This window comes from Coregonus clupeaformis, unplaced genomic scaffold (genome assembly GCF_020615455.1).
Source record: "Coregonus clupeaformis isolate EN_2021a unplaced genomic scaffold, ASM2061545v1 scaf2910, whole genome shotgun sequence".
NCBI lineage: Eukaryota > Metazoa > Chordata > Actinopteri > Salmoniformes > Salmonidae > Coregonus > Coregonus clupeaformis.
The window spans coordinates 1-60,877 of NW_025536364.1; the positions used below are offsets into that span (position 1 = coordinate 1).

General features: G+C 43.0%; 3 protein-coding genes and 1 long non-coding RNA gene across 8 annotated transcripts; 3 read left to right on the forward strand and 1 right to left on the reverse strand.

Moving 5' to 3' along the window:
- Nucleotides 1-11,338: 11,338 nt before the first annotated feature.
- Nucleotides 11,339-17,229, forward strand: LOC121562716 (NACHT, LRR and PYD domains-containing protein 1 homolog). Its single transcript, XM_045219934.1, has 10 exons — nt 11,339-11,371; nt 11,977-12,014; nt 12,741-12,805; nt 12,938-13,152; nt 13,340-13,599; nt 13,759-13,884; nt 14,050-14,182; nt 14,268-14,297; nt 16,319-16,592; nt 17,190-17,229. Exons 3-10 carry the CDS (start codon nt 12,798-12,800, stop codon nt 17,194-17,196), a joined length of 1,053 nt encoding a protein of 350 aa, XP_045075869.1. The 5' UTR covers nt 11,339-11,371; nt 11,977-12,014; nt 12,741-12,797; the 3' UTR covers nt 17,197-17,229.
- A 10,358-nt stretch (nt 17,230-27,587) lies between these two features.
- On the reverse strand, nt 27,588-31,583 carry LOC121562714 (E3 SUMO-protein ligase KIAA1586-like). Of its 4 annotated transcripts, none has more exons than XM_045219935.1 (3): nt 31,112-31,583; nt 29,888-29,983; nt 27,588-29,727 (listed from the first exon to the last, which is right to left on the reverse strand). In XM_045219935.1, exon 3 carries the CDS (start codon nt 29,645-29,647, stop codon nt 27,827-27,829), a length of 1,821 nt encoding a protein of 606 aa, XP_045075870.1. In that variant the 5' UTR covers nt 29,648-29,727; nt 29,888-29,983; nt 31,112-31,583; the 3' UTR covers nt 27,588-27,826. The 4 variants fall into 4 exon arrangements, with proteins under 4 accessions (XP_045075870.1, XP_045075872.1, XP_045075871.1 ...); XM_045219937.1 differs by having other exon boundaries at nt 30,434-31,583; XM_045219936.1 differs by having other exon boundaries at nt 30,364-31,583.
- An 18,734-nt stretch (nt 31,584-50,317) lies between these two features.
- LOC123489261 lies at nt 50,318-52,612 on the forward strand. The gene is made up of 3 exons (XR_006660517.1): nt 50,318-50,352; nt 52,149-52,322; nt 52,575-52,612. It is a non-coding gene; the product is annotated as an uncharacterized LOC123489261 (long non-coding RNA).
- Nucleotides 52,613-60,364, forward strand: LOC121562715 (NACHT, LRR and PYD domains-containing protein 1 homolog). Of its 2 annotated transcripts, XM_045219933.1 has the most exons (11): nt 52,613-52,748; nt 53,148-53,194; nt 53,331-53,895; nt 54,644-54,705; nt 55,058-55,122; nt 55,255-55,469; nt 55,657-55,916; nt 56,526-56,660; nt 56,792-56,924; nt 57,027-57,056; nt 59,847-60,364. In XM_045219933.1, the coding sequence occupies exons 3-11, from the start codon at nt 53,877-53,879 to the stop codon at nt 60,131-60,133; spliced, it is 1,206 nt and encodes a 401-aa protein (XP_045075868.1). In that variant the 5' UTR covers nt 52,613-52,748; nt 53,148-53,194; nt 53,331-53,876; the 3' UTR covers nt 60,134-60,364. The 2 variants fall into 2 exon arrangements, with proteins under 2 accessions (XP_045075868.1, XP_045075867.1); XM_045219932.1 differs by lacking the exons at nt 52,613-52,748; nt 53,148-53,194; nt 53,331-53,895; nt 54,644-54,705 and having other exon boundaries at nt 54,860-55,122; nt 59,847-60,167.
- The last annotated feature ends 513 nt before the right edge of the window (nt 60,365-60,877 follow it).

Genomic DNA, 60,877 nt, shown 5'->3' on the forward strand with positions numbered 1-60,877 from the left:
TGTGGATCTTCTAGGAGGAGGATCAGTTATTCCTCCACTAGGTACCTAGCTGGACCCCCATCTAGCAGGAGGGTCAGTTAGTCCTCCACTAGGTACCTAGGTATGGACCCCCTATCTAGCAGGGAGGGTCAGTTAGTCCTCCACTAGGTACCTAGCTGGACCCCTATCTAGCAGGAGGGTCAGTTAGTCCTCCACTAGGTACCTAGCTGGACCCCTATCTAGCAGGAGGGTCAGTTAGTCCTCCACTAGGTACCTAGCTGGACCCCCTATCTAGCAGGAGGGTCAGTTAGTCCTCCACTAGGTACCTAGGTATGGACCCCTATCTCGCAGGAGGATCAGTTAGTCCTCCACTAGGTACCTAGCTGGACCCCTATCTAGCAGGAGGGTCAGTTAGTCCTCCACTAGGTACCTAGCTGGACCCCTATCTAGCAGAACATGTTGATACAACTCTGTCTCTCTCTCACACCAACACACCTACCTACCTGATGTCTGTGTATTTTAAACTTTAGATTTTTAAATTTCATTGTATACGCATTGTAAACATGTATTGTATACGCATTGTAAACATGTATTGTATACGCATTGTAAACATGTATTGTATACGCATTGTAAACATGTATTGTATACGCATTGTAAACATGTATTGTATACGCATTGTAAACATGTATTGTATACGCATTGTAAGCATGTATTGTATACGCATTGTAAACATGTATTGTATACGCATTGTAAACATGTATTGTATACGCATTGTAAACATGTATTGTATACGCATTGTAAACATGTATTGTATACGCATTGTAAACATGTATTGTATACGCATTGTAAGCATGTATTGTATACGCATTGTAAACATGTATTGTATACGCATTGTAAACATGTATTGTGATGTTATTGGAATTTACTTACTGTATTTGCATACTCACTGTGAATGTGTCCGGGAAAATGGCTCTGAGAATTTGGCATTCAACTTAAAACCACAGAAATGTATTTTATGAATATATTGTACAGTGTTGGCCTGATAGAGGTTAATGAGAGGGGCTGGATATCAACACAACCACCTCAGTCTATCAGCAGTTTTCTCAGTGAGAGCACATTGACCATTGACAGACATAAGGAGCTGCTCAACCTCTCACACCTTTACCAATGACTTGAGAGTGGCTAAAGGACATATAAGGAGCTGTTCAACCTCTCTCCCCTTTACCAATGACTGGAGAGTGGCTGAAGGACATATAAGGAGCTGTTCAACCTCTCACCCCTTTACCAATGACTTGAGAGTGGCTGAAGGACATATAAGGAGCTGTGCAACCTCTCACCCCTTTACCAATGACTTGAGAGTGGCTGAAGGACATATAAGGAGCTGTGCAACCTCTCACCCCTTTACCAATGACTTGAGAGTGGCTGAAGGACATATAAGGAGCGTTGCAACCTCTCACCCCTTTACCAATGACTTGAGAGTGGCTGAAGGACATATAAGGAGCTGTTCAACCTCTCACCCCTTTACCAATGACTTGAGAGTGGCTGAAGGACATATAAGGAGCTGTTCAACCTCTCACCCCTTTACCAATGACTTGAGAGTGGCTGAAGGACATATAAGGAGCTGTTCAACCTCTCTCCCCTTTACCAATGACTTGAGAGTGGCTGAAGGACCAATCAGCCCCCATCTATACACAATGTTTTACTAAATGTTTTATAACGTTGTATTTTTCTATGTGTATCTACCTGCCCAGGGACTACAGCTAAATCTGGCACATTTACAGAAATGTTGATTGATGTGCAGTATCCCTGTCAAATACATGTTGTACATGTCAATTAAAAGGAATGTATTGTGACTTAGAATGTTGTTTAACAATATGAAAAAAGCAATAAAGTCAACCGCCTTTATAGCACAAATAATATTATAGCACTGACATTTGTTAACAGCATTGGAAGTAATGATTACTAGACAGTTGTCATGGTAACAGCAGTAATACAAATAACATTATTTATGATGCTACTATTAATAATAATAATAATATTATTATAATAATCAATTTTAGAAAACACTCTAAAATCCCATCGTTAATTAGATTAGATGAGTTTATTAGTCACATGGAGAGGGAAGCAAAATCTTATGCTCCAACAGCGCAGGTCAAAATAATAAGAGTCTGTTGGGTGGTGGGGGCAGGGTAAGAGTCTGTTGGGTGGTGGTGGGGGGCAGGGTAAGAGTCTGTTGGGTGGTGGGGGGCAGGGTAAGAGTCTGTTGGGTGGTGGTGGGGGCAGGGTAAGAGTCTGTTGGGTGGTGGGGGCAGGGTAAGAGTCTGTTGGGTGGTGGTGGGGGCAGGGTAAGAGTCTGTTGGGTGGTGGGGGGGGCAGGGTAAGAGTCTGTTGGGTGGTGGTGGGGGCAGGGTAAGAGTCTGTTGGATGGTGGGGGCAGGGTAAGAGTCTGTTGGGTGGTGGGGGCAGGGTAAGAGTCTGTTGGGTGGTGGGGGGGGCAGGGTAAGAGTCTGTTGGGTGGTGGGGGCAGGGTAAGAGTCTGTTGGGTGGTGGGGGGCAGGGTAAGAGTCTGTTGGGTGGTGGGGGGCAGGGTAAGAGTATGTTGGGTGGTGGGGGGGGCAGGGTAAGAGTCTGTTGGGTGGTGGGGCAGGGTAAGAGTCTGTTGGGTGGTGGGGGCAGGGTAAGAGTCTGTTGGGTGGTGGGAAAAGGGTAAGAGTCTGTTGGGTGGTGGGGGCAGGTTAAGAGTCTGTTGGGGGGTGGTGGGGGCAGGGTAAGAGTCTGTTGGGTGGTGGTGGGGGCAGGGTAAGAGTCCGTTGGGTGGTGGTGGTGGGGGGCAGGGTAAGAGTCTGTTGGGTGGTGGTGGGGGGCAGGGTAAGAGTCTGTTGGGTGGTGGTGGGGGGCAGGGTAAGAGTCTGTTGGGTGGTGGGGGGCAGGGTAAGAGTCTGTTGGGTGGTGGTGGGGGCAGGGTAAGAGTCTGTTGGGTGGTGGTGGGGCAGGGTAAGAGTCTGTTGGGTGGTGGTGGTGGCAGGGTAAGAGTCTGTTGGGTGGTGGTGGGGCAGGGTAAGAGTCTGTTGGGTGGTGATGGGGGCAGGGTAAGAGTCTGTTGGGTGGTGGTGGGGGCAGGGTAAGAGTCTGTTGGGTGGTGGTGGGGGCAGGGTAAGAGTCCGTTGGGTGGTGGGGGCAGGGTAAGAGTCCGTTGGGTGGTGGGGTCAGGGTAAGATTCTGTTGGGTGGTGGGGGCAGGGTAAGAGTCTGTTGGGTGGTGGGGGCAGGGTAAGAGTCCGTTGGGTGGTGGGGGCAGGGTAAGAGTCTGTTGGGTGGTGGGGGCAGGGTAAGAGTCCGTTGGGTGGTGGGGTCAGGGTAAGATTCTGTTGGGTGGTGGGGGCAGGGTAAGAGTCTGTTGGGTGGTGGGGGCAGGGTAAGAGTCCGTTGGGTGGTGGGGGCAGGGTAAGAGTCTGTTGGGTGGTGGGGGGCAGGGTAAGAGTCCGTTGGGTGGTGGGGGCAGGGTAAGAGTCTGTTGGGTGGTGGGGGCAGGGTAAGAGTCTGTTGGGTGGTGGGGGTCAGGGTAAGAGTCTGTTGGGTGGTGGGGGCAGGGTAAGAGTCTGTTGGGTGGTGGGGGCAGGGTAAGAGTCTGTTGGGTGGTGGGGGCAGGGTAAGAGTCTGTTGGGTGGTGGGGGCAGGGTAAGAGTCCGTTGGGTGGTGGGGTCAGGGTAAGAGTCTGTTGGGTGGTGGGGTCAGGGTAAGAGTCTGTTGGGTGGTGGGGTCAGGGTAAGAGTCTGTTGGGTGGTGGGGGCAGGGTAAGAGTCTGTTGGGTGGTGGGGGGGCAGGGTAAGAGTCCGTTGGGTGGTGGGGTCAGGGTAAGAGTCTGTTGGGTGGTGGGGTCAGGGTAAGAGTCTGTTGGGTGGTGCGGTCAGGGTAAGAGTCTGTTGGGTGGTGCGGTCAGGGTAAGAGTCTGTTGGGTGGTGGGGGCAGGGTAAGAGTCTGTTGGGTGGTGGGGGCAGGGTAAGAGTCTGTTGGGTGGTGGGGTCAGGGTAAGAGTCTGTTGGGTGGTGGGGGCAGGGTAAGAGTCTGTTGGGTGGTGGGGGCAGGGTAAGAGTCTGTTGGGTGGTGCGGTCAGGGTAAGAGTCTGTTGGGTGGTGGGGGCAGGGTAAGAGTCTGTTGGGTGGTGGGGGCAGGGTAAGAGTCTGTTGGGTGGTGGGGTCAGGGTAAGAGTCTGTTGGGTGGTGGTGGGGGCAGGGTAAGAGTCTGTTGGGTGGTGGGGGGCAGGGTAAGAGTCTGTTGGGTGGTGGGGGCAGGGTAAGAGTCTGTTGGGTGGTGGGGGGCAGGATAAGAGTCTGTTGGGTGGTGGGGGGGGCAGGGTAAGAGTCTGTTGGGTGGTGGGGGGGCAGGGTAAGAGTCTGTTGAGTGGTGGGGGCAGGGTAAGAGTCTGTTGGGTGGTGGGGGGCAGGGTAAGAGTCTGTTGGGTGGTGGGGGCAGGGTAAGAGTCTGTTGGGTGGTGGGGGTCAGGGTAAGAGTCTGTTGGGTGGTGGGGGGCAGGGTAAGATTCCGTTGGGTGGTGGGGGGCAGGGTAAGAGTCTGTTGGGTGGTGGGGGGGGCAGGGTAAGAGTCTGTTGGGTGGTGGGGGCAGGGTAAGAGTCTGTTGGGTGGTGGGGTCAGGGTAAGAGTCTGTTGGGTGGTGGGGGCAGGGTAAGAATCTGTTGGGTGGTGGGGGCAGGGTAAGAGTCTGTTGGGTGGTGGGGGCAGGGTAAGAGTCTGTTGGGTGGTGGGGGCAGGGTAAGAGTATGTTGGGTGGGGGGTCAGGGTAAGAGTATGTTGGGTGGTGGGGGGCAGGGTAAGAGTATGTTGGGTGGTGGGGGGGGCAGGGTAAGAGTCTGTTGGGTGGTGGGGGGCAGGGTAAGAGTCTGTTGGGTGGTGGGGGCAGGGTAAGAGTCTGTTGGGTGGTGGGGGCAGGGTAAGAGTCTGTTGGGTGGTGGGGGTCAGGGTAAGAGTCTGTTGGGTGGTGGGGGGCAGGGTAAGAATCTGTTGGGTGGTGGGGGGGCAGGGTAAGAGTCTGTTGGGTGGTGGGGGGCAGGGTAAGAGTCTGTTGGGTGGTGGGGGGCAGGGTAAGAGTATGTTGGGTGGGGGGTCAGGGTAAGAGTATGTTGGGTGGTGGGGGGGCAGGGTAAGAGTATGTTGGGTGGTGGGGGGGCAGGGTAAGAGTCTGTTGGGTGGTGGGGGGCAGGGTAAGAATATGTTGGGTGGTGGGGGCAGGGTAAGAGTCTGTTGGGTGGTGGTGGGGGCAGGGTAAGAGTCTGTTGGGTGGTGGGGGCAGGGTAAGAGTATGTTGGGTGGTGGGGTCAGGGTAAGAGTATGTTGGGTGGTGGGGGGGGCAGGGTAAGAGTATGTTGGGTGGTGGGGGGGGCAGGGTAAGAGTCTGTTGGGTGGTGGGGGGGGCAGGGTAAGAGTATGTTGGGTGGTGGGGGCAGGGTAAGAGTATGTTGGGTGGTGGGGGGGGCAGGGTAAGAGTCTGTTGGGTGGTGGGGGGGCAGGGTAAGAGTCTGTTGGGTGGTGGGGGGGGCAGGGTAAGAGTCTGTTGGGTGGTGGGGGGGGCAGGGTAAGAGTATGTTGGGTGGTGGGGGCAGGGTAAGAGTCTGTTGGGTGGTGGTGGGGGGCAGGGTAAGAGTCTGTTGGGTGGTGGGGGGGGTCAGGGTAAGAGTCTGTTGGGTGGTGGGGGGGCAGGGTAAGAGTCTGTTGGGTGGTGGGGCAGGGTAAGAGTCTGTTGGGTGGTGGGGGGCAGGGTAAGAGTCTGTTGGGTGGTGGGGGCAGGGTAAGAGTCTGTTGGGTGGTGGGGGCAGGGTAAGAGTCTGTTGGGTGGTGGGTTTCCTGAGTGGCGCAGTGGTCTAAGGCGCTGCATCACAGTGCTGTGCCATTAGAGATCCTGGTTCGAATCCAGGCTCTGTCGTAGCCGGCCGTGACCGGGAGACCCATAGGGCAGCGCACAATTGGTCCAGGGTAGGGAAGGGAATGGCCGGCAGTGATGTAGCTCAGTTGGTAGAGCGTGGCGCCCCGTTCGATTCCCACGGGGGGCCAGTATGAAAAATAAAAAAATTATGTATGCACTCACTAACTGTAAGTCGCTCTGGATAAGAGCATCTGCTAAATGACTAAAATGATAATGTATCAATATAAATGTTAGCTTGAGAGTGTTCAGCCCCATGACCATGAGTAAGATCAGTGCCAAGTGGTGGAATAAGGGAACCACTTGTCAAGCGTAGAATGGGGAAAGGGAGATGCATAGTAGGTTGTACAACTGAATGAATGAATTCAAATGAAATGTCTTCCATATTTAACCCCTCTGAATCAGAGAGTTGCGTCGACCGGGGAACAGTGGGTTTACTGTTCAGGGGCAGAACGACAGATTTTTACCTGGTCAGTTTGGGGATTTGATCCAACAACCTTTCGGTTACGCTCCTACCCGCCAGGCTACCTGCCGCCCCAAAATATACTGTATGTTGAAAATGTGTGAAATCATGAGAGTAATAATGACATTTTTTTATGTAATTATATTGACATTGTGAATTCATGCAACATGTCTTGACAGGCTATATATTTTGACCACATCAGTGCATTTGTAACGATAATAATCCATATAAAGTACAGTAATTTGTTAAATTAGAGGTACGTGTGAAAGTGAAAATATTGTGTACATACTACAAAAGACTGAGATAATGGAAATCCAATGAGAGATGGCTGATCTGCTCTGTTGGAAGATCTGGCACCGCTGCATTTCACAGAGAGCACGTTTTTAGAGACGTGGCAATTTTTAGCAGAAAGTACAGATTGGCTCATCAGATATCGTTTCCCAAAACCAATCTTATAGGATCTTTGAGAGGATTTAAGACCTACTTTAGAAAGGCAAACCCATGCCATTCGGGTGCGCGTCAAAGTGTTATCCCTCCTCGGGTTTTTGGCAACAGGGCACTTTTCAGCCGGAGCTTTCCGATCGGCCAGCGACATCTCACATCCCTCGATGAGCCAATGTTTTGGATGCAATCATCAGCAAAACGTACTGTAACATACAATTCCTACCATCGCGCAACAGGTTAAGAGGGGTTTCTTTGCCATCAATGGGTTCCCAAATACGAACGGAGAAATAGACGGCCCCCACATCGCCATAAAATAACCATCCCAAAACGAGTTCAACTAGAAAAGGCTTCTACTCTTAATGAGCAGGTGATAGGTGATGTTATGTGCAAAACACGCTACTGATTTAGTGCTCAGGTGGAAAGCACGACTTGTTCATTCTGCAGAACAGCAATGTTGCTGATCCGCCTACAGGGGGAGCTGTTGAGGATGGATGGCGTATTGGTGAGTATTGCCTACTGCTAGTGTCAGATATTGAATTCAACCAAAAGGTTTTATTTGTCTCACTCAGTTGTGGTTTGATGAGTAACAATGAGCGTTATAACTCCACGTGAAATACGCCCATCATTCACCCTTCATGGTGACAATAACGCCCTTATTTGCTGTATAGTTGGGAAGTATTGGAATTAGGCCAAGACAGTATATCTAAAGAACATATCCATGGCGAACTTCAAATGTCTTTGGAGGTGTTGGCAGAATGTTTTATTTTACAGTGACATTTGCTGTAGTTTTATCTGACTGTTTCTGAAAGACAAAAACAATTGCAAATTGTTGTGGACCTGTAAACAGATCGTTGGAATGCAGTAATGTTTCGCATTCACTTTTTCCCGAAACTAAATATGCTGCCCTGCCCACAAATTCTGAAACATTGTCTACTCGAAAAAATAAAAATAAACTAGAGTTTATTGGTAGCCTACACACTTCAATACAAAAGATCAGCTGTCTGTTCACCTGTTCCATTCTGCTGTATGTTATAAACCGCGCCGCGCACCCTGTCATCTGCATAGAGCAAACACTTTAAATAATAGCCTCTCTAATAGGCCCAATTAAATGAGAAATGCGCATGGTAATTTGTTGTATGGCTACATCGGGAATATGAACTCATCATGGCCAGAAAAGGTGAGGAATATACAGTGGGGAAAAAAAGTATTTAGTCAGCCACCAATTGTGCAAGTTCTCCCACTTAAAAAGATGAGAGAGGCCTGTAATTTTCATCATAGGTACACGTCAACTATGACAGACAAAATGAGGAAAAAAAATCCAGAAAATCACATTGTAGGATTTTTAATGAATTTATTTGCAAATTATGGTGGAAAATAAGTATTTGGTCACCTACAAACAAGCAAGATTTCTGGCTCTCACAGACCTGTAACAACTTCTTTAAGAGGCTCCTCTGTCCTCCACTCGTTACCTGTATTAATGGCACCTGTTTGAACTTGTTATCAGTATAAAAGACACCTGTCCACAACCTCAAACAGTCACACTCCAAACTCCACTATGGCCAAGACCAAAGAGCTGTCAAAGGACACCAGAAACAAAATTGTAGACCTGCACCAGGCTGGGAAGACTGAATCTGCAATAGGTAAGCAGCTTGGTTTGAAGAAATCAACTGTGGGAGCAATTATTAGGAAATGAAAGACATACAAGACCACTGATAATCTCCCTCGATCTGGGGCTCCACGCAAGATCTCACCCTGTGGGGTCAAAATGATCACAAGAACGGTGAGCAAAAATCCCAGAACCACACGGGGGGACCTAGTGAATGACCTGCAGAGAGCTGGGACCAAAGTAACAAAGCCTACCATCAGTAACACACTACGCTGCCAGGGACTCAAATCCTGCAGCACAGACGTTTCCCCCTGCTTAAGCCAGTACATGTCCAGGCCCGTCTGAAGTTTGCTAGAGTGCATTTGGATGATCCAGAAGAGGATTGGGAGAATGTCAGATGAAACCAAAATATGACTTTTTTGGTAAAAACTCAACTCGTCGTGTTTGGAGGACAAAGAATGCTGAGTTGCATCCAAAGAACACCATACCTACTGTGAAGCATGGGGGTGGAAACATCATGCTTTGGGGCTGTTTTTCTGCAAAGGGACCAGGACGACTGATCCGTGTAAAGGAAAGAATGAATGGGGCCATGTATCATGAGATTTTGAGTGAAAACCTCCTTCCATCAGCAAGGGCATTGAAGATGAAACGTGGCTGGGTCTTTCAGCATGACAATGATCCCAAACACACCGCCCGGGCAACGAAGGAGTGGCTTCGTAAGAAGCATTTCAAGGTCCTGGAGTGGCCTAGCCAGTCTCCAGATCTCAACCCCATAGAAAATCTTTGGCGGGAGTTGAAAGTCCGTATTGCCCAGCGACAGCCCCAAAACATCACTGCTCTAGAGGAGATCTGCATGGAGGAATGGGCCAAAATACCAGCAACAGTGTGTGAAAACCTTGTGAAGACTTACAGAAAACGTTTGACCTGTGTCATTGCCAACAAAGGGTATATAACAAAGTATTAAGAAACTTTTGTTATTGACCAAATACTTATTTTCCACCATAATTTGCAAATAAATTCATTAAAAATCCTACAATGTGAATTTCTGGATTTTTTTCCCTCATTTTCTCTGTCATAGTTGACGTGTACCTATGATGAAAATTACAGGCCTCTCTCATATTTTTAAGTGGGAGAACGTGCACAATTGGTGGCTGACTAAATACTTTTTTTCCCCACTGTATTATGCAAAAAAGGTGAGGAAGGGGGGTGGGGTGTAGAAGGATTACTGTTATACTACAGGTATTCCTTAAAGAGGTAGGGTTTCAAGTGTCTCCGGAAGGTGGTGAGTGACTCCACTGTCCTGGCGTCGTGGGGGAGCTTGTTCCACCATTGGGGTGCCAGAGCAGCAAATAGCTTTGACTTGGCTGAGCGGGAACTGTGCTTCCGCAGGGGTAGGGGGGCCAGCAGGCCAGAGGTGGATGAACGCAGTGCCCTCGTTTGGGTGTAGGGACTGATCAGAGCCTGAAGGTAAGGAGGTGCCGTTCCCCTCACAGCTCCGTAGGCAAGCACCTTGGTTTTGTAGTAGATGCGAGCTTCAACTGGAAGCCAGTGGAGTGTGCGGAGGAGCGGGGTGACGTGAGAGAACTTGGGAAGGTTGAACACCAGACGGGCTGCAGGGTTCTGGATAAATTGTAGGGGTTTAATTGCACAGGCAGGGAGCCCAGCCAACAGCGAGTTGCAGTAATCCAGACGGGAGATGACAAGTGCCTGGATTAGGACATGTGCCGCTTCCTGTGTAAGGATGCGGCACATGTATTATGTTTATAAATGAAATATTGTCTATGCAAGAAATGTCACATTACATCATTCAGACGTCGCCTACAAATGTCAACGGAAAAGGTGAAATGTCTGTTCTAACGTTAAACTGCGCTTCGGATCGGATCGCATAGAGCAAAATAGGCTGCTGGAAATACTGTAGCTGATCTATTTACTACTGTGAAGTGGGTCCTATTAAATGAGAGATGGGACGAATGATAGCCAATCCTAACTTGTTGTTGGCCTATAGGCTATTTTGCGAGTATATGCTTTGTTCTGCAATATTATATGCCTATTTCTAATTATTTTAGAATGTAAAGATGAATTGATTTTCACTAACGGCAAATGATTGTGTAGTGTATTAAGATTATGACTTTGTTAATGGTTTAAGTGGAACCTGAGAGGATGTTTATTTTAGTGTCAGAGGGAATTGTGTTAGGGTGACGCCACATACAACAGACAGGAAGTGTGTGTTGTAGACAGGGGATTGGACAGTAGAGGGAGCCACCAATATCTTGGGAAGATTATATATACTGGGTTAAAACGAAGAAGAGGTTAGAGCGGCCATTGCAAACTGGGACGTCGCTCTCCGGGTGGTCATGACATCCGTAAACTTATGCTGGAATCTTGTTGTAACTGCCTCTGTCGCCAGTTTATTTCATGTATTAGCACTTTAGTTTATTTCATGTATTTGCACTTTTTATTATTTAATTTCTTCTGAATTGTACGTTTACAGCAAGACGGAACTAATTATTGGTTCCGCCCGAGGGTTGTCACCCGAGCGCCTTTTAGCGACGCACTGAGGAGACTTCACTGCAAAAAGCGAATTATTTTTCCACTGTTATCGTGTTTAAGTGCATACTTACAAAGAAAGTATACAGAAGAAGATAAAGGACATTTAAAAGGATGTTTAGCACCTCTGTGTGATAAGCAGCAATGAGGTTTGTTGACTATTTATTTTGCTAGGAGGGTGTTTGTGTTTACGTGCGTCATTTTTTGGTGTAAAATATACATAAAGTGTCTAGCTGTATGTGCTTGATTATAACGCCAGATGTGTGAGACATGCATATGGCATTATTTTGTTAATGTATTTTTCTTTCTTTAAACCAGTTCTCACGGGTTGACCAGCATTAAAGCCCTGTATTCAAATCAAGACCTCTTGCCTCATGCCTGTCACTGGAGGAGCTACAGTGAGTGTTAACTGATAGTTTTAAAATCAAAATACGATTAAAGCGTTCTTGAGTCCCAGGCAAGGAACACAATCATGATCTATTTGGTCAAAACAAACTTAAAGGTAGAGTCAGCAATATGATGTAGATGCACAAAGTAAACATCATAGTGGGTCAATTTCTACAACAACTAAGAGTGTTGGAGCGCGATGCTAAACTCCTCTGTTTTGGTCCCGTGGCTACCACGCTGTAAGAGAGTGAAGAGAACCCGTGCACATGGGCAAATACTGTGTGAGAGAGAAGTCAGGCATCTTGCTCATCACAATATCTGCGGTGCTGCTCGTACAACATCATTTAGCTGACTCTACCTTTAAGCTCTCATCCGGGGATCTACCAGAAATCAGGCCCCCAACATCTCCAATACATGGACCAGAACAATGTTGTTTCCTGCTTCCACAAACATTCATTAATATAACACTAATGTCAGATTATGGTATGATAATGAGTGTACATTCTGAGACTGTTGCTCACTTACATTCATTTTTATTACAAGTCTGTTTTAATATTTATTAATTCATTATTACATGAGATTATCCGTTTTAAATAACAACTACTTTTGACTTCAGGGATTCCTCAGAGCTGTAAGACTTGTGAACATGTTGAGGTAAGTCATAATGTCAATTCTCACTTTTACATAACTTCAGGAGTCAGGGACAGTCTGAAAGCCAGGTGTGTACTGACCAACCATTCATACTGGGATATAGACAGTCCTGTGTTCTGCTTTAGTAATATAAACACAGTCTGAAAGCCAGGTGTGTACTGACCAACCATTCATACTGGGATATAGACAGTCCTGTGTTCTGCTTTAGTAATATAAACACAGTCTGAAAGCCAGGTGTGTACTGACCAACCATTCATACTGGGATATAGACAGTCCTGTGTTCTGCTTTAGTAATATAAACACAGTCTGAAAGCCAGGTGTGTACTGACCAACCATTCATACTGGGATATAGACAGTCCTGTGTTCTGCTTTAGTAATATAAACACAGTCTGAAAGCCAGGTGTGTACTGACCAACCATTCATACTGGGATATAGACTGTCTTGTGTTCTGCTTGTAGGAATGCAGGATTTTAACTTCTGTCATATTTTGTCATTAGACAGTTGAATTGGATCAATCACCAGCATTCCATGTAACATTGAATAAATACATTAGATTAGTTACTTTGCTTAATGGGCCAGTTTCCCGGACAAATATTAAGCCTAGTCCTGGACCTTAAAGAACTTTCTATTGAAACTTCCATTGATCATGCTTTAAGTCCAGCACTAGACTCAATCTGTGTCCAGGAAACAGGCCCCATATGTATAACTGGCATGCTTGTCCTTGTTCAGGACTCCACACACTGGCTTCAGATTGAACCCTTGACTTCCACTGTCCAGGGAGTGACAATGTTCAGGTAAAATAACTACTTTTAACATTTCATTCCGCTTGCTAGTGTATTTCCCCATTACCTTTGGGAATAGGCTTCTAATCCAACCTCTCCATTTGACGATTGACCCTCTCTACCATATCTTGTTGTTGCCCTCAGGCACAGGACACCCAAAGGGCGTTATGAGTGCACAGTGTCTGGGATCCGCTGGGTGTGTGACAGAGATGTCATTCTGAAGTATCACTTCAGGAACTGGTATCCCTACAGTCACCTTCTGAAAGACATGCAGTACGGACAAGGTGGTCCATTGCTGGACATCACTATGGAGTTAGGTGAACTGGAGGAAGTTCATCTGCCACACTTTGTCTGTTTAGGTAAAACCATATAGACATAGTATTCATAAAGACATTTCCATGTAACTGAGTTTCACTTCCTGAATGAATGAATGAATATTCTGGGAGTTTGAGTTTACTGTGATATGATACTGCATATTCTTTGTGTTTTAGTTGGATGAATAATACAATATTTGTCTTTCTGTCTCCTTTTTATTGTGTTGTTCAGGGACCAACCCTTCCCTGAGGAATGAGATGAAGATTCTTCATGTAGAGGAACATGGAGTGTCTGTTGAGGAAGTGCATGAGGTCACCAGATTCCATGCTAAGATTCTCCATCCCAAGTTCTCAGTTATCTCTGTTATACTGAGCTATATCTTTTCGCGGAACATAGATGTCCACTGTGAGCTGATGCTCTATCTGACAGTGAAAAAGCAAACACTAATTCCACGCCTATACCTGTTCCCCAGTAACCCCAGCCAAATACAGGTGAGGTACCATTATTTTATAGGCGACCTTAACTAAGCAGTGGTACGGTTTATGTTGACACTCATAACATGAAGATAATAGTGTGTTGCTAGTTTTCTGAATAATGTTTGAATAAGACTATACATTGACTGGCTGTGTATTCCATGCCTCGTTTCGCAGGCTGTGGAACAACAGGAAAAGTCTCAAGGGTCTTCAAGGGTTCTCATCTCAAGACCAGAGCAGGCCTTCAAACTGAATAGTTACTTCAGACTGAACATTCCCTGTTCTACCTACATCAATCCACAGGTACAGTTTTAGTAGACTAAGAACATGAATCTGACATCTAAGTCACATTTCTATCCATTGCTCTCTGTTGCTTGATGGCTCTCAATTCAAATTGCTTTATTGGCATGGGAAACATATGTTTACATTGCAAGCAATCTCTCTCTCGCTCTCTCCATCTCTCTCCAGAAGATTCATCTCATACATAGAGACTCCACACCAAGCTTTTTCAAGGCGGTTTTGAAAATGACAGGGGTTGACATTGAGATGGAGTTATTCGGTGATGATGAGAGGATTGCATGGAAAGAAGTGGTATCACAAGGTAGGAGCATATGTCAATCATAACTTTGTACTTTTGTAACAGATGCTATTTAGAGTGATATAACCTCATTTTGTTTATCTTTCAGATGAATACATCACTGCCACCCATTCAACAAGTAAGTAAACATGAGTTACAGTGCATTCGGAAAGTATTCAGACCCCTTGAATTGTTCCACATTTTGTTACGTTACAGCCTTATTATAAAATTGATTAAATCGTTTTTTCCCCCTCATCAATCTGCACACAACACCCCATAATGACAAAGCAAAAACAGGTTTTAGAATTTTTGCAAATGTGTATATATAAAATAAAATCACATTTACATAAGTATTTAGACCCTTTACTCAGTACTTTGTTGAAGCACCTTTGGCAGCGATAACAGCCTCGATTCTTCTTGGGTATGATGCTAGAAGCTTGGCACACCTGTATTTGGGGAGTTTCTCCCATTCTTCTCTGCAGATCCTCTCAAGCTCTGTCAGGTTGGATGGGGAGCGTCGCTGCACAGCTATTTACAGGTCTCTCTAGAGATATTAGATCGGGTTCAAGTCCGGGCTCTGGCTGGGCCACTCAAGGACATTCAGAGACTTGTCCCGGAGCCACTCCTGCGTTGTCTTGTCTGTGTGCTTAGGGTCGTTGTCCTGTTGGAAGGTGAACCTTCGCCCCAGTCTGAGGTCCTGAGCGCTCTGGAGCAGGTTTTCATTAAGGATCTCTCTGTACTTTGCTGAGTTCATCTTTCCCTCGATCCTGACTAGTCTCCCAGTCCCTGCCACTGAAAAACATCCCCACAGCATGATGCTGCCACCACCATGCTTCACCGTAGGGATGGTGCCAGGGTTCTTCCAGATGTGACGCTTGGCATTCAGGCCAAAGAGTTCAATCTTGGTTTCATCAGACCAGATAATCTTGTTTCTCATGGTCTGAGAGTCCTTTAGGTGCCTTTTGGCAAACTCCAAGCGGGCTGTCATGTGTCTTTTACTGAGGAGTAGCTTCCGTCTGGCCACTCTACCATAAAGGCCTGATTGGTGGAGTTCTGCAGAGATGGTTGTCCTTCTGGAAGGTTCTCCCATCTCCACAGAGGAGCTCTGGAGCTCTTTCAGAGTGACCATCAGGTTCTTGGTCACCTCCCTGACCAAGGCCCTTCTCCCCCGATTGCTCAGTTTAGCCGGGCGGCCAGCTCTAGGAAGAGTTTTGGTGGTTCCAAACTTCTTCCATTTAAGAATGATGGAGGCCACTGTGTTCTTGGAGACCTTCAATGCTGCAGAACTGTTTCGGTACCCTTCCCCAGATCTGGGCCTCGACACAATCCTGTCTCGGAGCTCTACGGACAATTCCTTCGACCTCATGGCTTGGTTTTTGCTCCGACATGCACTGTCAACTGTGGGACGTTATATAGACAGGTGTGTTCCTTCCCAAACATGTCCAATCAATTAAATTTACCACAGGTGGACTCCAATCAAGTTGTTCAAACATCTCAAGGATGATCAATGGAAACAGGATGTACCTGAGCTCAATTTCAAGTCTCATAGCAAAGGGTCTGAATACTTATGTAAATAAGGTATTTCTGTTTTGGAATATTTTTTTATTCTGTATATTTGTATTCTTCTGTTCACTCTGTCATTTAAGTCATTATTGTGGAGTCACTACAATGTTGTTGATCCATCCTCAGTTTTCTCCCATCACAGCCATTGAACTCTGTAGCTGTTTTAAAATCACCAATGGCCTCATGGTGACATCACTAACAGTTTCCTTCCTGTCCTGCAGCTCAGTTCAGAAGGACGACTGCATCTTTGATGTGTCTGGGTGGTTTAATACATCACCCACAGGATAACTATTAACTTGACCCTGCTTAAAGAGATATTCAATGTCTGATGTGTTATTGTTACCCATCTACCAATCACTGCCCTTCTTTATGAGGCTTTCTAAAAGATCCCTGGTCTTTGTAGTTGAATTATTTATTTGTATTATTTCAATTTTCTATTTTAAATTGACTGACTTTAATTGGAATTGACCACAACCCTGGAGTCGGCTCTATACAATAAATGACTATCAGAGGAATGATAACTGGAGAGACTGGAAGATGTAGAAACAGCTGCTGTTAACCCTAAAGCCATATTAATTTAATTGATCCCCCCTTCAGCATTAACAGTCCCTGACATTCCTGCTGAGGAGTTTCTGAAGAAACACTGGGCTAAACTAATTCAGCGAACCAAAAACTCAATGCCAATAGCAGATGATCTGTGGTCAAAGAACATGATTGGTGAAGAAGAGCACTCCAGAATAACAGCTGAAACAACTGAACAGGACCGAATGAGAAAACTACTGAAAGCAGTCATCCCCAAAGGACCAGAAGTGACGGGAGCTTGTCTCATGGAACATGAAAACCATCTTGTTAAGGACTTGAGTGAATCTAGGTAAGACAGTTTTCATTGCTCCCTCCCTTGAATATGTGTAATGATTAAATATAGGTCAAATAAAAACACAGCTACCCAGATCAAAGAGGAACTGTTTTTCCAGAATGGAAGCATGTTTTTGTGTTTCTGTCTGTAATAAATGACTGTTATCTTATTGTAGTTACATCATAGGACCATCATCACATCATTATCTCAGATGGAACTCCTCCTTCTCCTCCATACTTTCTGATCTCTCTCTTCCCTTCTCCTCCATACTTTCTGATCTCTCTCTTCCCTTCTCCTCCATACTTTCTGATCTCTCTCTTCCCTTCTCTTCCATACTTTCTGATCTCTCTCTTCCCTTCTCCTCCATACTTTCTGATCTCTCTCTTCCCTTCTCCTCCATACTTTCTGATCTCTCTCTTCCCTTCTCCTCCATACTTTCTGATCTCTCTCTTCCCTTCTCCTCCATACTTTCTGATCTCTCTCTTCCCTTCTCCTCCATACTTTCTGATCTCTCTCTTCCCTTCTCCTCCATACTTTCTGATCTCTCTCTCCCCTTCTCCTCCATACTTTCTGATCTCTCTCTTCCCTTCTCCTCCATCCTCTTTCTTGTAGAACCTAATCTGAAGACGCTGAGGCCTGTCTCCTAGTCTGTGGACTAAAACACTTCTTCACCTAATCTGAAGACGCTGAGGCCTGTCTCCTAGTCTGTGGACTAAGACACTTCTTCACCTAATCTGAAGACGCTGAGGCCTGTCTCCTAGTCTGTGGACTAAGACACTTCTTCACCTAATCTGAAGACGCTGAGGCCTGTCTCCTAGTCTGTGGACTAAGACACTTCTTCACCTAGGAATGTATTTTGTTTGTGTGTGTCTTTGTATATACTGTGTGTGAGTTGGCCTCTGATTACTGTGATTAGTTCAATGTAACGTCATATACTATACATTATAATCAGTCTGTTTTGGGTTTGCAGAATCATTGTATATCATTGGTTTTCCATCCTATCATGTTACCACACAGATGTGACTGTCTAGCTCAGCGGTTTCCAAACTTTCCCATTCTGGAGACCATCAAATCACCGTCCAAAGCTCTTGAGGACCACCATTCACGGAGTCGCTGTTCTTTTTTCACATCAAATATATTGCCGGTCAAATTCTATCAATAGATGTGAATGTAACAAAGCCTGTAAAGGTCTATTATTATAAACTAGTTGCATTGTGAAAAGGAATGTAAAATTGATTATAATACCATTAATACTCCCAACTGTTATTATTTTTGAATAATGTAATTGCAGTTTTACTAGATAGAATCTTAACTTATAGGCAGAATACTTGTATTAAGTGGATGAAGACTTTACATGAACCTATGGGTGTTGAATCCTCCCACTGTGTTGAAACAGGAAGTCCATTTATAATGAAGTAGAGGAACGGGTCTACCTCTTATTATAGACCAATGATGCCGCTACTTCGCTTCATCTCCGTTCCGCCGGTATGAATAACCAAGACCTAGAAAGAATAAGGTCGTGACCTCGGCGATTTTCCTTCAAAATAAAATTCCCGCAATGATGATAGTGATTTTTTTTTTTTTTTTACTGAAATTCGTAATATTTATTGTATTAAATATCTGACACTAACACCTCTATTTCAGTCTTGGAAAAAAAAAATCTTAGCTTTTGTTGTTTCATTTCATTGTAAGGCTTTGTACATTCCCCACGGGCTTTAAAGGGATGATTTTGACCATATCTGGTTAATTAGGGGCGTTTCTAAATGCTAAATAGCCAAAGTAATACACAAGAACTGAGGCTGAGAACAACTGGTATTTATCAATGGCGACCTCCTACGTTTGCGTCATAGGATTGGTTGATACATCATACTTTTTCTATGCATACCAACAAAATTGCGTTTATATGTTGTATTTTAAGATAGATTCTACACAATATTTATAAATTGATAAATGTGCACAAAAGCATTGAGATGTATAAACTTGGCGCATTCATGTTTGCAGTTATAAATCAGACCTGTTGTAAAACGGTGCCTGTATGAACTAGCGTTATGAAATACACCCATCATTCATCTTTTATGGTGACAATAACGCCCTTATTTGCTGTATACCTTGGAAGGATTGGAATTAGGCCAAGACAGTATATCTAAAGGAAATATCCATGGCGAACTTGATCAAATGTCTTTGGAGGTGTTGGCAGAATGTTTTATTTTACAGTGACATTTGCTGTCGGTCTATCTGACCGTTTCTGAAAGACAAAAACACTTGCAAATTGTTGTGGACCTGTAAACAGATCGTTGGAATGCAGTAATGTTTTGCATTCACTTTTCCTGAAACTAAATATACTTCACTGCCCACAAATTCGGAAACATTGTCTACTCGAAAAAAATAAAAATAAACTAGAGTTTATTGGTAGCCTACACACTTCAATCCAAAAGATAATCTGTCTGTTCACCTGTTCCATTCTGCTGTATGTTATAAACCGCGCCGCGCACCCTGTCATCTGCATAGAGCAAACACTTTAAATAATAGCCTCTCTGATAGGCCCAATTAAATGAGAAATGCGCATGGTAATTTGTTGTATGGCTACATCGGGAATATGAACTCATCATGGCCAGAAAAGGTGAGGAATTTATTATGCAATGATTATGATAATGTATTATGTTTATAAATGAAATATTGTCTACGCAAGAAATGTCACATTACATCATTCAGACGTAGCCTACAAACGTCAATGGAAAAGGTGAATCGTCTGTTCTAACGTTAAACTGCGCTTCGGATCGGATCGCATAGAGCAAAATAGGCTGCTGGAAATACTGTAGCTGATCTATTTACTACTGTGAAGTGGGTCCTATTAAATGAGAGATGGGACGAATGGTAGCCAATCCGAACTTGATGTAGGCCTATAGGCTATTTGGCGAGTATAGGCTTTATTCTGCAATAACAGGAAATATATGCCTATTTCTAATTATTTTAGAATGTAAAGATAAATGGATTTTCACTAGCAGCAAATGATTGCATCTTGTTATTGTATTTAGCTAGGCCTACCGGTTGTTTTGTTATGAATAAGAGTCTCGTCATATATTCCCTATTTGCACAAAAATGTACTAGGCTACTTTTGCCTTATTGATATGCAAGACTTCAACCACTAGAAACTGTGCGCACGCATGGTCTAAAGTTTGCAGCAAATTCTCAGGTCAAGTTCAGTTTTTATAAATGACAACATTTGCGTGAAAAGTGCCACATGCATGTTTTGTGGCATATTTTGTGTGTAGGCAACGTTTATAAATGAGACCCCTGGTATTATAGAGCAAAATACTTGAAATAGCTGATCTATTTACTGCTGTGAAGTGGGTCAAATTAAACGAGAGATGGTTGGAACGGTAACCTTGTTGTAGGCCTATATGCTACCACGTGAGTATGAAACCATCACAGAAAAGGTGAGGAATTTATTATGCAATGATCATGGAAACGAAATAAATAATAGCCTAGGAAATAGATGTCTATTTGTAATTATTTTAAAATGCAAAGAAACGAAATATATTTTATATCTCTAACGGCAAATGATTACATCTTGTTATCAACCTTTTTATTGTTATGAATAAGCTTGTCCATCATATTCTCCATTTACACAAAATACTAATCGACTTGCCTGTGTGTGATGATTTTGCGGATACACGCTGTGTTGGTATTTACATACGTGTGTGTTTTGTTTGGCCAGACCTTACCGAAATAGTATTTGTTTTCTTTCTGGACGCCAGCAGGTATTGAACTAACCTCTTTTCGTTCTCCTCCTCCTCCTGCTCAGACTCCTCCTCCTGCTCAGACTCATCGTCAGACTACTCCTCCTCCTCCTCCTCCTCCTCAGACTCCTCCTCCCCCTCCTCCTCCTCTACCTCCTCCTCCTCCTCTCTTTAGACAGGGCTCCAGATGTTGTAGTAACAACCTCCCCCTGACTCTGGAAGACCACATGCTGAGCTGGAGTTAGTAGAACATGTTGTCCCAAATGGAACCCTATTCCCTTTATAGTGCATTACTTTAGACCTGGAACCCTATTCCCTATATAGTGCACTACTTTAGACCTGGAACCCTATTCCCTATATAGTGCACTACTTTAGACCTGGAACCCTATTCCCTATATAGTGCACTACTTTAGACCTGGAACCCTATTCCCTATATAGTGCACTACTTTAGACCTGGAACCCTATTCCCTATATAGTGCACTACTTTAGACCTGGAACCCTATTCCCTATATAGTGCACTACTTTAGACCTGGAACCCTATTCCCTATATAGTGCACTACTTTAGACCTGGAACCCTATTCCCTATATAGTGCACTACTTTAGACCTGGAACCCTATTCCCTTTATAGTGCACTACTTTAGGCCTGCCTGCCTGCCTGCCTGCCTGCCTGCCTGCCTGCCTGCCTGCCTGCCTGCTGTTCGTTGTCTCTTCCACCACCATCTTCCTGTCCAGACTGTTATCTGACCCAGGCTACAACCACCATCCATGGACACACCTACACCTCTCTGGAAATCTCCAGTAAGAACCGAATTGAATGGATTGGAATTGAATTGATTGGACTCTGTTGAATTGAATTGAATGGATTGGATTCAGTTTAATTGAATTGGATTGAACTGAATAAAATAAAGAAATGAGTCATGTAATTCACTAAATGAAGTCATGTGTATTCACTATATTGACTTAATGTTCCAGGTAAGTGAAGGGAGCTCACCACTGCTGAACTGGATGACTTTAAGAGACAGGTTGACTGTCTCAACATGCCACCTGCCATGTTCATCAACCCCAAGACAGGTTGGTTGACATCTTGACCCAGTCTCTGCAGTGCAACTGACAAGTGCTGTGGCTCAAAACTGACACAGAATGGTTCTGCCTCAGAATGGCCCCTGTGTGTGAGAATTCATCATTGAAAAATATATTGAGAAAGGTTGGTAAACCAATACATAGTCAGGGTTGGGGTCAATTCCATTAAAATGTCAGTCAATTCAGGAAGCAGACAAATTCTAATTCCAATTCTCCTCAATGCTTTTCAATTAAGACAATTTGGATTTGGAATTTGGTTAACTTTCTGACTGGACTGGAATTCAAATGGAAGTGACTCCAACCATGTACATAGTCACTATGAAAATATATTTTTTGTAAAAGTTAAATATTGTGTTTATTATCCTGTAGTGTTTTAATCTATGTGTGTGTGTGTGTGTGTGTGTGTGTGTGTGTGTGTCCTGTTGGCCTTCATGGAGATAGATTCAGTCCAAATGATGATGAGAATCCCAGATTATCTCATTGAGAAGTCAATCTACCTGGGTGTCTTGGATGTTGGAAATGTTAAAAGGTTCAGTGGGGAAACTAGTAGACTGGATTACTGGAAAGTTTTATGAGACATTTGCCTGGTTGCAAAAATGCTGATAGTTTGTCTAATTTCAGTTTGTGTGACAAAACATGGTACCATCTTAACCGCTGAGAAATAACCGTTTGAAGCTGGTGTACAAAACAGAAAGTCAAAAGATGCCAAAACGAAACTTAATGAGGTAATCGGCAGTTGCTAAATCCATTTTTTGACTTATAAACTAATGATACAGTATGTACCCATTGATTCTTGAAGAATCTAACTTATAAATGCCTCATGAGCTCAGTTCAACTGTCATACCCCATTAGAACCCAGAATCTAACGTATAAATGCCTCATGAGCTCAGTTCAACTGTCATACCCCATCAGAACCCAGAATCTAACTTATAAATGCCTCATGAGCTCAGTTCAACTGTCATACCCCATCAGAATCCAGAATCTAACTTATAAATGCCTCATGAGCTCAGTTCAACTGTCATACCCCATCAGAACCCAGAATCGAACTTATAAATGCATCATGAGCTCAGTTCAACTGTCATACCCCATCAGAACCCAGAATCGAACTTATAAATGCCTCATGAGCTCAGTTCAACTGTCATACCCCATCAGAACCCAGAATCTAACTTATAAATGCCTCATGAGCTCAGTTCAACTGTCATACCCCATCAGAACCCAGAATCTAACTTATAAATGCCTCATGAGCTCAGTTCAACTGTCGTACACCATCAGAACCCAGAATCTAACTTATAAATGCCTCATGAGCTCAGTTCAACTGTCATACCCCATCAGAACCCAGAATCTAACTTATAAATGCCTCATGAGCTCAGTTCAACTGTCATACCCCATCAGAACCCAGAATTGAACTTATAAATGCCTCATGAGCTCAGTTCAACTGTCATACCCCATCAGAACCCATAATCTAACTTATAAATGCCTCATGAGCTCAGTTCAACTGTCGTACCCCATCAGAACCCAGAATCTAACTTATAAATGCCTCATGAGCTCAGTTCAACTGTCATACCCCATCAGAACCCAGAATCTAACTTATAAATGCCTCATGAGCTCAGTTCAACTGTCATACCCCATCAGAACCCAGAATCTAACTTATAAATGCCTCATGAGCATGGTCATGTGATGAGGATAACAGACTGTCTCATTGAGAAGGCGGATCACCTGCGTTTTTACACAGGCAGCCCAATTCTGATATCTTTCCTGTTAATTGGCAAAATAAGCTGATCTGATTGGTCAAAAGCCAATGAGTGAAAGAAAAGAACCCAGAATTGGTCAGCCTGTGTAAACACAGCCATAGGGACCTGTAAAGTCCACACTGAAGTTGTACAACTGATGTAGGACTACAACGTGTCAGTTAGTTCATTAACAAATAATGACTTCATTTGAATGACGTTATTCTGGCTCAGCCTTTTTCAAAGCTCTCCTCCAGGGCCCCTAGGAGGTGCATGTTTTAGTTTTTGGTCCTAGAACTAACACCTTAGATTCAACTAATTAACTTTATCATCAAGCCCTTGATTGTTTTTGTATCAGGTGTGTTAGTGCTAGGGCCATTTTATTTTGTATCTACCTGCCCAGGGACTACAGTTGGAAACTAGCTAGCTGGCTAAATCTGACACCTTTACTGAAATGTTGATTGATGTGCAGTATCCCTGTCAAATACATTTCATAGATTAAATTAAAAGGAATGGAATGTTTCTATGTGTCTGTCTATCTGTGTATGTGAATTTGTAAAACATGAGGAAAAGAAAAAAAAAGTGACCCTCCCCTATACCCCAAATTACCCTCACTCCTAGGACAGACCACAGCCTTTAGATATGGAGTTTTAGAAACTGTTCTTTGTTTTGTAACCATTACATGGCAAAGTAGCCAGAAGGTTGTGGATTCGCAGACCACCACGGACAATGGTAGGGGTGAAGAAAAGATAGCTTTTATAAAAGGCATTTCATGCAATTCTTTGTCATTTTACATGACTGGAGACAAGCAGAATCTATTTTAATACCACAACAGAGCATGACAACGAATGAGCGCACGCTGCAGCACCGGAGACGTTTTGATTTCTATACAGGCTGTTCACCGGAGACGTTTTGATTTCTATACAGGCTGTTCACCGGAGACGTTTTGATTTCTATACAGGCTGTTCACCGGAGACGTTTTGATTTCTATACAGGCTGTTCACCGGAGGCGTTTTGATTTCTATTCAGGCTGTTGTTAAGAAAGAGGACAGTCTAAGTTTTGGAACAGTGCTAAAGTTGTATTCCAACTGTAAAAAATTAAGTGCAACAGAACCAGTTACAACTGAACTATTTGATCATCAATGAATTTGCAAAGTCAATGTTTTGTTTCCTTTGTCACACCGGCTAGGGGCGGCAGGTGGCTTAGTGGTTAAGAGCGTTGTGCCAGTAACCGAGAGGTTGCTGGTTGTAATCCCGAGCCGACTAGGTGAAAAATCTGTCGCTGTGCCCTTGAGCAAGGCACTTAACCATAATTGCTCCTGTAAGTCGCTCTGAATAAGAGCGTCTGCTAAATGACTAAAAATGTAAAAACATAGAAAGTTGTAGCACAGCCTCTGAATGTCATAGAGACAAACCAATGATATTCTATATGCAACACAAATCCCTCGTTGTTAGTAGCCTAAAGCGACATTAAAATGAAGGTTGTTTAAGTGAATGAAGCCTTCTTGAATTAGCCTCCTGTCAGCACCCATGCACTGTCCATCTCCGCGGCTGCCGCTTCATGGGTAAGTTATGGAAATTACTGGTTTATGGTTTATTTCTTTATTTAACTGAATTTAAAATCAGGGGAGCCCAACTGAAACCAGTGTCTCATTTGTAATGGTGTCTTGAGGATAAAAATTCCATCAACACAACAACAAAAGACAAAGAGAAACTACCAGACAGCTATAAATACATGACATCAGGTGATTGCACACTTCAGTGGGACTCATTTAACAACAGAGTTCTAAACTGCCCTATCAGCACCTGGGAATCCAGATGGATTCGAATCATCGAATTGGTGATTCGTTTTGTATTCCATAACTGTGGTGCGTTAAAACTAAAGGCAGATTTACCCAAAAAATGTGTAGAGACAAGCGGGACCCCCAAGAGTTAACCAACCTTGCGAACGGGTTTGGTATCTCATGTTGTTATATTTCAACAGGGAAGTGAGGTATGTTGGAAGCTTGTGGACAAGAGCTCTGTAAACAAGAAGGGAGTAATGAAGTGATCTATGGGATTTTAGTGAGGACCAGCCAAGCTTTTAATACAGGATGCAGCGATGTGTATTAAAACTATCACCTGTGATAAAGTGAAAGGCGCTATGGTAGACGGCATCCAAATGTTTAAGAGTAGTGGCTGCTGCATTCTGGTAAATGGAGTCACCGCGGTCAAGAACTGGAAGGAAAATTGACAGCACAATCTGCTTCCTGCTGTTAATAAAAAAGAAGCCCACTTTAAAATCTTAGCTTTTTAACTAGCTCATCAGTATGTTTTTTAAACGTTAGATCATTATCAACCCAAATGCCCAGATATTTATAAGCGGGAACGCGCTCCATAACAGAGCCACCCAATGAGTGAATATGTAGCCCATCTGAGACAGTTTATTCAGTGAATAAGAGAACAACATATTTAGTTTTGCCCGCAATAAGTACGGGTTTTAAATCAACAAGGGCTTCCTGTAATGTAACTAAATCAGATTGCAGCTCTAACATAGCTTTGTCAACAGTCGGCGCATAACCGTATAGTCTGCATATAGAAGAATATTACAGGATTTTAATACATAGACCAGTAGTATTTATATAAATTGTAAAGAGAGGTCAATAACTCTGATAAATAGCTTCATTATGGGGCAACAAAACATATTGTTTTTATTCATATAAATTACATCAGTAGCAAGTTTACCTCCTGTCTTCCTTCTCATGTTCACGTACTCCCTCTCAAACTGAACAGGAAGTACCAATTTTTAAGTCGCTCTGGATAAGAGCGTCTGCTAAATTACGTAAATGTAAAATGTAAATGTAAGTAAGACTAGTCCGCGCACACAGATATTGCATTTTTTTAAACCTTTTTTAAATTTATTTTTTCGTTAGAAGCCTTTGACTCGCCTCCTGAAGTCCCACGGTACACAGCACATCCATTGATTAGGAAGCACACCAGGGTTTACATCAGCAAGAGCAGGGTAGGACAGGGCTCATGATTGGGATAACCTATCCATTGCACTGTGTAACACTGTATACACCATCCCAGCAGTGCAAAAACTCGGAAAAGGAAGTACATTTTCTTAGAAATGGAAATTGGCGCTGTTCTTCTCCGAGCATTCTCTTCCTATAGCCTTAGGCCTACAGTAGAGGCCATGGATCATGTGATTGAGACCAAGCGAAAGATCATGACCCTCCCCCATTGTGAACAATTGCGTGCATTTCGACCACTCCCTAATTTCATTAAATCAAGAAATACAAAATATAAATCGACTTTTACTAGATAGAATATGAACATATCGGCTGGATACTTGCCTTAAGTGTATGGAGACTTTACATGACCTAAATATCAATATATAATAGGCTATAAACCTATGAGTATTTTTGGTGAGCCGGTTCATTTGACTCCGTTCACATAAGAGAGCCATCATTTGGCTCCCAAATGGCTCTTCATTTAAAATGCTTAATTGCAAATCTACAATATAAAGGTCAAACGGTAGACTACCTTTACGTCAGATAGTGAAATGCACGTTCAAATACATTTTTACCTGGATAAATTATTAGATCACCTGCTTAAAAAATAAGTTTATTTTTAACGCACTACAAACATAAGCCTGGACCAGAATGACGCGCTCTCCCCACTATTTACTGTTTCTGCAGTAAGGATTCACCCTCTTTAGATAATTATTGTGTAACTTATCTGCGGGTGATCGGTGTTTTGAGCTCAAAAAGCACCTCCTCGCTGCATGTAAATCAGGGAGAACAAATTAACGGCTCTTTCACCGATGCAATTCGATTCCCGACGTTCGCCAAAAAAGATCCGTTCACAAAGAGCCGTTCTTTCGCGAACGACCCCATCACGAGTTGAAATAGGAAATACATGTATAAGGAAGTAAAGGACGTTGTCGTCGAAGAAACATGTTTAAGAGGTTTGTAGCGTTCTTGTACAATTTAATGTAGACTATTATTTATTGAGAAGTTATGCTATCATAAAGAGAGAGATGATTTAGGGGGGTAAGACATCCGCCAAGTTATTACAATATTGATTTCAGCTTCCGTGAATGATAATTTTGGCTGATTAACATTGGAGTTAGTGATCAGCCTAATCAATAAGATCGAATGTGATGTGATAGGCTACAGGGCTATGATTATGGGTATTATTGTTATAGGCGATTGACCAGTGGTGTAGTGGTCCCTGGAGAAGTGGGTATACTCTCAGTATTCACCTTTTTTTTTTTTAAGTAGTCCAGAAAAAAGCCCTGTTTTAGAAACAGTGACATGTAAGACTATGATTTAGTTTACCCAAAAATATGTAATTTCTACTTGCACACTATTATAAAATGATCATGACTTGATTAGGAGCAGTTTGTAGTTACTACTGGTCACAAGAGCAGCCTGGATGAATGTAAAATGTATTTATCATGAGGCAAACAGGAAATGGTGTTTCGATTATTTTTTGCACATTTATTTAAATAAAATACTTCAAATCTGAAGGTGACAATGCATCCTTGTTCATATTGCTATATGCTTTGTTTTGAACATGTTCATTTACCGGTAAATCATTCAACAAAATATGTTACAACAATATTTAGTTAACAATTAACAAAAATATATGCATTAACAACACATCAACAGTGATATACTCTCTCAACCCAGCACTGGGTTTCTGACCTTTGCTCATACTACAGTATATTCCAGACAAATTTGCTTTCTGCAGGAGCTTTCACACTGCACTGTCTAGAACGCACCGAAGAGGCAGCACGATGGCTCTTCAACCAGGTCCTTGTATATTTTCTAGGATCAAACTTGGAAGTTGGTGGGCCGTTGATATTAATCATCATCAAGTTTGATATGTTTGAGATCAGAAGGACAGCCCTCTTGTCTGAGCTTATATTGTTCATAAGGCTAAAATTCCTCTCACACTCTGCTGTACCGACAGGGAATGTTTTCATACAGTTCATAAGTGGTTTTAGGTCCTTGGGCTCACTACTGGGCTCTTCCAGTAGGTCCCGCATCCCATTCAGTGCTTGGTCTGTGCACAAGTTAAATCGCTTGCACAGTCGCTTAACTTGTTCTTCACCATGGCGGATGCTGGGCTTTGATGGCCACTTACTCTGATCAAGGATGCTGAGGTCCATGATGGTCTCATCTTCAAAAGACAAGCGTTTCTCCAGATTGTTCACAAGGCTTTGTAAGAACTGGCCTGGATTGATAGACTTCAGCTTTGCATTTGTTTTCAGGGCTATAGACCGATACTCCCCAGTCTGTTTTGCTTCTAAAGCCTCACTATATTTCTCACCTGGACTCTCTTTGAATGACTGGATCACTCTGATTGAGCGTTTCAGCAGATGCTCTGCTCTGAGGAGCGTTATAGAACGAGACTGAAGCTCCTGTGACAGGAGACTTAGTTCATGGAGAGTGTCGTACATGAGGCCAAGGTCACAAATGAATTCTGGACTTTGAACACGGTCTAACAAACCTCTGTACATCTGCCTCTCTTTGGTGGACCTCATCTCATCACTGCAAGCATTTTTAAAGTGCTGCACAAGAGCTCCCAGGGATGTCCAAACAGCACGAACAGTCCGAAAGCTACTGGCCACCCAGCGTACATCCAAGATTCTGCCAATGCGAAGAAGTTGTGAGCCTACTTCAGCTGCTGCATTAACAAGTTCACGTTCATTTTTGTTTGACACACTATACAGAGAGTATAGCTTCTGGATAAAAGTTTTAAAGTGATTGACAGAGTTTACCTCATCAACTGCATCTGACACAGCAAGTTCAAGTCTATGGTTCATGCAGTGCCATACAAAAAGCTTTGGGAATCTCAAAGTCAGTCTGGTTGCTACTCCTGACTTCTTTCCTAGCATGACACTGGCTCCATCAGATACAAATGTTACCCAGTTTTCATGAAGCCACTCTTCTGTAAAGCCAGCATTAGTTAAACAGGTGAGTAACGCCTGTAATATGCCATCTGCTCTCTGATTTTCCAGTTCAACAAGTTCCAGGAATATGAACTCAGGGCTTTCTTCTTGAATTGATGCTTTAATAGAAACTGTCATGACAGCTTTGTGACTTAAAGAAGATGCCTCGTCAATTAGGACAGCTAACTTACTGGATGATGCTATAATGCTACTGATGATTTTGCTCTGCATCTCACTAGCAACATGTTGTATTATTTGTGTTGCACTGTAACGTGAATGAAGTATTGAGCCCATTTTTACACCATTCAGTTCCTGCAGCTCAATGAGGCTCTCATGGTCAGAAAAGGGTCGGTTCTTTTTGGCCAGATGGTAGGCTGTTCGAAACACAGCTTCAGTTTCCTTCATGTAGGACTCAGTCATAGTCTCCACTGCATTCTCAATGGCAGCTTCTTTCTGTTGCTCTGCCACCTTCACAGCCTGAGTGTGGGCCTTGGACAACGCATGTTTCCTCACCTTATTTCTCAAGATTGACAAACTTGTTGTTCTACTTCCCTGGCCAGACACTTGAATTTCAAAGTTCATCCATTCTCTTGAGAGCGATACACCTTGTCCTTGCTCCTTGTCGATCCCAATGGAGTTCACACTGCTACAGACCAGACATCCTGCGAAGCATAAACAAACAATGTAACTACTCCTGTATCCACAGCTGTACGTGTGCATGGTCCTTTACACACACACACACACACACACACACACACACACAAAGTTATCTGTGCCCACTGTTTCAGAAGTTACCCAAACTAGCAATCTACCTAAACTTACCCAATTTTTTGTTTTTGGATCCCAACCAGGGGTTCTTGGATTTGAAGTCTTCTGTTTGTTTAGCACTCCACAGGTCTGGCCAGTCATTATTGATGTCTACAGACAACAACAAAACTAATTATGCATCTCCCTGTCTCTCTCTCTCTCACACACTTACACACACACACACACACACACACACACACTACTGTGATCACAATAGTCATCAGCAAGACATGGGTCCCCCTCTTTACATTAACAATCTGCATAACCAAGTGGAAATATTTTCAGCAAGTGAAGCTGAAGCATACAGGAGATTAGTGAGTGAAATACTTGGGAGAGTTTATTTAACAAAAAAACAACAAATTTAACACAAAATGTTATATAACAGTAGCATTGTAAAAACAAACATGGATACAGACAAAATAAATAGAAGGGCAATAAAATAAATAACATCACACAGAAATTCAAAATGAGGCTTAATCTGTCAAAATCACCTTTTGTTACAGTGTGAGGCTTCACTTTTCAATAAACTGGAGATGCAATTTACTGCCTGTGTGTTCTGACCTGGTGGTGGTAGACTGGATCCTTCTCTATGCTCACACTGACTTGCCTGGCTAGCTCCCGGTTGAGAGCTGCCAGGGCTGCTGGTTTTAGGGGTGGGGTCTGCCTGGGCCTGATCTGGGCCTGATTTGTGCCTCTTTACAAAAAAAGTCTGCAATATCTCCCTTCCTTTTCATGGTTACCTGTCCCTATACAAAATAAGACAGCCTGATTAGACCTCAATATTGTTTTAGGCTGAATCTTAAACTATTTGTCCCCATTCTTGTGTTTTAACTTACTTAAAAATCAACTACCAGCTTAGCTACTATGCAATTAAACTAGATCATATAGGTTAGTTAGGGCTAAGTAACTTGGCTAATGTTATAATTTAGGGCTTAGTAACTTGGCTAACGTTATAATTTAGACCTTTACAATAATAAACAAGCTTCATAAACATTGAGATAATCAGTTTCATCAGTCTGGTATGAAATTCTTATGAACTGGGTTGATTAAACACTTACTGAAAACCAACAATGCCCCGGTTTCCCCACATTATCCCAATCTACGTAGCTAGCTTCATAACGTTAGCCGACTCGCACTAACTATTGGCGGCAACATCTCTTCTCCTCTAAATGTGCAGTCACTGGCAATTTGCCAGTAGTTTAAAATAATGATTCATTTGGAAACCACCTTAAAACTTACCTCAGAATGATGTCTTCCATCAACTGGGGTGGCACACCGCCGCTTGTGTCCTTTCTTCATCCGTTGTTTGGTCTGCTGCCGTTATCGTAGTCAAGTGGCACCGGCACCTGAGTTTTTTTTTTTTTTTTCACTGGCACCTGAGGTATTAGCGATATTTTCCTCGGCATGACCCGCCCTACTCTGCCTCTGATTGGCTCATCAGTCCTCATGCCTAAAGTTAACCAATCTAATCAGTGAAAGCAGCGAGTACCAGCCAATTAGAGGCAGAGGAGGGTGGGTCATGGCTTCACTATCCCCGAGGAAGAAAATAGGCAATCTGACTCACAGATATTACTGAATGATGCGCATCAGGGGGGATTTAGAAGTGGGTATACGCAATGCTGACTGAAAAATAAGTAGGTATACGCCGTATACCAGCGTATACCCTGGACTACACCTCTGCGATTGACAGCACATTATGGTGATAATTATCCGCGTGAAAGACTGTGGAAACTGCGCACTTTCACTTCCTGAAAGAAGACGTGCATCGGAATTATGTAAAGCTGTCCACTAAATAAAATAGTATGTCTCGTCAAGTAAAAGTGACGTGCAACAATGTGCATAGAAACTATTTAAATGTAGGGCTAAATCAAATTTTAAGTTTAAAGCTTTCTGGTGACGGATCAGAAAGGCGGTGGTCCGTTTGGCGCAGGTGCGCTCGATATAATTTACCGGCTCACGTACGCGCATTGTTAACCACAGGTTGAATCGGCAGCACACCTTTTCTCCGAATGCAAAACCCCGGTGCCCCGGGCGAGATAAACTGATCGCACCTCAAGGGAACTCAAGCGCTGCATGGGTGTATTCACTAAACCAGGGATGGGCAACTGGCGGCCCGCGACCCACCTTTTGTAGTCCCGCGGACCAATAATAAAATACGTTTTTTTGGAACTCAGTCTGGGTCTCAACTTGCTGTTGACCGTTAGAATAATAGAACACACGAGGTGCAATTTCGAAATGTGGTTGTGCCTCAGCAGTCACTCAATTAGCCCATGTCAGCTACATTTGTTTTTAGATTGGTAGGTTACTGAATTACAGACCGCGGGTGGGGACCATTGATCGTCAGTTATCATATTAAAAACGGCAAACATTTGCCTCCACCCTTTGGCAAAATGTGTAGAATTGCATGAAATGAGTTAGAAAATTGCGAAATATTCTCTCCGCCCTCATGGCGAAATGTGTAGAATTGCGAAATATTCTCTCCGCCCTCATGGCGAAATGTGTAGAATTGCAGGAAATGAACATGAAAACTATTATGGATGTGGGTACGCAGAGACACTGCGGCACCCCATGATGAGTTCTGTTTTTTTTGTGGCACCCACCCACATCAAAGTTGCCCATCCCACCACTAGTGACCTACCAGAATTTGTCCAATAGAAAGTCTAGTTGTTGAAACATTTTGCTACGGTTTGGTACGGTGTTCACTAACGAGTACACCCAAGCTCAGGCACTATCAAATGCACTTGCCAGACAAACAAACTTTTCCATCATTGGACATTTTTCTGCATGAGGTAATTTCCATGTAAAAGGACCCATGAGCACCATGTGTTCATAGGAGAATATCAAATTGGGTATCAAATGAAAGCTAAGAGTCTGTGTTTTAGGGAAATGAGAAGGCATAGATACATTTTTCAACCATTTTCCATCTTAAAGATTATGCATACATTTTCGATGGGACCATCTAGCCAATGAGAGGGCAGATATGTGTGTGAACAACAGGCCATAGAGATAAAGGGACTCATCTTTGTATCTGTGCCATTATAGCATCTGGGACAGCATGGGCAGAGCCATTCAGGCTATCTCCATTTTAAAGTAGTACATTTTCTTCTTCTTCATTGGCTGATCGCTCCCAATTCACAGGAATCCCCATCCAGTTGACTACTTTAAAATGGTGGAAGGCCTCAAGCGCAATGTCCATGCTAAAACTGGTTATATCCCTGATGAGTCCTCTATTTCTATGGCAACAGGCACAACTCCGATGGTTTGTTTACATTTCTACCGTTGTGGCTAGATGGAGTAGGCCTACAGCTCTGTCTAGTGGTTGCGTTGGGGACAACAGTTGTTGACAAATGTAGCATTTTAGCTATGCCTAACCCTTTTCCTAACCTTAACCTCAGTCTCCTAACCTGCTGTGTTACTTCTCCTAACCTGCTGTGTTAGTTCTCCTAACCTGCTGTGTTAGTTCTCCTAAACTGCTGTGTTAGTTCTCCTAACTTGCTGTGTTAGTTCTCCTAACTTGCTGTGTTAGTTCTCCTAACCTGCTGTGATAGTTCTCCTAACCTGCTGTGATAGTTCTCCTAACCTGCTGTGTTAGTTATCCTCCTAACCTGCTGTGTTAGTTATCCTCCTAACCTGCTGTGTTAGTTCTCCTCCTAACCTGCTGTGTTAGTTCTCCTCCTAACCTGCTGTGTTAGTTCTCCTCCTAACCAGCTGTGTTAGTTCTCCTCCTAACCTGCTGTGTTAGTTCTCCTCCTAACCTGCTGTGTTAGTTCTCCTCCTAACCTGCTGTGTTAGTTCTCCTCCTAACCTGCTGTGTTATTTCTCCTCCTAACCTGCTGTGTTATTTCTCCTCCTAACCTGCTGTGTTATTTCTCCTCCTAACCTGCTGTGTTATTTCTCCTCCTAACCTGCTGTGTTAGTTCTCCTCCTAACCTGCTGTGTTATTTCTCCTCCTAACCTGCTGTGTTTGTTCTCCTCCTAACCTGCTGTGTTAGTTCTCCTAACTTGCTGTGTTAGTTCTCCTAACTTGCTGTGTTAGTTCTCCTAACTTGCTGTGTTAGTTCTCCTAACCTGCTGTGATAGTTCTCCTAACCTGCTGTGTTAGTTCTCCTCCTAACCTGCTGTGTTAGTTATCCTCCTAACCTGCTGTGTTAGTTCTCCTAACCTGCTGTGTTAGTTCTCCTAACCTGCTGTGTTAGTTCTCCTAACCTGCTGTGTTAGTTATCCTCCTAACCTGCTGTGTTAGTTATCCTCCTAACCTGCTGTGTTAGTTCTCCTCCTAACCTGCTGTGTTAGTTCTCCTCCTAACCTGCTGTGTTAGTTCTCCTCCTAACCAGCTGTGTTAGTTCTCCTCCTAACCTGCTGTGTTAGTTCTCCTCCTAACCTGCTGTGTTAGTTCTCCTCCTAACCTGCTGTGTTAGTTCTCCTCCTAACCTGCTGTGTTATTTCTCCTCCTAACCTGCTGTGTTATTTCTCCTCCTAACCTGCTGTGTTATTTCTCCTCCTAACCTGCTGTGTTATTTCTCCTCCTAACCTGCTGTGTTAGTTCTCCTCCTAACCTGCTGTGTTATTTCTCCTCCTAACCTGCTGTGTTTGTTCTCCTCCTAACCTGCTGTGTTAGTTCTCCTAACTTGCTGTGTTAGTTCTCCTAACTTGCTGTGTTAGTTCTCCTAACTTGCTGTGTTAGTTCTCCTAACCTGCTGTGATAGTTCTCCTAACCTGCTGTGTTAGTTCTCCTCCTAACCTGCTGTGTTAGTTATCCTCCTAACCTGCTGTGTTAGTTCTCCTAACCTGCTGTGTTAGTTCTCCTAACCTGCTGTGTTAGTTCTCCTAACCTGCTGTGTTAGTTATCCTCCTAACCTGCTGTGTTCATTCTCCTAACCTGCTGTGTTAGTTCTCCTCCTAACCTGCTGTGTTAGTTCTCCTCCTAACCTGCTGTGTTAGTTATCCTCCTAACCTGTTGTGTTAGTTCTCCTAACCTGCTGTGTTAGTCTCCTAACCTGCTGTGTTAGTTCTCCTAACCTGCTGTGTTAGTTCTCCTCCTAACCTGCTGTGTTAGTTCTCCTCCTAACCTGCTGTGTTAGTTCTCATCCTAACCTGCTGTGTTAGTTCTCCTCCTAACCTGCTGTGTTAGTTATCCTCCTAACCTGCTGTGTTAGTTATCCTCCTAACCTGCTGTGTTAGTTCTCCTAACCTGCTGTGTTCATTCTCCTAACCTGCTGTGTTAGTTCTCCTAACCTGCTGTGTTAGTTCTTCTCCTGCTGTGTTAGTTATCCTCCTAACCTGCTGTGTTAGTTATCCTCCTAACCTGCTGTGTTAGTTATCCTCCTAACCTGCTGTGTTAGTTATCCTCCTAACCTGCTGTGTTAGTTCTCCTAACCTGTTGTGTTAGTTCTCCTAACCTGTTGTGTTAGTTCTCCTAACCTGCTGTGTTATCCTCCTAACCTGCTGTGTTCATTCTCCTAACCTGCTGTGTTAGTTCTCCTCCTAACCTGCTGTGTTAGTTCTCCTCCTAACCTGCTGTGTTAGTTATCCTCCTAACCTGCTGTGTTAGTTCTCCTAACCTGCTGTGTTCATTCTCCTAACCTGCTGTGTTCATTCTCCTAACCTGCTGTGTTAGTTCTCCTAACCTGCTGTGTTAGTTCTCCTAACCTGCTGTGTTAGTTATCCTCCTAACCTGCTGTGTTAGTTATCCTCCTAACCTGCTGTGTTCATTCTCCTAACCTGCTGTGTTAGTTCTCCTAACCTGCTGTGATAGTTCTCCTAACCAGCTGTGTTAGTTCTCCTCCTAACCTGCTGGGTTAGTTCTCCTCCTAACCTGCTGTGCTAGTTATCCTCCTAACCTGCTGTGTTAGTTCTCTTCCTAACCTGCTGTGTTAGTTCTCTTCCTAACCTGCTGTGTTAGTTCTCCTAACCTGCTGTGTTAGTTCTCCTAACCTGCTGTGTTCATTCTCCTAACCTGCTGTGTTCATTCTCCTCCTAACCTGCTGTGTTAGTTCTCCTCCTAACCTGCTGTGTTCATTCTCCTCCTAACCTGCTGTGTTAGTTCTCCTCCTAACCTGCTGTGTTAGTTATCCTCCTAAACTGCTGTGTTAGTTCTCCAAACCTGCTGTGTTAGTTCTCCTCCTAACCTGCTGTGTTAGTTCTCCAAACCTGCTATGTTAGTTCTCCTAACCTGCTGTGTTCATTCTCCTAACCTGCTGTGTTAGTTCTCCTCCTAACCTGCTGTGTTAGTTCTCCAAACCTGCTGTGTTAGTTCTCCTCCAAACCTGCTGTGTTAGTTCTCTTCCTAACCTGCTGTGTTAGTTCTCTTCCTAACCTGCTGTGTTAGTTCTCCTCCTAACCTGCTGTGTTAGTTCTCTTCCTAACCTGCTGTGTTAGTTCTCTTCCTAACCTGCTGTGTTAGTTCTCCTCCTAACCTGCTGTGTTAGTTCTCTTCCTAACCTGCTGTGTTAGTTCTCTTCCTAACCTGCTGTGTTAGTTCTCTTCCTAACCTGCTGTGTTAGTTCTCCTCCTAACCTGCTGTGTTAGTTCTCTTCCTAACCTGCTGTGTTAGTTCTCTTCCTAACCTGCTGTGTTAGTTCTCTTCCTAACCTGATGTTACTTCTCCTAACCTGCTGTGTTCATTCTCCTAACCTGCTGTGTTCATTCTCCTAACCTGCTGTGTTAGTTCTCCTCCTAACCTGCTGTGTTAGTTCTCCTCCTAACCTGCTGTGTTAGTTCTCCTCCTAACCTGCTGTGTTAGTTCTCCTCCTAACCTGCTGTGTTAGTTATCCTCCTAACCTGCTGTGTTAGTTCTCTTCCTAACCTGCTGTGTTAGTTCTCCTCCTAACCTGCTGTGTTAGTTCTCCTCCTAACCTGCTGTGTTAGTTCTCTTCCTAACCTGCTGTGTTAGTTCTCTTCCTAACCTGCTGTGTTAGTTCTCCTAACCTGCTGTGTTAGTTCTCCTAACCTGCTGTGTTAGTTCTCCTAACCAGCTGTGTTAGTTCTCCTCCTAACCTGCTGTGTTAGTTCTCCTCCTAACCTGCTGTGTTAGTTCTCCTAACCAGCTGTGTTAGTTCTCCTAACCTGCTGTGTTAGTTCTCCTAACCTGCTGTGTTAGTTCTCCTAACCAGCTGTGTTAGTTCTCCTAACCTGCTGTGTTAGTTATCCTCCTAACCTGCTGTGATAGTTCTCCTAACCTGCTGTGATAGTTCTCCTAACCTGCTGTGTTAGTTCTCCTAACCTGCTGTGTTAGTTCTCCTAACCTGCTGTGTTAGTTCTCCTAACCAGCTGTGTTATTTCTCCTCCTAACCTGCTGTGTTAGTTCTCCTCCTAACCTGCTGTGTTAGTTCTCTTCCTAACCTGCTGTGTTAGTTCTCCTAACCTGCTGTGTTAGTTCTCCTAACCAGCTGTGTTATTTCTCCTCCTAACCTGCTGTGTTAGTTCTCCTCCTAACCTGCTGTGTTAGTTCTCTTCCTAACCTGCTGTGTTCATTCTCCTAACCTGCTGTGTTAGTTCTCCTCCTAACCTGCTGTGTTAGTTCTCCTCCTAACCTGCTGTGTTAGTTATCCTCCTAACCTGCTGTGTTAGTTATCCTCCTAACCTGCTGTGTTAGTTCTCCTCCTAACCTGCTGTGTTCATTCTCCTAACCTGCTGTGTTAGTTCTCCTAACCTGCTGTGATAGTTCTCCTAACCTGCTGTGTTAGTTCTCCTAACCTGCTGTGTTAGTTCTCCTCCTAACCTGCTGTGTTAGTTCTCCTCCTAACCTGCTGTGTTAGTTCTCTTCCTAACCTGATGTTACTTCTCCTAACCTGCTGTGTTAGTTCTACTCCTAACCTGCTGTGTTAGTTCTCCTCCTAACCTGCTGTGTTAGTTCTCCTCCTAACCTGCTGTGTTAGTTATCCTCCTAACCTGCTGTGTTAGTTATCCTCCTAACCTGCTGTGTTAGTTCTCCTCCTAACCTGCTGTGTTAGTTCTCTTCCTAACCTGCTGTGTTAGTTCTCTTCCTAACCTGCTGTGTTAGTTCTCCTAACCTGATGTTACTTCTCCTAACCTGCTGTGTTCATTCTCCTAACCTGCTGTGTTAGTTCTCCTCCTAACCTGCTGTGTTAGTTCTCCTCCTAACCTGCTGTGTTAGTTATCCTCCTAACCTGCTGTGTTAGTTCTCCTCCTAACCTGCTGTGTTAGTTCTCCTCCTAACCTGCTGTGTTAGTTCTCCTAACCTGCTGTGTTAGTTCTCCTAACCGGCTGTGTTAGTTCTCCTCCTAACCTGCTGTGTTAGTTTTCCTCCTAACCTGCTGTGTTAGTTCTCCTCCTAACCTGCTGTGTTAGTTCTCCTAACCTGCTGTGTTAGTTCTCCTAACCTGCTGTGTTAGTTCTCCTAACCAGCTGTGTTATTTCTCCTCCTAACCTGCTGTGTTAGTTCTCCTCCTAACCTGCTGTGTTAGTTCTCTTCCTAACCTGCTGTGTTAGTTCTCCTAACCTGATGTTACTTCTCCTAACCTGCTGTGTTCATTCTCCTAACCTGCTGTGTTCATTCTCCTCCTAACCTACTGTGTTAGTTCTCCTCCTAACCTGCTGTGTTAGTTCTCCTCCTAACCTGCTGTGTTAGTTCTCCTCCTAACCTGCTGTGTTAGTTCTCCTCCTAACCTGCTGTGTTAGTTCTCCTCCTAACCTGCTGTGTTAGTTCTCCTAACCTGCTGTGTTAGGTCTCCTCCTAACCTGCTGTGTTAGTTATCCTCCTAACCTGCTGTGTTAGTTATCCTCCTAACCTGCTGTGTTCATTCTCCTAACCTGCTGTGTTAGTTCTCCTAACCTGCTGTGTTAGTTCTCCTCCTAACCAGCTGTGTTAGTTCTCCTCCTAACCTGCTGTGTTAGTTCTCCTCCTAACCTGCTGTGCTAGTTATCCTCCTAACCTGCTGTGTTAGTATGCCTGGTAACAGAGATGCATCAACGGATTGACTGAGTAAGTCTAAACCACGCTCAAGTCTCTACTCTAATTGGTCAGCAAAGAGGTGGGAAACTCCCTCTGTCAGAGTATTTGAGCAAGAACCCAGAACAATGGGTTAGTTCTCTGAAGTGCCCTGCGAGGTATTTCAAAGAGCCCGTATATACGAAACATCATATTTACCATTGAAGGTTTTTGCATTAATTAAAATAACTAGTATATCTTAGAAGTCGTGTTGACCTCTTTTGTTCCTAATACCAGATTTGAATTGACGCGACTTTGACAATAACAACAGTTAGTCTACCTGGTTGGATCCCCATTAGCTGACTCCATAACTCCTGGGGTCCACACACAACTAAAAGACATTACAGACATCGACTTTCCAGTTGACATTGAAAGACGGTAGTAGACATTATAAAACATTTACCAAGTAGACATTACAGCCAGTTAAAATAGCTGACAGGTATTTCTTCCTAACCCTTTAAGAGAATACAGCCTACACACCACTGTTTCTTGTTCTGGTTTAGTAATAGCCTACAAGGTGACACGCATTGCTTTGTTATGCAGGAAAATGTCCAAAGATGGAAAAAATGGGTTTGTCTGGCAACTACGTTTGATTGAGCCTGGTTGTAGTCATTAGTGCACAGCTTCCCAAACCGTACCAAAACATTTCGCAACAGAAAAGGTTTTTGGAATGACAGCGAGAGTTTCTATTGAACAAATGTAGGTAGCTCCCAACCCGTATCGTTTAGTAACCCGTATCGTTTAGTAACCCGTATCGTTTAGTAACCCGTATCGTTTAGTAACCCGTATGGTTTAATAACCCGTATGGTTTAGTAACCCGTATGGTTTAGTAACCCGTATCGTTTAGTAACCCGTATCGTTTAGTAACCCGTATCGTTTAGTAACCCGTATCGTTTAGTTTTTATGCCCATAGTTGCACGTGACTTTTACTTGACCAGACGGACTAGTTTCTTTAGCGACATCTTTACAAAGAAATCCGATGCTCGTCTTCCTTCAGGAAGTTAAAGAAATTAAAGTTTTGACCGTCTTGGGGATCATGCGTAATCATGATAATGTGCTGTCAATCGCTTATAACAATAATACCCTACTAACCTATCACATCATATTGATCAGGCTAACCAATATATTAATCAACATATGCCTAAAATGATTATTCTTGAAAGTTGATATCAGTATTGTATAACTTTACAATTCTGCGGATGCTTTACCCCCTAAATCAACTCTCTATAATAGTCTAACTTCTCAAAAACACTTTTCTACATTAAATTGTAAATGAACGTTACAAACCTCAAAACATTTTTCTTCAACCATACTTCCTTATAAATGTACTTCCTATTTCAGTAGTCTGCGGCAGAGGAGGCTGGTAGGAGGAGCTATAGGAGGAAGGGCTCATTCTAATGGCTGGAATGGAATTCATGGAATGGAGTCAAACATGTGGTTTCCATATGTTTGATACCGTTCCTCTGATTCCATTCCAGCCATTAGAATGAGCCCTTCCTCCTATAGCTCCTCCCACCAGCATCTGGTCAGCAGGTTCAACACTTGTAGGTTTATATTATATGTTGATATTTATGTCATGTAAAGTCTTCGTACACTTAATGCAAGGCAAGTATTCAGCCCATAAATTCATACTCTCCCGAGTGGCGCAGTGGTCTAAGGCATTTGCAAATAAATTCATAAAAAATCCTACAATGTGATTTTCTGGATTTTTTTTCTCATTTTGTCTGTCATAGTTGACGTGTACCTATGATGAAAATTACAGGCCTCTCTCATCTTTTTAAGTGGGAGAACTTGCACAATTGGTGTCTGACTAAATAATTTCCCCCCCCACTGTATAGTATATATACAAAAGTATGTGGACACCCCTTCAAATTAGTCAATTCGGCTATTTCAGCCACACCCGTTGCTGACAACTTGAAACTAGAAAAAAAAAAAAACGTTTCAATGCCGGTTGCTGCACGTCACTTTTACTTGGCCTAATTGACGAGACGGACTTTTTTTTTCAAAGAAACTAGTTTACCTGATACACGTCTTTCTCCAGTAATTGAAAGAGCACAAAGATAATAATCACGATCATGTGCAGTCAATCGCCCATACCCTACCTCATAGCCCTGTAGCCTATAATATAACATTGATTCATATTGACTAGGCTAATCAATATGATCCAGCGACAATGTAAGTAAGCCTAAAATGATCCATATTGAACGTTGAAACCAGTATTTGAATAAGTTAACAATTATGCGGATGTCTTACCCCCTAAATCACCTCTCTCTGCGATGGCCTAACTTTTACAAAACACTTTTCTACATAAAATTGTAAAAGAACGCTGCAAACCTCAGAATAATTTTTCTTCGACCGATAGTGTCCATTTCTTTCTCTATTTCCTTATAAATGTACTTCCTATTTCAACACAGTGGGCGGGTTCACCACGTATAGGTTTATAGTATATATTTATGTCATGTAAAGTCTTCATAAAGTATTCAGCCCATAAATTCATATTTTATCTAGTAAAAGTTGATTTTTATTTCAGGATTTGATTTAGTGATCTATTGTATAGTGAACAAATTCAGGTAGGTCCCTCTCCGTTTTGGTCCGTTTCCTGAAAAGGCCGACACCCACTGCTTGAGTTCTCTTGAGGTGCGGTACCGGTTATCTCAACCTGTACACTGGCTGGCGGGGTTTTCATCAAGACAAATGGTGTATGCTGATGTTATATATATATATATATATATGTAGGCCTATATGTATATATATAATATAACATTGATTCATATTGACTAGGCTAATCAATATGATCCAGCGACAATGTAAGTAAGCCTAAAATGATCTATATTGAACGTTGAAATCAGTATTTGAATAAGTTAACAATTCTGCGGATGTCTTACCCCCTAAATCACCTCTCTCTGCGATGGCCTAACTTTTACAAAACACTTTTCTACATCAAATTGTAAAAGAACGCTACAAACCTCAGAAATTTTTTTCTTCGACCGATAGTGTCCATTTCTTTCTCTATTTCCTTATAAATGTACTTCCTATTTCAACACAGTGGGCGGGTTCACCACGAATAGGTTTATAGTATATATTTATGTAATGTAAAGTCTTCATAAACTTAATGCAAGTATTCAGCCCATAAATTCATATTTTATCTAGTAAAAGTGGATTTTTATTTCAGGATTTGATTTAGTGATGTTTTGCAGGTGTTACCAAGAGAGGGCCCTGTGACAACACCCAGGTTTGGCAGAAGGACGCTAGACGGTCATATCTGTGTGGTAACATGATAGGATGGGTAACCAATGATATACAATGATTCTGCAAACCCCCCAAAATTATTTATTGTAATGTATAGCATATGAATTTAAAAATGGACTATTTATAATGTGAAGTTACATTGAATTAATCACACTTATCAAAGACACATTCACACACAGAGATCGACCGAAACACATTCACAGAAACACACACACATAAATGCATTCCATTCCTTTTAATTTCATTTATTGAAAATGTAATTGACAGTGATACTGCACATCAATCAACATTTCTGTGAATGTGCCAGATTTAGCCAGCTAGCTAGTTTTCAACTGTAGTCCCTGGGCAGGTAGATAAACATTTTAATAAATACTAAATACATGTTTTTGCCCTAGCACCAACACATCTGATTCTACTAATCAAAGGCTTGATGATAATTAGTTCATTAGTTGAATCAAGTGTGTTACTTCTAGGGCAAAAACAACTAATGTGATCCTTAGGGATCCCAGAGGAGAGGTTGGAATACACTGACCTAGAGTAATGTGATCCTTAGGGATCCCAGAGGAGAGGTTGGAATACACTGACCTAGAGTAATGTGATCCTTAGGGATCCCAGAGGAGAGGTTGGAATACACTGACCTAGAATAATGTGATACAAATTAACTCATTATTTATTCATTATCTCACCAATTCTCTCTCTCTCACACACACACACACACACACACACACACACACACACTAAAGCATATACACAAACACAGACACACACAGAGAGATTAACACACTGCAGGATAATAAACACTATATTTACCTTTTCCTAAAAATATCATTAAGGTCTATATTTCATTTAAGTTCATCATTGGTTACCCATCCTATCATGTTACCACACAGATATGACCGTCTAGCGTCCTTCTGCCAAACCTGGGTGTTGTCACAGGGCCCTCTCTTGGTAACACCTGCAAAACATCACTAAATCAAATCCTGAAATAAAAATCCACTTTTACTAGATAAAATATGAATTCATGGGCTGAATACTTGCATTAAGTTTATGAAGACTTTACATTACATAAATATATACTTTAAACCTATACGTGGTGAACCCGCCCACTGTGTTGAAATAGGAAGTACATTTATAAGGAAATAGAGAAAGAAATGGACACTATCGGTCGAAGAAAAAGGTTTCTGAGGTTTGTAGCGTTCTTTTACAATTCTATGTAGAAAAGTGTTTTGTAAAAGTTAGGCCATCGCAGAGAGAGGTGATTTATGGGGTAAGACATCCGCAGAATTGGTAAGTTATTAAAATACTGGTTTCAACGTTCAATAATGATCATTTTAGGCTTACTTACATTGTCGCTGGATCATATTGATTAGCCTAGTCAATATGAATCAATGTTATATTATATATATACATATACATATATATACATCAGCACACACCATTTGTCTTGATGAAAACCCCGCCAGCCAGTGTACAGGTTGAGATAACCGGTACCGCACCTCAAGTGAACTCAAGCAGTGGGTGTCGCCTTTTCAGGAAACGGACCAAAACGGAGAGGGACCTACCTGAATTTGTTCACTATACAATAGATCACTAAATCAAATCCTGAAATAAAAATCAACTTTTACTAGATAAAATATGAATTTATGGGCTGAATACTTTATGAAGACTTTGCATGACATAAATATATAGCCTACTATAAACCTATACGTGGTGAACCCGCCCACTGTGTTGAAATAGGAAGTACATTTATAAGGAAATAGAGAAAGAAATGGACACTATCGGTCGAAGAAAAATTATTCTGAGGTTTGCAGCGTTCTTTTACAATTTTATGTAGAAAAGTGTTTTGTAAAAGTTAGGCCATCGCAGAGAGAGGTGATTTAGGGGATAAGACATCCGCAGAATTGTTAACTTATTCAAATACTGGTTTCAACGTTCAATATGGATCATTTTAGGCTTACTTACATTGTCGCTGGATCCTATTGATTAGCCTAGTCAATATGAATCAATGTTATATTATAGGCTACAGGGCTATGGGGTAGGGTATGGGCGATTGACTGCACATGATCGTGATATTAGCTTTGCGCTCTTTCAATTACTGGAGAAAGACGTGTTTCAGGTAAACTAGTTTCTTTGAAAAAAAAAGTCCGTCTCGTCAATTCGGCCAAGTAAAAGTGACGTGCAGCAACGGGCATTGAAACGTTTTTTTTTCTTCTAGTTTCAAGTTGTCAGCAACGGGTGTGGCTGAAATAGCCGAATTGACTAATTTGAAGGGGTGTCCACATACTTTTGTATATATACTATACAGTGGGGGAAAAAATTATTTAGTCAGACACCAATTGTGCAAGTTCTCCCACTTAAAAAGATGAGAGAGGCCTGTAATTTTCATCATAGGTACACGTCAACTATGACAGACAAAATGAGAAAAAAAAATCCAGAAAATCACATTGTAGGATTTTTATGAATTTATTTGCAAATGATGCAAATGCCTTAGACCACTGCGCCACTCGGGAGAGTATGAATTTATGGGCTGAATACTTGCCTTGCATTAAGTGTACGAAGACTTTACATGACATAAATATCAACATATAATATAAACCTACAAGTGTTGAACCTGCTGACCAGATGCTGGTGGGAGGAGCTATAGGAGGAAGGGCTCATTCTAATGGCTGGAATGGAGTCAGAGGAACGGTATCAAACATATGGAAACCACATGTTTGACTCCATTCCATGAATTCCATTCCAGCCATTAGAATGAGCCCTTCCTCCTATAGCTCCTCCTACCAGCCTCCTCTGCCGCAGACTACTGAAATAGGAAGTACATTTATAAGGAAGTATGGTTGAAGAAAAATGTTTTGAGGTTTGTAACGTTCATTTAAAATGTAATATAGAAAAGTGTTTTTGAGAAGTTAGACTATTCTAGAGAGTTGATTTAGGGGGTAAAGCATCCGCAGAATTGTAAAGTTATACAATACTGATTTCAACTTTCAAGAATAATCATTTTAGGCATATGTTGATTAATATATTGGTTAGCCTAATCAATATGATGTGATAGGCTAGTAGGGTATTATTGTTATAAGCGATTGACAGCACATTATCATGATTACGCATGATCCCCAAGACGGTCAAAACTTTAATTTCTTTAACTTCCTGAAGGAAGACGTGCATCGGATTTCTTTGTAAAGCTGTCGCTAAAGAAACTAGTCCGTCTGGTCAAGTAAAAGTTACGTGCAACTATGGGCATAAAAACTAAACGATACGGGTTACTAAACGACACGGGTTACTAAACCATACGGGTTACTAAACGATACGGGTTACTAAACCATACGGGTTACTAAACCATACGGGTTACTAAACCATACGGGTTACTAAACGATACGGGTTGGGAGCTACCTACATTTGTTCAATAGAAGCTGTCGTTCCTGTCGTTCCAAAACCTTTTCTGTTGCGAAATGTTTTGGTACGGTTTGGGAAGCTGTGCACTAATGACTACAACCAGGCTCAATCAAACGTAGTTGCCAGACAAACCAATTTTTCCATCTTTGGACATTTTCCTGCATAACAAACCAATGCGTGTCACCTTGTAGGCTATTACTAAACCAGAACAAGAAACAGTGGTGTGTAGCCTGGATTCTCTTAAAGGGTTAGGAAGAAATACCTGTCAGCTATTTTAACTGGCTGTAATGTATTTTAGTTGTGTTTGGACCCCAGGTGTTATGGAGTCAGCTAATGGGGATCCTACCAGGTAGACTAGCTGTTGTTATGGAGTCAGCTAATGGGGATCCAACCAGGTAGACTAGCTGTTGTTATGGAGTCAGCTAATGGGGATCCAACCAGGTAGACTAGCTGTTGTTATGGAGTCAGCTAATGGGGATCCTACCAGGTAGACTAGCTGTTGTTATGGAGTCAGCTAATCGGGATCCAACCAGGTAGACTAGCTGTTGTTATGGAGTCAGCTAATGGGGATCCAACCAGGTAGACTAGCTGTTGTTATGGAGTCAGCTAATGGGGATCCAACCAGGTAGACTAGCTGTTGTTATGGAGTCAGCTAATGGGGATCCAACCAGGTAGACTAGCTGTTGTTATGGAGTCAGCTAATGGGGATCCAACAAGGGAGACTAGCTGTTGTTATGGAGTCAGCTAATGGGGATCCAACCAGGTAGACTAGCTGTTGTTATGGAGTCAGCTAATGGGGATCCAACCAGGTAGACTAGCTGTTGTTATGGAGTCAGCTAATGGGGATCCAACCAGGTAGACTAGCTGTTGTTATGGAGTCAGTTAATGGGGATCCAACCAGGTAGACTAGCTGTTGTTATGGAGTCAGCTAATCGGGATCCAACCAGGTATACTAGCTGTTGTTATGGAGTCAGCTAATGGGGATCCAACCAGGTAGACTAGCTGTTGTTATGGAGTCAGCTAATGGGGATCCAACCAGGTAGACTAGCTGTTGTTATGGAGTCAGCTAATGGAGATCCAACCAGGGAGACTAGCTGTTGTTATGGAGTCAGCTAATGGGGATCCAACCAGGTAGACTAGCTGTTGTTATGGAGTCAGCTAATGGGGATCCAACCAGGTAGACTAGCTGTTGTTATGGAGTCAGTTAATGGGGATCCAACCAGGGAGACTAGCTGTTATTATGGAGTCAGCTAATGGGGATCCAACCAGGTAGACTAGCTGTTGTTATGGAGTCAGCTAATGGGGATCCAACCAGGTAGACTAGCTGTTGTTATGGAGTCAGCTAATGGGGATCCAACCAGGTAGACTAGCTGTTGTTATGGAGTCAGCTAATGGGGATCCAACCAGGGAGACTAGCTGTTGTTATGGAGTCAGCTAATGGGGATCCAACCAGGTAGACTAGCTGTTGTTATGGAGTCAGCTAATCGGGATCCAAATCAAATTAATAACATATTGGACTGTGCATGTTTAAATGCAACATGAAGTCTCTGTTTGAACTCTGACCACAGACAGTAAAAGTGTTGTCATTGTTAATGTTTGGAAATATTGACTGTTCTGTTATTTCTTAGTGTAGCTAAGTGAGCAGTGACTCAAAAATGAGTCTCTCTGGGGAGAGAGAGGAGGGGACCACTGCCTCTAAAATGAGTCTCTCTGGGGAGAGAGAGGAGGGGACCACTGCCTCTAAAATGAGTCTCTCTGGGGAGAGAGAGGAGGGGACCACTGCCTCTAAAATGAGTCTCTCTGGGGAGAGAGAGGAGGGGACCACTGCCTCTAAAATGAGTCTCTCTGGGGAGAGAGAGGAGGGGAACACTGCCTCTAAAATGAGTCTCTCTGGGGAGAGAGAGGAGGAGACCACTGCCTCTAAAATGAGTTTCTCTGGGGAGAGAGAGGAGGGGACCACTGCCTCTAAAATGAGTCTCTCTGGGGAGAGAGAGGAGGAGACCACTGCCTCTAAAATGAGTCTCTCTGGGGAGAGAGAGGAGGGGACCACTGCCTCTAAAATGAGTCTCTCTGGGGAGAGAGAGGAGGAGACCACTGCCTCTAAAAGGAGTCTCTCTGGGGAGAGAGAGGAGGGGACCACTGCCTCTAAAATGACTCAAGACACCAGTTCTAAGAGGTAAGAGTTTAATTGTAAAATATACAGTTCTCTTAAAAATATCAAACTAATGAAGAGAAAAGTGTTCACAAATTACATCAAATGTAGGCCTATATCATTCATTTAAAAGGCCAAAACCGATTTACCAATTGCAGACTGTAGCTTTATAAAGAAACATCAGGATTTCTATGAGTTCAGCTATACACTTGTTGAAATGATGTAGATGAGGTACTGATGAGATATTGATGAGGTGATCTGCCTCCCTGTTTTGTTCAGTGTCCAGAAGCCCAGAGCAGAGTCACCTGTCCCCAGCCTGCTATCAATGAAGAGTGATCAGCCACCTGCTTTCAGCCAGGAACCATTACCAGATGACAATAAGGAAGTGGAGAGTTTGGACAGTGAGGATGCATTAAAGATCACACACAACCTTCTGGACAGAAGAAGTAAGACTGTGTTTCATACAATATTACAAAGAACGGAACAAAGGCCCCTCTAACACACACACACACACACACACACACACACACACACACACACACACACACACACACACACACACACACAAACTTATGAGTCCCAACTCTCATTGTTTTCCTACAGGTCAAACTCTTCTGACAGTCCAACAAGACATTAAGGCTAAACTAAAACACAAGTATCAACACATATCTGAAGGAATTGGAAACCAAAGTCTGTTAAAGGACATCTACACAGAGCTCTACATCACAGAGGGTGGAAGTGGAGGGGTCAATAATGAACATGAGGTGAGACAGATAGAGATGGCATCCAAGAAACAAACCACACAAGAGACACCAATCAAATGCAACGACATCTTCAAGCCTTTACCTGGACAAGACAAACCTATCAGAACTGTGCTGACAAAAGGAATCACTGGCATTGGAAAAACAGTCTCTGTGCAGAAGGTCATCCTTGACTGGGCAGAGGGAAAAGCAAATCAGGACGTTCATTTCATGTTTCCTCTTCCTTTCCGTGATCTGAACCTGAAAAAGGACCAATACAGTCTGATGCAACTTCTTTCCCACTACTTCTCAGAGCTGAAAGAGATTGACAGCATTGAAGATGGTGAAACCAAAACTGTTTTCATTTTTGATGGTCTGGATGAGTGTCGACTTCCTCTAGACTTCAAAAACAATGAGAGGTGCTGTGATGTCACGAAGCCAACCTCAGTGGACGTGCTGCTGACAAACCTCATCAAGGGGAATCTGCTTCCCTCTGCGCTCCTCTGGATAACCTCACGGCCTGCAGCAGCCAATCAGATCCCTCCTGAGTGTGTTGACCAGGTGACAGAGGTACGAGGGTTCAATGATCCACAGAAGGAGGAGTACTTCAGGAAGAAAATCACAGATCAGAATCTGGCCAATGAAATCATCAAACACATGAAGACATCAAGGAGCCTCCACATCATGTGCCACATGCCAGTCTTCTGTTGGATATCAGCCACTGTCCTTGAGATGATGCTGAAAGAGGCAGAGAAGGATGAAGTCCCCAAAACTCTGACCCAGATGTTCACACACTTCACACTAATCCAAATCATTGTGAAGAACAAGAAGTACAACAAAGCCACAGAGACAAACCCAAAGGAACTGTCTCAGTCAGACAAAGAGATGATCCTGAAACTGGCAAAGCTGGCTTTCCAACAGCTGCAGAAGGGCAACCTGATCTTCTATGAGGAGGACCTGAGAGAGTGTGGCCTTGATGTCACAGAGGCATCAGAGTACTCAGCATTGTGTACAGAGATCTTTAAAGAAGAATCTGGGCTGAACCAAGAGAAGGTCTACAGCTTTGTGCATCTGAGCATTCAGGAGTTTCTAGCAGCAGTGCATGCTTTAGAATCATGTCTGGACAAGAAGGAAAATGTTTTCTCCCCCAAAGCAGTCACTAGTGATGATGATGATGATTCCTCTGACGATGACTATGATGAAGCCACTCCAACCCTACTCCAAAATGTCATCACACAACAGTACAGAGACATGAAGTCAGACCCGTTGTCTGACTTACACAGGAGAGCAGTGGACCAGGCCTTGAATAGTGAGAATGGACACCTGGACCTGTTCCTCCGCTTCCTTCTGGGTCTCTCACTGGAGTCCAATCAGAATCTGTTACGAGGCCTTCTGACACAGACAGGAAGTACAACACAGAGCAATGAGGAAACAGTCGAGAGAACAGTCAGGTACCTTTCAGACAAGATCAAAAGGGAATCCTCACCAGAAAGGATCATCAACTTGTTCCACTGTCTGAATGAACTTGGTGCCAACTCTCTAGTTGAAGACATGCAAACCTCCCTGCGATCAGGAACTCTTTCAGAAACAAGACTAAAACTTGACCAATGTTCAGCCCTGGCCTACCTGTTACTGATGTCAGAGGAGGTGCTGGAGGAGTTTGACCTGAAGACATACACCACATCAGAGGAAGGTTATCAGAGGTTGCTGCCGGTAGTGAAAACCTGCAAGAGAGCACTGTAAGTTCTGTTATTGAGTTGATGTATACAGTATCATTATTCTGAAGGATTTGTATATCTAACAGATGATCTCCTCTCTCCAGACTGGATCACTGTGACCTCAAATATAAATCCTGTGAGACTCTGGCCTCAGCTCTGCAGACACCAAACTCCCCCCTGAGAGAACTGGACCTCCGCTACAATGACCTGGGAGACAGAGGAGTGGAGCTGCTCTGTGTTGGACTAACCAGTCCACTCTGCAACATACAGACACTAGTGTGAGTTAACTATCTTCAGTATCCACTGTGAGTGTTTATATATTATGTATGTAGTTAGTATGTGTATGTTTTTAACATTATTTGAACGTCTTGGTAAATATGCAGAAACATACATAAAATGTGATAAATATATCAAACTAAGGTTAAATATCTTGAGTGAGTTAGTATGTTTTTAACATTGGTTAATTATGTGTCCTTCTGTTATTGTCTTAATGCATCTCATTATTCTTAAAGCTTTGCATATTTAACAGTGTATCACTATATCTCCTCTCTCCAGACTGTCTGGCTGTAAACTCACATATGAATCCTGTGAGACTCTGGCTTCAGCTCTGCAGACACCAAACTCCCCCCTGAGAGAACTGGACCTCAGCTACAATGACCTGGGAGACAGAGGAGTGGAGCTGCTCTGTGTTGGACTAACCAGTCCACTCTGCAACATACAGACACTAGTGTGAGTTAAATATCTTCATTATCCACTGTGAGTGTTTATATATTCTGTATGTACTGTATACTGAACAAAAATATAAATGCAACATGCAACCATTTCAAAGGTTTTACTGAGTTACAGTTCAAATGAGGAAATCAGTCAATTGAAATAAATTCATTAGGCCCTAATCTATGGATTTCACATAAATGGGAATTCAGATATGCATCTGTTGGTCACAGATACCTTTAAAAAAATAAGTATGGGTGTGTATCAGAAAACCAGTCCATAAATGGACCACCATTTGCCTCATGCAGCGCGACACATCTCCTTCTCATAGAGTTGATCAGGCTGTTTATTGTGGCCTGTGGAATGTTGTCCCACTCCTCTTCAATGGCTGTGCGAAGTTGCTGAAAACTGCCGGGAACTGGAAGACGCTGTCGTACACGTCGATCCAGAGCATCCCAAACATGCATGTCTGGTGAGTATGCAGTCCATGGAAGAACTGGGACATTTTCAGCTTCCAGGAATTGTATACAGATCCTTGCGACACGGGGCTGTGCATTATCATGCTGAAACATGAGGTGATGGCGGCGGTTGAATGGCACGACAATGGGCCTCAGGATCTCGTCACGGTATCTCTGTGCATTCAAATTGCCATCGATAAAATGTGATTGTGTTCGTTGTCCGTAGTTTATGCCTGCCCATACCATAACCCCACCGCCACCATGGGGCACTCTGTTCTCAACGTTGACCTCAGCAAACCGCTCGCCCACACAATGCCATCACTCCATAAACGCTTTCTGCCATCTTCCCGGTACAGTTGAAACCGAAATTCATCCGTGAAGAGCACACTTCTCCAATGTGCCAGTGGCCATCGAAGGTGAGCATTTGCCCACAGAAGTCGGTTACGACGCCGAACTGCAGTCAGGTCAAGACCCTGGTGAGGATGACGAGCACGCAGATGAGCTTCCCTGAGAAGGTTTCTGACTATTTGTGCAGAAATTATTTGGTTGTGAAAACCCACAGTTAAATCAGCTGTCCTGGTGGCTTGTCTCAGACCATCCTGCAGGTGAAGAAGCCGGATGTGGAGGTCCTGGGCTGGCGTGGTTACATGTGGTCTGCGGTTGTGAGGCCGGTTCGATGTACTGCCAAATTCTCTAAAACGATGTTGGAGGTGGTTTATAGTAGAGAAATTAACATTAAATTCTCTGGCAACAGCTCTGGTGGACATTCCTGCAGTCATCATGCCAATTGACTAACCCGTTCACTCTGCAACATACAGACACTAGTGTGAGTTAACTTTCTTCAGTATGAGTTATTATGTGGATGTTTTAAACATTTGTTAATCATGTGCTCTTCTGCCCTCTAGTCTAGTTCAGTGTGGTCTGACAGAGGGTTGCTGTTCAGATCTGGCCTCAGTCCTGAGTTCACCCAACTCACAACTGAAACAACTGGAGCTGAGAGACAATGACCTGCAGGACTCAGGAGTTACACTGCTGTCTGCTGGACTGGAGGATCCAGACTGTAAACTACACACACTGGGGTAAGTACAGCTGTTTCAGTCAGGTCGGTACTGAGCTGAGTTACACTGCCCTCTGCAGGACTGGAGGATCCAGACTGTAAACTACACACACTGGGGTAAGTACAGCTGTTTCAGTCAGGTCGGTACTGAGCTTAGTAAAACAAAAATTGAATGTTTCATTACAATGTTTGTGTCATGGACAAATGTATGGGTGTCCTACAAGATGATTGACACCAGTCCACCAACCTAGACAGCTGTTGTGTCTCTCTGTAGGCTGTCTGGCTGTCTGGTCACAGAGGAGGGCTGTGCTGCTCTGTCTTCAGCTCTGAGGTCAAACCCCTCCCACCTGAAAGAGCTGGACCTGAGCTACAATCACCCAGGAGACTCTGCAGGGGGACTGCTTTCAGCTGCTCTGGTGGATCCCACAGATAAACTGATGAAGCTGAAGTAAGTCAGAATAGATGTCCTAATAGTGTGAGCAGTAGTTGTGTCCTATGTAGTGTAGTAGGTTCAGTAACATGAGGACATGATGGTAGAATACAGGGGACGTTTACCCAGCAGGCTTAGCACTCCAACACAGCATACATCATCACCACATGAATACTCTTCTTCTGCATCTCTGATATCCTGTTGGAATTGTACTCTGTTCTGTATGCAGTAGGTAGGATAGAATACCTGTATGTCTCTAGTAATGAATTGTACTCTGTTCTGTATGCAGTAGGTAGGATAGAATACCTGTATGTCTCTAGTAATGAACTTGGATAGTGCACCAGAACACAACAATATGGTTTAAATGTTGACTGCTTTATTAGGTCTTTGTCAGTCAATAACCTGTTTCTCCTACAGTGTGGATCATGGTGGAGAGTTCAGGCTGAAACCAGGGCTGAGGAAATGTAAGTCTCTTCAATCCTAATTAACTACAGATTCAGAACTACAGTAACATAGTAACTAATCAATACTTGTTCTCTACCTACAAAACAACATTTTATATGAAGATGTGGTTTGATTAAATTCCCCTTTTGTCTACAGATGCCTGTCATCTCACCCTGGACCCAAATACAGCAAACCCAGACCTGATACTGTCTGAGGGGAACAGGAAGGTGACATTGGTGGAGGAGAAGCAGCATTATGAAGACCATCCAGACAGATTTGACCGTCATCCCCAAGTTCTCTGCAGAGAAGTCTTATCTGGATCTCGTTATTACTGGGAGATGGAGAAGGATGGGGGCAGGGCTGACATTGGTGTGGTGTACAAAGGAATGAAGAGGAAGGGAGAGGAGAAGGACAGTTGGATTGGAGCCAATAGGAAGTCCTGGAATTTATTCTACTATGATAGTGTATATTACTTTTACCATGCTGGAGTCGGCAGATCCATCTCTGGTCCTTTTTCTGACAGAGTTGGAGTGTATCTGGACTGGCCAGCTGGTACTTTGTCCTTCTATAGTGTGTGCTCCTCTGGTACACTGACACACCTTTACACAGAACACACCACATTCACTGAACCCCTCTATCCTGGGGTTGGGTTTGGGTTTGGGGTTTATTCCTCCTCCTCCTCAGTGACCCTGTGTCAGATAGATGACCAACACATTCAAAGGTGAGTCATAGCAATGTTTTATCATGTGTTTTCCTCTGGAATCATTCCTACAATTAGATTCGTATTGGTGTGTTTTAATGTGTTCTGTTGGACCTACAGACAGTTAGATTAGTAGTAGCGGTGTGTTTTAATGTGTTCTGTTGGACCTACAGACAGTTAGATTAGTGGTGGTGGTGTGTTTTAATGTGTTCTGTTGGACCTACAGACAGTTAGATTAGTAATGGTGGTGTGTTTTAATGTGTTCTGTTGGACCTACAGACAGTTAGATTAGTAGTAGTGGTGTGTTTTTAATGTGTTCTGTTGGACCTACAGACAGTTAGATTAGTAGTAGTGGTGTGTTTTAATGTGTTCTGTTGGACCTACAGACAGTTAGATTAGTAATGGTGGTGTGTTTTAATGTGTTCTGTTGGACCTACAGACAGTTAGATTAGTTGTAGTGGTGTGTTTTAATGTGTTCTGTAGGACCTACAGACAGTTAGATTAGTAGTAGTGGTGTGTTTTAATGTGTTCTGTTGGACCTACAGACAGTTAGGTTAGTAGTAGTGGTGTGTTTTTAATGTGTTCTGTTGGATGTACAGAAGTTGACATAGTGTTATGTCACATTTGGCAATGCACCCTACATAGGGAGCTGTTCTGTCACCCTTTATACACCCTTTGTATTGCTTATGAAGACTGTATGAATGCTATATAAAGCCTTTATAAGTTGTATTTAGTTTAATCACAGTCTATCCTTCTGCTTTCCCAACAGCAGAGACCATGGTGGAGAGTGTTGTATCAAGCATGGACCTGAGAACACCAGAGACCAGATATGTGAGTGTTAACAGGCACAGTCTGAAAGCCAGGTGTGTACTGACCAACCATTCATACTGGGATATAGACAGTCCTGTGTTCTGCTTGTAGGAATGCAGGATTTTAACTTCTGTCATATTTTGTCATTAGACAAATCACCAGCATTCCATGTAACATTGAATAAATACATTAGATAAATTACTTTGTTCATTTAATGGGCCAGTTTCCCGGACAAAGATTAAGCCTAATCTTGGACCTTAAAAAACGTTCTATTGAAACTTCCATTGATCATGCTTTAAGTCCAGCACTAGACTCAATCTGTGTCCAGGAAACTGGCCCCATATGTATAACTGACATGCTTGTCCTTGTTCAGGACTCCACACACTGGCTTCCGATTGAACCCTTGACTTCCACTGTCCAGGGAGTGACAATGTTCAGGTAAAATAACTACTTTTAACATTTCATTCCACTTGCTAGTGTATTTCCCCATTACCTTTGGGAATAGGCTTCTAATCCAACCTCTCCATTTGACGATTGACCCTCTCTACCATATCTTGTTGTTGCCCTCAGGCACAGGACACCCAAAGGGCGTTATGAGTGCACAGTGTCTGGGCTCCGCTGGGTGTGTGAGAGAGATGTCATTCTGAAGTATCACTTCAGGAACTGGTATCCCTACAGTCAACTTCTGAAAGACATGCAGTACGGACAAGGTGGTCCATTGCTGGACATCACTATGGAGTTAGGTGAACTGGAGGAAGTTCATCTGCCACACTTTGTCTGTTTAGGTAAAACCATATAGACATAATATTCAGAAATACATTTCCATGTAACTGAGTTTCACTTCCTGAATGAATAAATGAATATTCTGGGAGTTTGAGTTTACTGTGATCTGATACTGCATATTATTTGTGTTTTAGTTGGATGAATAATATAATATTTGTCTTTCTGTCTCCTTTTTATTGTGTTGTTCAGGGACCAACCCTTCCCTGAGGAATGAGATGAAGATTCTTCATGTAGAGGAACATGGAGTGTCTGTTGAGGAAGTGCATGAGGTCACCAGATTCCATGCTAAGATTCTCCATCCCAGGTTCTCAGCTATCTCTGTTATACTGAGCTATATCTTTTTTTGGAACGTAGCTGTCCACTGTGACGTGGTCCTCTATATGGCAGTAAAAAAGGCAACAGTAATTTCACGGCTGTACATGCTCCTCAGAAACTCCAGTCAGAAAGAGGTGAGGCACCATCATTGAAGTGACAACAGTATGTTGAAACTTACTAAAGGAAAGCTGATAGTTTGTTGAAAATCTATAGATTACAAAGACAACATGCAGCTCTGTGAGAAATCTATTTCTGTCTCATTCATTTGAAGAGCCAGTAGACGGCACTCTTCTCTCTGTTCGAAGGAGAACCCAATGCCCCGGGGCAGTGAAGGGGACATTGCCCCGTGTAAGGTGCTGTCTTTCGCATGGGACGTTAAACATGTTTCCTGACTCTCTGTGAACACTAAAGATCCCATGGCACTTATCATAAGAGTAGGGGTGTTAACCCCGGTGTCCTGGCTAAATTCCCAATCTGGCCCTCATACCATCATGGCCACCTAATCATCCCCAGCTTCCAATTGGCTCATTCATCCCCTTTCCCCTGTAACACTTCCCGATGTCGTTGCTGTAAAATAGACTCTCTTCTCAGTCAATTACCTGGTAAAATAAGGGTAAAATAAATAAAAAATAGTGTACACATTTTTTTGATGTTGACAAAAAAGGATTGCTCAGTGAGCTGCATGTTGTGTGAATTATTAGACTACATTGTTCAGACTGACTACTACACTGCTCATTTTGTAGGCTGTTCGGGACCGGGAGAAACATCAGGTGTCCCAAGGATATTCAGAATTGGTCCTGTCAAGTCCAAACGGGTCCTTAAAGCTGAACAGTTGGTTTGCAGTCAAGAATCCCCATTCCTCCTCCATCTATCCAGAGGTGCAGTTGTAGCAGGCTGAGGACATGAATCTGTCATGTTATATATTAATAACTGGAATATCATTCTATTTCACTCTCTCTCTCTTTCTCTGTCTGTTGTCTCAATCGTTGCACCATATGACCTTCTACAGAAGATTCAGCTGTTACCTGCAGACACCACACCAAGCTGTTGTAAGATGGTTATGAGAAACACAGGGGTTGACATTGAGATGGAGTTAATCGGGGATGATGAGAGGACAGTATGGAAATCAGTGGTATCAAAAGGTAAGAAATACTATACATGAACAGTATGTCAATCATAAATGTCATTTTCTTACAGATGCTATTAAAATGTTTTTATGATGTTTTCTCTTGTTTGTCTTTTAGATGAATACAGCAAAGACTCTCATCCAATAGGTACGTTTGTTTTTGTGGACGAGGTTTATAAAACGGGTTATAGAGCGAACGTCTCTTCAAGTTGTGATGAAGGACACTGATGAAGACCTTCATGAGTCATGTTCAGTGGGGTGATGAAGGTCTTCATGAGTCATGTTCAGTGGGGTGATGAAGGTCTTCATGAGTCATGTTCAGTGGTGTGATGAAGACCTTCATGAGTCATGTTCAGTGGGGTGATGAAGTTCTTCATGAGTCATGTTCAGTGGGGTGATGAAGGTCTTCATGAGTCATGTTCAGTGGGGTGATGAAGATCTTCATGAGTCATGTTCAGTGGTGTGATGAAGACCTTAATGAGTCATGTTCAGTGGGGTGATGAAGGTCTTCATGAGTCATGTTCAGTGGGGTGATGAAGGTCTTCATGAGTCATGTTCAGTGGTGTGATGAAGGTCTTCATGAGTCATGTTCAGTGGTGTGATGAAAACCTTAATGAGTCATGTTCAGTGGTGTGATGAAGGTCTTCATGAGTCATGTTCAGTGGGGTGATGAAGGTCTTCATGAGTCATGTTCAGTGGGGTGATGAAGGTCTTCATGAGTCATGTTCAGTGGGGTGATGAAGGTCTTCATGAGTCATGTTCAGTGGGGTGATGAAGATCTTCATGAGTCATGTTCAGTGGTGTGATGAAGACCTTAATGAGTCATGTTCAGTGGGGTGATGAAGGTCTTCATGAGTCATGTTCAGTGGGGTGATGAAGGTCTTCATGAGTCATGTTCAGTGGTGTGATGAAGGTCTTCATGAGTCATGTTCAGTGGGGTGATGAAGGTCTTCATGAGTCATGCTCAGTGGTGTGATGAAGGTCTTCATGAGTCATGTTCAGTGGGGTGATGAAGGTCTTCATGAGTCATGTTCAGTGGGTTGATGAAGGTCTTCATGAGTCATGTTCAGTGGGGTGATGAAGGTCTTCATGAGTCATGTTCAGTGGTGTGATGAAGGTCTTCATGAGTCATGTTCAGTGGGGTGATGAAGGTCTTCATGAGTCATGTTCAGTGGGGTGATGAAGGTCTTCATTAGTCATGTTCAATGGGGTGATGAAGGTCTTCATGAGTCATGTTCAGTGGGGTGATGAAGGTCTTCATGAGTCATGTTCAGTGGGGTGATGAAGACCTTCATGAGTCATGTTCAGTGGGGTGATGAAGGTCTTCATGAGTCATGTTCAGTGGGGTGATGAAGGTCTTCATGAGTCATGTTCAGTGGGGTGATGAAGGTCTTCATGAGTCATGTTCAGTGGGGTGATGAAGGTCTTCATGAGTCATGTTCAGTGGGGTGATGAAGGTCTTCATGAGTCATGTTCAGTGGGGTGATGAAGGTCTTAATGAGTCATGTTCAGTGGGGTGATGAAGGTCTTCATGAGTCATGTTCAGTGGGGTGATGAAGGTCTTCATGAGTCATGTTCAGTGGTGTGTAATGCTACAGAACATTCAGACAGAAACCCAGTGCCTTGCAAAAGTATCTGCATCACATTTTATTGTGTTACAAAGTGGGATTAAAGGGGATTTAATTGTCATTTTTTGTCAACAATCTACACAAAATACTCTAATAACAAAGTGGAAGAATATTTATATATATTTAGATTGATAGAAATGAAATAGCTCCCTGAGTCAATACATGTTAGAAACACCTTGGCAGCCATTACAGCTGGGAGTCTTCTTGGGTAAGTCTCTAAGAGCTTTACACACCTGGATTGTACAATATTAGCCCATTATTCCTTTCATAATTCTTCAAGCTCTGTCAAGATGTTGGGGACCGTGGCTAGACTGCAGTTTTCAAGTCTTGCCATAGATTTAAGTCAAAACTGTAACTTGGCCACTCCGGAACATCCCCTGTCTTCTTGGTAAGCAACTCCAGTGTAGATCTGGCCTTGTGTTGTAGGTTATTGTCCTGCTGAAAGGTGAATTCCTCTCCCAGTGTCTGGTGAAAAGTAGACTGAAGCAGGTTTTCCTCTTGGATTTAGTCTGTTCTTAGCTCCATCCCGTTTCTTTTTATCCTGAAAAACTCCTCAGTATTGTCAAGCATGCCCATAACATGATGCAGCCACCACCATGGTTAAAAATAAGGAGGCAGTTACTCAGTGATGTGTTGTGTTGGATTTGCCCCAAACATGAGGCTTTGCATTTAGGCCAAAAAGTGTATTCCTTTGCCGTTTCCTTTTGCAGTATTACTTTAATACCTTGTTGCATATAAGATGCATGTTTTGGAATATTTTTATTCTGTATATTTGTGTTATTTTAAGTCATTATTGTGGAGCCACTACAATGTTGTTGATCCATCCTCAGTTTTCTCCCATCACAGACATTGAACTCTGTAGCTGTTTTAAAATCACCAATGAACTCATGGTGACATCACTAACAGTTTCCTTCCTGTCCTGCAGCTCAGTTCAGAAGGACGACTGCATCTTTGATGTGTCTGGGTGGTTTAATACATCACCCACAGGATAATTATTAACTTGACCATGCTTAAAGAGAGATTCAATGTCTGATTTGTTATTGTTACCCATCTACCAATCACTGCCCTTCTTTATGAGGCTTTCTAAAATATCCCTGGTCTTTGTATATAGTTGAATCTGTGCTTGAAATGCGATACTTGACTGAGGGACCTTCCAGATGTTGAATATATGGGGGACATGTCCACTTTGACATTAGATTATTCTAAGTAGATTGTTGATAAAACATTAATAAGGGCATCTATTGTAGATGTAGAAACAGCTGCTGTTAACCCTAAAGCCATATTAATTTAATTGACCCCCCCCCCTTCAGCATTAACAGTCCCAGACATTCCTGCTGAGGAGTTTCTGAAGAAACACTGGGCTAAACTAATTCAGCGAACCAAAAACTCAATGCCAATAGCAGATGATCTGTGGTCAAAGAACATGATTGGTGAAGAAGAGCACTCCAGAATAACAGCTGAAACAACTGAACAGGACCGAATGAGAAAACTACTGAAAGCAGTCATCCCCAAAGGACCAGAAGTGACGGGAGCTTGTCTCAAAGCTCTCGTTGAACATGAAAACCATCTTGTTAAGGACTTGAGTGAATCTAGGTAAGACAGTTTTCATTGCTCCCTCCCTTGAATATGTGTAATGATTAAAATATAGGTCAAATAAAAACACAGCTACCATAGATCAAAGAGGAACTGTTTTTCCAGAATGGAAGCATGTTTTTGTGTTTCTGTCTGTAATAAATGACTGTTATCTTATTGTAGTTACATCATAGGACCATCATCACATCATTATCTCAGGTGGAACTCCTCCTTCTCCTCCATACTTTCTGATCTCTCTCTCCCCTTCTCCTCCATACTTTCTGATCTCTCTCTTCCCTTCTCCTCCATACTTTCTGATCTCTCTCTTCCCTTCTCCTCCATACTTTCTGATCTCTCTCTCCCCTTCTCCTCCATACTTTCTGATCTCTCTCTCCCCTTCTCCTCCATACTTTCTGATCTCTCTCTTCCCTTCTCCTCCATACTTTCTGATCTCTCTCTTCCCTTCTCCTCCATACTTTCTGATCTCTCTCTCCCCTTCTCCTCCATACTTTCTGATCTCTCTCTTCCCTTCTCCTCCATACTTTCTGATCTCTCTCTTCCCTTCTCCTCCATACTTTCTGATCTCTCTCTTCCCTTCTCCTCTCTACTTTCTGATCTCTCTCTTCCCTTCTCCTCCATACTTTCTGATCTCTCTCTTCCCTTCTCCTCCATACTTTCTGATCTCTCTCTTCCCTTCTCCTCCATACTTTCTGATCTCTCTCTTCCCTTCTCCTCCATACTTTCTGATCTCTCTCTTCCCTTCTCCTCC

Coding starts and splice junctions, on each gene's coding strand:
- LOC121562715 (XM_045219932.1), top strand. CDS start 54,899: ATGGGCCAGTTTCCCGGACAAAGATTAAGCCTAATCTTGGACCTTAAA. Junction 55,917..56,525: donor GAAACTCCAGTCAGAAAGAG/GTGAGGCACCAT, acceptor CTCATTTTGTAG/GCTGTTCGGGACCGGGAGAA. Junction 57,057..59,846: donor CAAAGACTCTCATCCAATAG/GTACGTTTGTTT, acceptor CCCCCCCTTCAG/CATTAACAGTCCCAGACATT.
- LOC121562714 (XM_045219935.1), bottom strand. CDS start 29,647: ATGAACTTTGAAATTCAAGTGTCTGGCCAGGGAAGTAGAACAACAAGT.
- LOC121562716 (XM_045219934.1), top strand. Junction 13,153..13,339: donor GCCACACTTTGTCTGTTTAG/GTAAAACCATAT, acceptor TGTGTTGTTCAG/GGACCAACCCTTCCCTGAGG. Junction 14,298..16,318: donor CACTGCCACCCATTCAACAA/GTAAGTAAACAT, acceptor TCCCCCCTTCAG/CATTAACAGTCCCTGACATT.